Source organism: Electrophorus electricus, chromosome 14, assembly GCF_041902795.1.
Source record: "Electrophorus electricus isolate QZ-2024a chromosome 14, ASM4190279v1, whole genome shotgun sequence".
NCBI classification, from domain to species: Eukaryota; Metazoa; Chordata; class Actinopteri; order Gymnotiformes; family Gymnotidae; genus Electrophorus; species Electrophorus electricus.
In genome coordinates this window covers 18,989,559-19,061,647 of record NC_137510.1, presented here as the reverse complement: position 1 = coordinate 19,061,647, position 72,089 = coordinate 18,989,559, and the positions used below count along the sequence as shown (strand labels likewise).

General features: G+C 40.2%; 4 protein-coding genes and 1 long non-coding RNA gene across 18 annotated transcripts in view; 1 reads left to right on the top strand and 4 right to left on the bottom strand.

Moving 5' to 3' along the window:
- Positions 1-10,416, bottom strand: part of trim71 (tripartite motif containing 71, E3 ubiquitin protein ligase) — an 18,952-nt gene extending 8,536 nt beyond the window's left edge. The window contains exons 1-2 of one of the 3 annotated variants that reach the window (XM_081696354.1): positions 8,407-10,416; positions 7,605-8,199 (exon numbers count right to left, since the gene is read on the bottom strand). In XM_081696354.1, coding sequence (XP_081552480.1) covers positions 7,605-8,027 — 423 coding nt within the window. In that variant the 5' untranslated portion in view covers positions 8,028-8,199; positions 8,407-10,416. Of the gene's footprint in view, positions 1-7,604 lie in introns of all 3 variants that reach the window. The other 2 variants (XM_027032447.3, XM_027032446.3) reach the window with 2 other exon arrangements.
- A 2,016-nt stretch (positions 10,417-12,432) lies between these two features.
- On the bottom strand, positions 12,433-19,029 carry tcaim (T cell activation inhibitor, mitochondrial). 7 transcript variants are annotated; one of them, XM_027032467.3, is made up of 11 exons: positions 18,889-19,029; positions 18,202-18,276; positions 17,860-17,992; positions 17,544-17,694; positions 16,183-16,441; positions 15,572-15,694; positions 15,391-15,488; positions 15,194-15,285; positions 14,778-15,010; positions 14,089-14,220; positions 12,433-13,757 (listed from the first exon to the last, which is right to left on the bottom strand). In XM_027032467.3, exons 2-11 carry the CDS (start codon positions 18,255-18,257, stop codon positions 13,532-13,534), a joined length of 1,503 nt encoding a protein of 500 aa, XP_026888268.2. In that variant the 5' UTR covers positions 18,258-18,276; positions 18,889-19,029; the 3' UTR covers positions 12,433-13,531. The 7 variants fall into 7 exon arrangements, with proteins under 7 accessions (XP_026888268.2, XP_026888271.2, XP_026888267.2 ...); XM_027032470.3 differs by having other exon boundaries at positions 17,860-17,897; XM_027032466.3 differs by having other exon boundaries at positions 18,369-19,018.
- Positions 19,030-21,550: 2,521 nt separating this feature from the next.
- On the bottom strand, positions 21,551-41,103 carry LOC118242172 (uncharacterized). Its single transcript, XR_004776617.2, has 3 exons — positions 40,905-41,103; positions 29,303-29,357; positions 21,551-22,021 (listed from the first exon to the last, which is right to left on the bottom strand). It is a non-coding gene; the product is annotated as an uncharacterized LOC118242172 (long non-coding RNA).
- Positions 41,104-61,101: 19,998 nt separating this feature from the next.
- abhd5a (abhydrolase domain containing 5, lysophosphatidic acid acyltransferase a) lies at positions 61,102-67,684 on the bottom strand. 4 transcript variants are annotated; one of them, XM_027015211.3, is made up of 9 exons: positions 67,585-67,684; positions 67,229-67,369; positions 66,575-66,655; positions 65,868-65,953; positions 65,045-65,417; positions 63,949-64,103; positions 63,310-63,421; positions 62,887-63,073; positions 61,102-62,342 (listed from the first exon to the last, which is right to left on the bottom strand). In XM_027015211.3, exons 2-9 carry the CDS (start codon positions 67,258-67,260, stop codon positions 62,253-62,255), a joined length of 1,116 nt encoding a protein of 371 aa, XP_026871012.2. In that variant the 5' UTR covers positions 67,261-67,369; positions 67,585-67,684; the 3' UTR covers positions 61,102-62,252. The 4 variants fall into 4 exon arrangements, with proteins under 4 accessions (XP_026871012.2, XP_081552151.1, XP_026871034.2 ...); XM_081696025.1 differs by lacking the exon at positions 67,585-67,684 and having other exon boundaries at positions 67,229-67,411; XM_027015233.3 differs by lacking the exon at positions 67,585-67,684 and having other exon boundaries at positions 62,934-63,073; positions 67,229-67,366.
- The window catches only part of ano10a (anoctamin 10a), a 22,474-nt gene continuing 18,003 nt past the window's right edge, over positions 67,619-72,089 (top strand). The window contains exons 1-7 of one of the 3 annotated variants that reach the window (XM_027015188.3): positions 67,619-67,715; positions 68,763-68,913; positions 69,780-69,977; positions 70,267-70,401; positions 70,605-70,724; positions 71,140-71,473; positions 71,751-71,986. In XM_027015188.3, the coding sequence (XP_026870989.2) occupies positions 68,775-68,913; positions 69,780-69,977; positions 70,267-70,401; positions 70,605-70,724; positions 71,140-71,473; positions 71,751-71,986 (1,162 nt within the window). In that variant the 5' untranslated portion in view covers positions 67,619-67,715; positions 68,763-68,774. Of the gene's footprint in view, positions 67,828-68,762; positions 68,914-69,779; positions 69,978-70,266; positions 70,402-70,604; positions 70,725-71,139; positions 71,474-71,750; positions 71,987-72,089 lie in introns of all 3 variants that reach the window. The other 2 variants (XM_027015178.3, XM_081696023.1) reach the window with 2 other exon arrangements.

Sequence of the window (72,089 nt, the reverse complement as noted above, 5' to 3'; positions counted from 1 at the left end):
AGACGATGTTTGGCTTCTAGTCTTGTGACTGTCTACAGGCATCAATCTTTGGTGAGTTCTCAATGTGCTGACCATTCCACATTCCTCTAAACCTCTAAAGGAGGAAGGCCTTTCAGAGGAACACTCCCAGACAGAGCAACTGCCCACAACAGATGGCCTGCGTCTTGGGTTCTTCAGAGATTGGCAAGAATGGCTTGCCAGATTCAATATCAAAGGTCCAAGAGGAGTGCACATGAAAACAGTTAAAAACAAAGAAGCACGGGAAAATGGAGTCACTGAAATAGGGTCATAAAATGCATGCTCAAAGGCTTTTCTGCACTGCTTTTACAGAGACCCCCACTAGAAACCAGAGACTCACCATCCAGCACTCTCAGCATAAGCACAAGATCAAGCAGAACCGCGCTTTGGACTACTTATGTTTTGAATTGATGGCACAAATGATCATTAATCTCACAGAATAATGAAAGCTACAGTAATCTTTAGTATGGCCTTTGGAGTTCATGCCATGATTTTATTGTTTAGTTTGCCTTTGTAAATGTTGCTTCATTTAGACCTACTGAGGCTGCTGAATGTTGTGGTATATGTGAGGATTATATTCTAGCTACCTCACATGATAAAAGTATTTGTGAAGCATTCAAAACAAAAACAAAAATTTAGTTGTAATGTCACTGACTTCCTGAAATATAAAATGAGTAAATAATCTATTAAAAATAAATAATTTATTCTGTCTAAATATGAGTATTTCACACCTATGCCATCATAACAAAAATAGATGAGAACTCTGGAGGATTGAAACTGATGGTGTAAAGTTAAACTGAGAGGAAATGGCTGATAAAGGACAACACCTTTTGTCTCAACACCGCCTACTTTAAATACAAGGATATTTTTTCCAGACAGAAATGTGGCCGTCACATGTCACATGGACTGCCATTGTAGCCATCCTAAACACAGAAGGGAAGGAGAGGCCCAGACACCTTCTGGGGAATACCCCCCCCAGCCATTGTTCCAGATGATACACCTGGGTTAAGATCAAAGTCCCAGAGGTGCAAGCCTTCACAACACTCAGACACCAAGTTCACTTTGGAAAATGAACAAGACAATAAAGCTGGACCATTTACTCAGCAGCAAACATAAAAGAGGATAGCAATATGGATATTGGAGTGATTACTGGGATGAATATACAATGCCTTTCCCACCCACAAAAACATTGATTATTTTAACTGTGAAATTATTTTTAAATCATGTCAAATTATGTCTTAAATTATTACTGCATCTGGGGAGGAGAAAAAGAAAATGAATGAAGCATGATGGCAGGTACTCATTAACATTAACTGAGTAGCATCAACAGAATAGAGCTTTATAAAGTCTTGGAAAACTTATATTTGGGTCTTCTACCTTCCCACAGTTTTTAAATGTATAAATGAAAATGCAACTTTAAAAGCACTAGTGCAAGAGCTTTCCGGGGACATGTGAAAAAAGTAAATAAAATCATTCTCAGGATGGCTACATTGGTATGCCCTTAACAGTTTCTACAATATTGGTGAAGAGCAGAAATCTTTTGTAATCTTCATTAAACCCATAATGCGGGCACATGCCATAGCGTGCTGTTGGGTGGCTGTCTGGTACTTGTTTTCTCTGCAGGAGGCATTTGTATATCATAGTATGACATCTCCATTCTACAGGCTTGAAGACATAACCAGGGGAATGATGGATCTTAGAGCCCAAATCAGCACAAGAATATTTAACACGGCCCAATTCGAGTCACAATGAAAGATTTTAAATGAAATGTTTCAAAAACACTGAAGGATGGGCTTGAAAACAAAAGTGATACTGTCCCAAAATGAACAAAATACTGGAAAAAACTACAGGTCACAGTGATAGGGATAATGTATGCAAATGTTTGTCCAACATTTAGTCACACAGTTTATACATGTCCTGATTGTAAAGAATGGAGACTCAAGTAACAAAAAGGGCAGCCTAACTTTGAGGCTTTGCGGTACGGTTTAGACCTTGCATTAATTGTACATTAATATTAGATCAATTTCAGTTTCAATTGACCATCACACCAACACATTATTCAGTATTAAAAAGTAAGGAAATGTTATTTTATGCTCGTCTTGCATAGGGCCAACAAAAGATTAATTTAAATAACTCCTGCTGACAGGCAGGCAGACATTACTAAAAGTATGATCATACAGGTCTCCAGGAACCGTTGCCCATGTTCTTAGTGTTCTTGATCATGGGATGTTGGATGGGTTAAAAAAAGAACAGAAAGTGGGATTTTTAATGAAGTGGGTTTTTAAACCACTGTGTGATCTGCAGAAATGTGCGACCAGGAAATACCCAGATTCTAAAAAAGCTGACAAAAAAATTGGTTCTATTGGAAAATTATGCTCTGAAAGACAGTTGCTCTGGGCAAGGTTAAAGGTCGAATGCTATTAAATTGCAGTGACGCCAAACAAAGAGTACCCTTAGTAAAAGCCAGGCCCCTGGCATAAAACGGATATTTGGTGTGGGGTGTGGTTGGGTGGAGCAGAGGTTACTGCATGCAGGGAAGCAGTGGAATCAATGCAATGCGACTGAAACCAAAAGCTAAACTAACTGAAACGCAGCACATTACACCAAAACCCATGAAAAACACACCAAACTTAGAACCATGATTCCTACTGTCTTTAGCTTATGACCTTGTTTATTGGCCTCATGCTGCAAAAGCTGAACCCTCAAGCATGTTGAGAGAAACTCATGCGAAGTCAACTAGCTACACATCAAAAAAGTAGCCCAATTCTGAAGGAAAACCTTTAAAATATGTTTTAGGATTTTAATAAAAAAGGCATTTCATGACATTATAATAATCACAAAAAATGTAAAGTTCATGCACATACTGCAGCATGCTCTTTTGAGGCAGTTCACAGTGTTAGACAAACCTAATACAGTGGGAGACAGTTACAACTTAATCACATGAAACAGTAAATCTTTATAGTTTCTCACCCTCTTAGCTAAGCACATAGCAGCCAGGTGGAACTTCCTGAGCTGACCTCTAACCACTGGCCTAAGGGCAATAACTGAGTGCTTGTACTGTCCCATGCTACCTCACTTCTCCTAGCAACAAATTACTAGGACTTATCTACATGACACACGCACACACACAAAATAGCTTTGAAGTCAATTTAACACTAAACAGTTTGCATGAGACAGAATGACCAGATATACAGATACAAGTTCACCACCAGACTCAAGTATTCTTAAGAAGTCATAACCATTTAGATTTTTTTCTGAATGCACAGCATAGATTGATACATGTTAAATGTATAAAGCATTAAGAATTATTCATTAATATATATATTTTTTAAAGTATGCTTATGATTCTCTAACAGATTGCAAAATGTGTGACTTTCTGCAAATGAGGGGGATGCTCAATAATATTTTAAAAGATACAAATAATTAAGTATTTTTGGCTACCACTATCCAATTGATAATCCCTGGGAATGCTTCTACTGTATTACACAGGTGGGAACCAAATCAGTGATCCTATAAGCATAGATCATGTTACATGCCTCTGGTCAGTTTCCAGATCACTGTTTGTTTTCAGCAGGGGAAAATTCTTCCTACTTCATTGTGTCAGAATACTTGGTTATTTTTTGAGTTGACAGCAGAAAGAAGAATGCTTACGACCGCACAGTTGCTGTAGCGATTACTAAAATGACAAGCCTTACTCTCCAAATCATCAGAAAACAAAGCATGCAGTAATGATTTTAGTGTGAGCGTTCATCTGTGCCAGATTCAGAAGTCTTGAAACCTGTAAAAGGTACCTTAAAAACTTCTGCACATAAGAGCCAAGCGCTGCTTAGCATGCACAGATCCAAACAGCAAGACAAAGGGTAAAGCAACTAAACAAGCTATGGAATCAATCTGTATACATAGGAACGGAACAACAAGGCTGCCTGATGCATTTCATTGGTCAATGCTGAACTGAATATCTAATTCTAAGGTTGACAAATGTTGTAATACAGAGAACAGATCTACAGGCAAGCCCAAGTCATGGAGGCTGATGTTATTGTTCTTCAAGAGGAAAAACAAAGGTGATGGACTTTGGCCCCTGACCCTCTGCTCACACACAAACTATTTGACCTTTCACTTGCAAATTCTCTGACACACACCCACAAACACCCCCCCCCTTCCTCATCGAAGCACACCCCTTGGCAGAATGGGTGTGCAAGACACAAGTAATGGCTCGGCCTGCTTACCCTTACCAAACAGGACCACATTCCATTCTTTATGGCACCATTTGAAACAATTAACAAGCCCAACATTTTAAAAAGCAAAAACTTAAAAAAACAAAAATGATATTCTGATATAAAAGACAATTCAGACAGAGTGAATGAACACAGTGATTTGCAGGACTAAAACTGATAACAGCAATCGCAACTCATCTAAGTGGGTGAACCGGCACATGTTCCCTTTTAATTCTGTGGCATGTGTGTGAAGTTGCATATATACATACATGTTTTGGTCACACTAAAAAATTATTGGCTCATAATTGTACAGGATATTAATTTTGATCAATTGTGTGTGAGAAATATGACTATTTTAAACTGCACATTTAGATAAATTATATCACTACACATGACCAGATGAAGAGACATGGGGGAGGTGCACACGCAGAGAGAGAGAGAGAGAGAGAGAGAGAGAGAGAGAGAGAGAGAGAGAGAGAGAGAGAGAGAGAGAGAGAGAGAAAAAAAACAGGGAATAGCAATATGGGCAGAAAAGCAAGCAGAGAGAGGCAGTGGTTCCTGGGAGCTGATGTCATAGCATTCTGGAAGCCGGCATCTCTTATGGAGACTCAGTCACTGTCTACAGGACCCACTGCTCATGAACATACATGCACATATCTATTGACTTCACCCCCAAACCACTTTACTGTAAATTCATATCATAAGTACATTTTATAAAGAAAAATCAAAAAGAATTTCCTTGGAGATTTAGTGTTACATTTTTTTTTTTAATTTGTAGTCCCTAAGCTGGGCCAGTGCTCTATTTGCTAGATACAAGAAACAAGGAACAATGTTGCCATTGATCCTACCAACCACCAAACAGCCACTAGTGGTTCCTAATTCCTGTCCTGGGGACACCGTGCTCTACACATTTTGGCGTTTCTTGTCAAGCTCCAAGCAGCCTAAGAGCTAGATAATTAGCGTTCCTGCTCTAAGAAGCCTGAGGGTGAAGTAATTATCTTATGAGTTGAATCAGGTTTTAAGATTAGGAACACTAAAAATGTGCAGAGCAAGGCCTCTCCAGGAATTGCTGCAGCATATTTATTATTATTCTTATATTTACAAATAGAGAAATTATAACATCACATGACCACACTAATCATATTTTGAAAACATGATTTCATGACTCTAGTTTGGACTTCCTGATAAAAGCATCCTGTTAAGACGAAGCTTACAATGGATTCACCCCTGCTAGTTTTGGGAAAGAGCGGTCTGTTTCAAACATGCACAATTTCTGCTCACAAGTCAAGATGAAGCAGAATTTTAGTCATGCTTTCTTCTAGCCATGATGGCTAAACTGTTGAGTCTAAACAGTGTCATGACACTGCACAACTGTGGGTAAACTAAATTAGAACCAATCTAATATTAGTGACTTGCTAAAGGGCCCCACAGCTGCAGTCATATGAAAAAAATTTGAGAAAGAACCTGCAGAACCTCAGTAGAGAGTCTGCAGGCAGCAGGCGCCATCAGCAACCTTGCAGTTTGGGGTGCAGAGGCCTGGCCCAGTGCTGCCCACTGGTGCAATCGACAGCATGACTACCGTCAGTGTATGGAGCAGAGCATCTCTGACAGCCCGTTGCTACTGCAGTGCAGGCCAACAATGCTCTATTGGGAAGACAAAGGACAGTCATTATTTAAAGGTCTGGTCACTACGATGACATGCAGAAATTTACGTCGATCCAAATTAGTTCGTTCACAGCGAGGATTTTCAGTTAACCGTTTATATACATTCGTGTGATATTTTTCTCTCTACAATACACGTATTCCAAATAAAACGTTTGTGCATTTAACGCGGTCCATTTAGTGTTAAGGTTACCACGAGATGCTCCCGGAAGTCCTATCAGAATGTTACGTGTGTTACGTGACCTATTCTTTTAATTATTAAAATACTGCAGACTCAAATGTGCTGTTTATGTAACCTACTTGCTGACCATTAAAACGCCAAAAATAACCTATTGAAAATGGCATTACTTTTCTAAATATTAGATGAATTCCCATTCGGAATTCAAAAGGTTCGCAAAGGTTCTACTTGCGAAATCAGATTCAAGGGTTTATATTAATTAAACAAACTATTAAGAGAATACGTCAGCTAATCAAATGCAATTTTTAATTCGTACTGAGCCCAGTAGGATCAATCTATTCCTCTTTTAGTGCTTATATATATATTTTTTTTTATTCCGATCGAACTACCAAGGCAATTACTAAAGGATTATTAGGATGCATGTAAACGCATTAATGGAATTAATTCCACACAGGACCAGCACAGCCACAGGAAAGCCCTTGGGTGTTTAAATGATCAAAAAGCAAATGTATACATGTATACATGCAAAAACATTCGTTCCCAAATAGCTACAGATACCTGTTTTTCATCTGTTTGAATACCGTATAGGCCACTGCCTGAATTCAGCATGGTACATTCAAACATTCATCGTTGACAACGATTGGTCCAATTCTGCCACACGAGCAGAATACTAGAAAATGTACGGGTTTTTTGTGCGATTCCATGTCACTGTTGTAATCAAGAGTTTGAATAATTTTAAATATTACTATGACAAGTTCTCAATCTTGCAAAGTTCCTAAGTAACAGAAATGTTTGAGAAAACATTCTCATGGGAAAACAATTATTGTACCATTCAATCCAATTCCATTTATTCAGTAGTTTATGATGTATTAGGGTTATGAATACTATACAGACAATACTGACTTTTTAGAAGGGCCTATGGCTAACCCATCAGCAGGACATCATGGCACAATTTTAAGATGAAAATACATGACAAGAAAACAAAGCAAACATTTTAAGATGAGTTATTTAAGTCTGCTTAACTGGCAGAACTCGGCACAAAATTGACCCTGCGATAAAATTAAGTATTCAATAAAACAAAAGACCTTGTGCTTGTATATGTGGGAGCCGACTTCATGGTTAGATAAATATGATTAAATATTTACTAACAACCTGTTGACTTCTGATACAACAGAACCAAATTCACAACTTTTGCATTCAGTTAGATTTCCCCCTGTGGCAGTAGGTCAAGTGATGTTAAACTGTCCATCTCGTGCAATAAAACACCGCTGCAGAGGTCACAAACAGACACTAACCTACTCTTCTTTTTACTCAAAAAAGACCGTAAAAGTCTAATTCTCTTAAATTTTTAAGTGAACAGATGCAATTTTCTCTCTTTATTAAACGTTAATGCTGTCAGGAACATGCTCTCCAAGTTCATATCCATATTACTTCTCGTAGCACAGCGGGCCTAATAGGTATAACACTGCTATGGTAACGGATCCGCTACTACGACGCATGTTTTTAGTTACACAACAGAACCTTAAACTCACCGCGTTATCGTGTTGTTGACAGTAGTCCACTCGATCCTGGAAAACAGGGAGCAGCGAGAAGTTGTGGAACGACTGGGACAGGCTGATCGGAGTGTTGGAGCTGTTTGTTCGATTCGCCAGGTGCAAGCTCTCCATCAGTCTCTCAATAAAATGGTCTTTGGTCAGGCGGACACGCTGATGGGCTCGCACGCAGTTGTCACACAGGTACTCCTGGCAGTCCAGACAGTGTGAGGTAGCGGGGTTGCCTTCGTCGCAAGAGCTGCACTGAGGGTCTGCGAGGTGGTGCGGTCGGAGAAGACCACCGTGCGGGTTGTTTCCTCTACAGTTATTTTTGCTCTGCTCCTCGGAGGAGACCACGACGTCCAACAAGTTGCTAAACAAAAAATTTGTCGACGGCAGAGCGTCCACCCCGGATTCCGTCATCGATACTTTCTGGTCGCAAGTCGGGCATCGAAGTTTTAAAGGATCACCGTTGTTCCTTAGGCTCTCCAAACATTGCCTGCAGAAGGCGTGCAGACACGGAAGGACGTGGAGTCTTCTGGTGGATGAGGTAGATGAGTTGGATGTTTGGGAGGAGGACGAGGAGGTAGATGAACTGGAGGAAATCGGAGCAGAGGAGCCACACAATTCCTTACACAGAGGACATGTTTGCAATTCGGAATCTGGAAATGACGCCATTTGGACTAGCGCAGATCAGTAAATAATTTAAGACGTAAGATTGGCAGAGACATGCGTTGATTTGCCTTGATTGTTAGGCGTTAGGGCAACACAATGTTGATTAGACTCCAACAGAAAGGCCTACCGTTCTTGTAGTTGTGTAACTGGTGGTGGATGTTTAAAGCCTAATAAATCGTATAGAACCAGCTAGCTAGTATGGGAATCGAGAAATCTGATTTTCCAATCTTGTTCTTGAAATTTGGCATAAACTTAAACTTAATTAGCTGCCTGTAATAAATCCGTAAGGTATTAGAAGCATCTACTTAAAAAAAAAAAGCATAACAGAGCGTGCTAACCATTTACCAACAAACCGTTGTCATTTTAAAGCGTTATAGCCCTCCGATGTGGGGTATTAACGTTATTGCGAAACATGAAATCCGCTGTGAGGTCCCTGCTCCGATCCTCCCCCACCGTCGCATGACTAAAGGGGCCACACGTTCAATACGCCGTCAGTTTTTTTCGTCCAAAATACAAAATTCTTCGTCTCCCATGAAGGCTCTATTTATTCGTAGTCTTCCATCTGCGATTTTGTTCGGTTTACTTTCGGGTTGGTGCGTGATGCAGCGCACAAGGTATTTAAATAATTCGCCAAACTATATCCCATGTAGCTTGTAGCTAGCAGCTCCTGTGGGATCCTCTTACTGCATTACAGTCTCGCTTCAAACAGCAAAAAAAACCCCGCTCACCCCTGAAATCACCTTCTCGACTTAACTTAGGACAGTTAAGGTTTCTCTTGGAGAAAGGAGAGGACAATTCAACCTACCGTTTCATCTCAAAATATCAGTGTTGTTTTTCCAGAGGCTTCCCTTGACTTGACTCGGTTATTCGATAGGACGATATCACAGTCTGTTCCTCTAACGCTACAGAGTATTGAAAACCGTATTGTTTCAGTTCGAGTTCACTTCTCAAGGACGCATGTTGATGCCATGTGAATTTGCGTGCATTTCGCTTGATATTACGTCCATGTAACGTGAATTGCAGCGCATAATCGAGCAAATGCCTCAATACTGGGAGATTTGAGCACACTTCCGCTTGATCACACGGGGGCAAAGCAAACGTGATGAGGGGGTTGGGCAGGGCATCAACCAATAAACTAGTAGATTAACTAGTTCCATATTGGGCTATATTAGTTGTCTTACAATTCATTGTAAATTGTAAAGGTGATGCTGTCAGTTGATTTTGAGCTTACGGGCATTTATAGGGTCAGTGTAGGTTGGTTGATATCTTATGGCCACCAAAGTTTATTTTAGTAGCTTCCTCAATTCTAGAAATGACCTCTTTTAAAATAACTGATGAAATTCATCCTACAATTTTGTTGTTGTTGTTGTTGTTGTTGTTTTGGTGTTCTGCTGTTTCATTCTTTTGAATTCACTTAGTTACATCCACAAATGTCTGAATAAATTAATAAAATATTTGGCATTCAAAACCTTAAATTTAAAACTCAAAGTCGATCTGCCTCTTTTTGTAATGCTACAGTGATGGCCCCTTTCATAAAAGATAGCTACCACATGTAGAATTGACTTTTGAGCTCATTTACAGGCTCTCAGGATGGGGTGTTGGTGTGGCTTTAGTGTCTGAGGAGGAAGCCTCTCGGTGGGGTTTACACTCCAGATGCGAGCAGCCCAATAAAGCAGTGGGATGCCTGACTGAATGACAGGGCTCTGGGAGAGACCCTTTGACCCCCATTATTGTGAGTTGGATTAAGGGCTGTGGAGGCTGGTCACTCTCTGCTTGGAGGTTCTGGACATCCCAAGGACATTTCATTGATCTTCATGAGGAAAACCGGAATGGGGGTGGGGTGAGGGAAGCGGCACTGCAAAACTCTGCGAATCAGGGAAGGGTCAGATGGTGGAAATGACCACAGGCAACACGCACAGGGGTTTGTGTTTGTGTGTATGTGTGTGTGTAATGAGGTACTGGTTCTTTCTTAAACACCAGAAACAGGCAGTTCTTTGAGTGTCATTTTCACTTGGAAGCAGTGAGGATAAATTTACGTAACATAATACTTAGCCTGAAAATATTAGATGGTATATTTTAAAGAAATAAATGAGCACAAGCCACTCACATGAATGCACCTGAATGCTGAAAATAGGAAATTTGTTTATTAGATGTTCCTGTTTGTTTAATGCTTTTTTTGTTGTATTATTTGAAAATGTTTGTATCTTTCATTCATTGTCAATGGGTCAACACCCCCCACACCCCAAAACCTCATCACTCAGCCTTTGCAACAAATATGCATTATTTCATAAAGAGATTGCAGTGAAATTTTATAGGGGCAGTGTGGAAGGGTCCACGTGTGAGCCATGTGTCCAAGCTGCCATAGTGCAACGGGCAGAAGTGTCACCAGTGCTCCCTTAGGGAACACGATCAACCATGTGTTACATTTACATTCACTAGGATAACTGAAGCTTTTGTGCTGGGTAGCTTACAATGGCTGCATATCAGTGATACATTATGTTACTGTTGTGACTAAACCTTATATTCTCAAAACACAATCTTGTTAGAAATCTGTTCATTACTGTGATCTGCGCAAATAATCACAATGCTTTAGCATATTTGGGTTAAATGTGTTAAAAAACATATGGTTAGGACTTAATCACACAGTTTTGCCAAATAAGGAAAAAGAAAAAAAAATCTATAAGCAATTACAGTAATTGGAATTAATAAACAGACTGAAATTAATTTAAGAACATTTGTTTTAATTTGTGAACATACTTATCTGACAGTAGCAACTTCAAATTTGACCTGAATCTTATCACAGTCACAGGCTATGATACCTCCATATTTATTATTTAAAACCCCTTTACTCTACTAAGAGCTCATAAGTTTCTTATAAACCAATGCATACTGGAGCTGTAAAACAAACAAGCAAGAAAAAAATCCATAGGTTATTAATTTGGCATTCAGGACTCTTTAAAACACAACACAAAACATCAGATTTGCATCTTTCAACATTACACAGTGAAATATGGACTAAAGAGGAATCTTAAGAACAGTAAGAGAAAGACAGGACGAAAAAAGACATCTATATAAAAATGTTAAGCATAAAATAATTAGCAATACATTCATGTTATTGCATTAAACTGAATAATATTTTAATGTATAATAGCACTTTCATTAGAATCAAGGTATGATTTAAATTGGTCTTTGAAATCCAACTCCTCGTTTCTTATTTGAATGTGTGGACAAATAGGTCTGCTCATTTCTGACATCTAGGGGTTGAACTTGTTTTTACAGTTTTTAAGAGCTGGCCCTGTACCAACCTAAAGTAAGATGTAGAAGGATCTAGGTTACCTATCCAGTTTTACAGCAGACAAAGAGTGAAATGCTCTTGGCCAGCTATGTCACACACTGTGCGACACTGATTATTGTGATTATTTATTATTATTATTGATTTCATTCTTGTACAACATAATTTCTTGTTTTGTACTTGAGCTGTATGTGCCACATCAGTCTACATTAATGAGGGCAGTAGTTACTATGTCACAAAGTTATTTCCTTCATTTGCATCAGCTGCACCGTGTTCAAAAGGGATTAATGCGCTTCTTTGGGAAGAAATGGACTTCACTCCAGTGTGGTATTTCAACTCACCCTTTCTCCGTCATTTGGCACCATAATAATAAGGAGCCTAATGCATGTTAATTATTGCATGTCACAGAGTTCAAAAAGCCTCTCGATTTAATACCTCTGCTAAAAACGTGCCCTGCAAGCCTGAGGGGGGTCTGCAAGAACTGAACAACCTCTTTTTACTTTAAAAATGAGTAAGAGGCAAAATAGATTAACACTAAGAAGAGCTCACAGCACCATAATACCTCTTAGAAAAAAGCCTTATTTACTTAGAATGTTTGCGGTTTCTACTCAATGGACAAATTATGCATAAGAGATTAAAAGCAAAGTTTAAGTTAAAATGTACACATCAAATTGTCACATTGTTCCAGCTGAAACCTTACGTATACCCTTCCATATGTATTTTAATTTCCAGTTCCATTCAAATCATGTAAACCTGAGTCCATTTGGTTCGGTGTGATCCACGGTTATAGACTGAACTGGCACATATCAATGAGACTTGAGCTTCTGCTACTCCCAACAAAGATGATGTTCAGAAGCAACATTCTGGATTTCTCAAAGAATAATAGAATTCAGCTTTATTTAATCAAATGTGTTTTTCAGTCTCATATACAATTCCATAAATCAAGTAGTTATTGCCTAATTTGCTAATTTTATACCCCTTAACATTATTCCACTTGAAACATTTACATTGTGCTAGCTAGCCTACCTAGGTTATATACAGAGTATCTACAGGTAACCATTTAACTTATACATCTTTTCCTCCATTATGACAACACAGAAGTTAGGATTAAAAATATCAACAAACTACATTTATTTCCTTGGTTTGCTGATTTGTCTAAGGAGCAGCACTGTGACCTTTATATAAATGCATTTTAAAAGGCAGGCCCGGAATGTAATGTGTATGTAAAGTTTACATGTCTAAAGTCAGATTAATATGTCAGTTTTCTGAATCACTGAGCACACATTTTGTAGTCTCTTTTCTGTTGCTATAAACTACATGAAATGTTATTCTATAATGAGGATGAACTATTGGTAGATTAGTGAAATGGGTTTTTTTTCATGCACAGTAGAGTTCCCTGAAAGCTGCAGATGATCGCCATCTAGTGGACAGCAGGGGCATTACACAGTGTTTAGTATTTTCAGGCAGTATTTCAAGACTTCTTTTGAGACCGTAAACACAGTGACTTCGAATGACATCCTAATCAATATTTCTAATGGCAATAATAGTAATGGCATACATACCTTGATGTGATCTCTCATGGTTCTTATTTTTTCAGATCATTCAAAAAATAAACATGTACCCTGACCAAACTAATGACAAATCAAGTAATTTATTTTCCTTTCATAAATGAAAAGACTGCAATGTGCACGTGTTTCTGTTCAAACTCACAATCACAGTAAACACAGCCAAAATACCAATACACAATACAAGTACTGTTCACTTGTTATAGGAACATAATTTCCACATCAAAAAAAGCAAACCACCTCTCTGCTTGCATCATGGAACTGAAGTGCATTCCGACTATACAGCATACATAGCAGTAGGTAAACTGGCACACCCTGTCGTGCTCAGTCCGCCAGCACATGTTCCAGGTCCACTGTCCGAGGTCTTGCAGTGTATGTGCGCGTACAGGAACGACTCAGCCCTTCCAGTCCCAGGGGATGCACAGATCGCCATCCTGCATGACAGAGTAGAAGTGGGAGATGCGGAGGTGCAGGCCCTGCATGTGTGGCCACCTCTCCTCCATCAGGCGTGTGCAGCAGGGGATCATCTGGCTGCTGGACACACTGGGCTCTTTGGACAGGCTGCGCAGGGACAGACCGAGCATGCAGCTGGACACGACGTCCTCCTCCTCTGCCTCCAACCTGCAGGGGCACATCCGGCACAGGAAAGGGGCTCGGTAGAGGCCCACATACTACCCAAGCAAAGCTCACACGCCATCCGTAAAAAAGCCCTACTCAAAGCTGGAATCAGGACATCTGGACATATGAGTTGCCATGGTTCTGATGCTTCTTAAAACAGACTACACTAGCACTGACGTCTTGGCTAAGGCTGATATGTCATTTCCAAAAGGATCTTATAATGATTATTTGCTAACTGCGGTGCAACTGAGAAGAACCAACTTATGCATCTCTTTTAAAGGCTTTGTTAGAGAGCTGGCTGTGCTCCATATGCAGCTGCTGGAGTGGCACTCACTGGTCCTTGTGCAGACAGCGGGCACGAGCCTCTGCGGCATGGCTCTGCAGGAAGCTCTGCAGCTGGGCAAGGTCACAGATGGTAGGGACGATGAAATGGCCCATTGCATGGAGAGTGGGAGTGGAACGGTCACTATGACAACCACAGAACACAGAATACCGCAAGTGACTGACCAATGCAGCAGATGGAGGAGGTTATCTAATACTGATGAACCCTGGGGTCCCACTGGTCCTAGCCAGCACAAAGTAATACACTGAAAGAAAGACACTAGGCAGATAATGATGAAGACCATCAACTGCTTGGGCAATGCAAAATAAAATGTTTTCATATTTGCCCATTTGCCTAACTTTCTTCTGAAACCTTACATTTTTTTAAGAATGAGCCAAGCATGCAGTTTAGCACAGCTTGGTAACCCCAGCCATTTCTGTTTCCCTGTCATGGTGCAAATAAAGACAAAATACAAACAATGCTATAACAGAACATATACCAAAAAACTCAAACATACAAAAATAATACATTAACACACTAATAAATATTTAGCACAGCAACAATATAGAAACAAACAAAACATTTAATAATGTTTCAGTCCCATAACAGTATTCAATAGCAGGATCCTATTCATGTTATTACAACAGAGAATAGACAGACACATCCACCAAGTGCAAGGACATTAGTAAGTGAGGTCCTACTTCTCCAGGGTCATGGTGAGGCCCTGCAGGCTACGGGGGTGCAGGGCAAGTCTGTGGGGCAGCAGCCTCCTGTGAAAGGTGCTGAGGGTGCTGTAGTGCTCCTCCAGGGGCAGGATGGCAACCCCACGCTCCATGTGCATCACCTGGATGCCCCCTAACAGCAACCCGATCCGATCCTTTAGCCACACTGTCTGCTGAAGCAGACTACAGTAACTGGGCAACCTGTGAAAGAGCTACGAACATATGCACACGTGCGCACACACACACACACACACACACACACACACACACACACACACACAGCTGACAGCACTGAAAAGAAAAAAATCTGGTTGTTTCTAATATGTTTACTAGCATAAAATTGAGTTTTTTTTGCAGTTTAAGGGTGGCAATGGGCTAAACAGCATGCGGTGTACTTTTGTCCACTGATGGTGCACATCCATCGTTCCCAGCATCACATGGCCGGCGGCGTTCATCCCTGACTGGTCAGTGAAGACTATTATGTATCCTGTGTGGTGGGAAAATGACTAATTAAAATGAGAACCAACGTGAGTACTTCATCTAATCCATCTGTTGGTTCATACAGTAGATAATCAATTTGTGACTACAGTACCTCTCAGATTGAGCATAGCCTCTGGGCTCTGTGAATAGAGGCGGCTTAGACTCTGTAGCTGACAGCACCTGTGTGCAACACCCCATTTGCGCTGCCACCTGGAGGATGGAGGACCGCATGTCATCCTTTCACGCATCTTATCTGCCTGCCTAGACTGAGCTGGCAGCAATCCTGAGCTGACCTGATATCCAGCAGGCCCAGTTTCTCCATTAGCTCTCCCTTCAGCCTCTTGAGCTCTGCGCGGCGTGGCATGCTGGCGTTCTGCTTTTTCGTAGCGTCTGGCTCATTGTTCGTCAGCCACTGACTGGGGGATGAGAGCAGCATTGCGTAAAAACACTGATTTCCATCAAGTCCCAGTAAGCAATTACTGTACATGGTGCCAGTTACTCCAGTACTATTATTACTACAGAGCAACATACCAAGAAACTCATGTGATAATGTGCATTATAATGTTGTAGCCATTTCATGCCTTGTTTTTAGCTTGTGCTAAATAAAGCATAAACCTTTTATTGTTTACTGTAAACAAGAGACCTCAAGCATAGAAAATGCAAATTAGAAACAGGTCCCATCACCATGGCAACACCATAGGAAACACTTATCCAGTTTGTTTTTTATGTCTGATCAAATTTAGGCTACAAATGTGTTTAGACATGCCATAAGTGCACCTGCTGAAAAATAATTAAGAATGTGGCTTAAGCATGAAAAAAAAAACCTTAGACTCAATCTGTGGAGGTATCAGGGCATAAGATCAGCTAGGTCTTAGGTTTGAGTGTGTAGCTGTAAGTATTGTACCTGAGTGTAGTCTCAACTTTTTTGGCCTGCTCCAGCTCCTGCTCTGGGTCTCTGAACCCTGTGAAGCTGTAGTACGTCCTGTCCCATTTAATTGGCCGATAGAAAGGAGTTCCGCCTGGTTGGGGTGGGTTCTTGCTGTCTGCTCTGGCTCTGAGGAGTTCTTGCATGTGCTCCACTGACAAGCTGCAGGACTTCAAAATATCCACTACCGTGCTAAGGACATCCTTAGACCGCAGAGTTAAAGTCACTGAACGGAAACCTGGGAAATGTAGGACAGTGATTCCAGCATTCACTTAATGAAGGAAAACAAGAAAGGTGCCCTGTGATAACTGCCCCCCTAAAGTCCTCCCCCTTACTGCTCTGCCTTCCTCCGCTATTCCCACCAAAGTGCACCATGCTGCTTAGCACTGGAGACGAGTGGATCAAAAAACCCTCAAGATTCAGTCAGCTTTAATGCTTATCACGAATCTCCACATCTGCCTTCACACAATCCTTTAAGAAGTGACAGACACCAAAACCGTGTTTACCACTTTGAAAAGCGAAATTAACATTGTTTCAATGCATACCATGATAATATATGCTTTCTGCTGTTCAGTTAAATGTAATGCCAGGTGGAGAGTAACAATAGTATGAGAATGTCCCAGAGCTTAGTTAAAAATACCTCACCCTTGTTTGGGAAGGGAAATGCTAGTGATACTCAACATTGAGAGAAGCATGCAGTCAGTGTGCACAGGACACAAACGAAGACTACGAATTATGCCACTATTCAGCATATATGGAAAACCATTCAGGGCACTGCTCAAAGCTGTATTCTACACTGATTAGACAACACTAATTAAGGAGAGCTGAATACTGTACTGCATTTACCTAGTTCCATATTGAGAATGAGATATGCCATGTGATATATTAAAACACAGTGGTGAGCCCATGGCATGAAGACCAGCCCATGTTACTTTGACCAAACTTATGTGTTGAATTATGTGAATGGTACAATTTTACACACACAAAACTTTTGCGATGTTCAGTTTGGATAAAGTGCATAAAAAATGTGTGTTCAGCTGTAAGTTATATTGCTTTGTTTTGTGATATCGGTTTTGCAAAGGCCAACATTCCAACAATGCTTAACAAACAATACATATTCATGAGCCACTTTATTAGAAATACACCTTTAGCTTGTAGGTGTACAGTCACAGTCTATAGGTCTGCTGCCATGCAATTAGAATCTGCATTACTAACTATCACCTCAGCATTAATGATGTATGGAGAAAGGTCTACCACTCAAAAAATATCTGGTCAGCAGTGGTCCTGTCGGTGTTTTGCATAAATGTGGCAGTGAATGCATCATGGAGCTCTAGACTTACCAGTGGGCAGCAGGTCACATTCACTCTCTATCTTTTCCTTTGTATCCCGGACATAAAAAGTGAGCATTGTTGGTTTGAGTGACCTCATGCCTGGCTTTTGAAGACTCTCTAGATAGGCATTTAATCTTTTCAGAGAGTTTTCATTCACCTCCTGCAAACCAAAAAATAAGAGAGCTTGAAGAGGTGAGAGAGATGCAAGTCTGCTTAAACACATGTACACTATAGCCATAAATAAGCTATGACAGCTGACATCTCGCACCCTGAACACTGCAGCTCTGCAAAGGAATGACAGTAACATCAGGCTTTAATTTCTTACCCTCTCTCTTGGATGCTGGCCAAAGAAGTCAGGGTGTACTGCAAAATAAAAGGGTCTGAGTGCATTAACAGCATCCGCCCCCGACAGAGCTCTCTTTTGAACTATCTGAGCAGCACTGTATCTGCCACCAAGCCTAAGTGAGTTAAAGAAAGCAAAGAATAAGCCGAGATCATTTGTGGGTAGTAAAACGATATATTACGCTGTTCTACATGTGAAGCAGGACATAATACAAGAAGGGACGTTCTGGCAAATGGTAGTTCCTTTACAATTTATATGCAGCTCTTGGAAACACCTGGTGTACATTCTTCAAACATTACTCATTATACTTAGAAGTTAACCAACCTCATACGTAGGAAAGAGGTCACAGACATCACGAGAGCGTTCGCTGGCACGAGCATTCAAACTCTGAAAGCGTTCCTAAAAAAAAACACCCCATAAATCGTTACATATCGCATTCTTCAAGGTCCGGTTAATCTAGGTACCAGCTACAACGACGTGCTAACACTAACCACCACTTTCAGCGGCCACTGAGATAGTCTCCCAGCTGTTATGTCATTGTTACGCAAGTTAGATAACTTGCTCTCTGGCCACATTAGCTTCATGCGTTGAACAGTCATGCTGCAAGACATCTTTATCAACTCAGCAGCTAGTTTGCTGTAAAAGTGTAAAAGCGGAACAGCAAACGACCGTTTCCGAGGCAATATCAGGTTCGCTTAAAACGGCTGACATCTCGATAGCTCGCTACGCTAGCTGCGTTATCTTACTCGTTTTACTTAGCTAACTAATTTGGTAAGAAGTGGCAGCTACAAATACCGTTAGCTACGCGAAGCAAATATATTTTCTAGCTAACTAACTAGCTCGCTAACTGACTTGTGCTTATGCTGTTACCTGCATAGCTTTGTTTACAAAAACACAGCTAGCTAGCTAATGACGGCTATGGCTTGTCCACTGTACCACTCTACATTAGCCACGTACATGTCATTTAATCAAATCTGAACATAATTAAGACTGCAAAATAGTTACATTTACCACTGCGATGTCACATATTATGTAAGATTAATTAAACAAAAAGAAAATTGTGATTCTGACACATCTAGGTCATTCAAGGTACAGCCTACTAACTAACTAGCTAAATACCCACATGTTTACAGAAACTAAGGGGGCGGTCCTCCGTTGGCTTGGTGGGAATATTGACATCTAGTGGTGTATACAACACACTTGCTCTAGTCCAGAAATTATTAAAGTATGCTGTACTGTCTTCAACTTATGTAGCGTACACTGCTCAAAAATTAAGGGAACACTTACTCATCACAGTATAACACCAAGTCAGTTACACTGTCCAGTTAGGAATCATATGCGATTGTGAATCAGTTTCACCTGCTTTGGTGCAAATGGAAGAGAGAACAGGTGATCTAGAGAGGCAAGACAACCCACAAAAGAGGACTGGCTTTGCAGGTGGTGGCCACTTCCTGACTGATTCTTCTCTACAGTACTGTAGTTTTGCAGTTTGCTAGTGTGCTTGTCACTACTGGTAGCATGAGGCTGTACCTGCAGCCATTAGACAGGTAGTCCAGTTCCTCCAGGATGGGATGGTACATCCATATGTACCATCACAAGAAGGTTTGCTGTGTCTCTCAGCACAGTCTCAAGATACTAGTTCACGGGCCATTACACAAGGAGAGCTGGACAGGGCTGTAGAATGGTATCAATGCTCTATCAGGACCAGTGTCATCACCTTTGTGTGAGGAGAAACGAGGAGCACTGCCAGAGCCCTATAAAATGACCTCCAGCAGGCTACTTGTGTGCATGAACAAACTGTCAGAAACCAACTCCTTGAGGTTAGCACGAGGGCCCGATGTCCTCTAGAGGGACCTGTTCTCACAGCACCATGCAGCTTGACTGGCATTCACCAAAGAACACCTGAATTGGCAGGTCCACAACTGTCACCCCATTCTCTTCACAGATGAGAGCAGTTTTACACTGAGCACACGTGACAGACATGAAAGAGTCTGGAGATGCCATGGTGAACATTATGCTGCCTGCCACATCATCCAACATCACGTTTTAGCAGTGGGTCAGCGATGGTTTGGGCAAGCATATCCTTACAGGGTTGTACAAACCTTCACTTGATAGCCAAAGGCTGCTGTTAGTTATCAGGAGGAAATCCTCAGAGTGATTGTCAGACCTTACTCTGGTGCAGTGGGCCCTGGGTTCCTCCTGGTGCAGGACAATGCCCGGCCTAATGTGGCCAGAGAGTGTAGGCACTTCCTGGATGACGAAGCCATTGATGTCATTGACAGGCCTTAGACCTGAATCCAATTGAGGACCTCTGGGATGTTATGTATCATTGCATTCGATGCCTCCACTGATGCCCTGATCCGGGTCTTGTAGGAGATCCCTAGGATACCATCCTCCATCTTATCAGAAGCATGTGCAGACATTGTCGAGACATTACACACTACTGAGTCATATTATGAGTTGCCGTAATGAAATTAATGCAAATTGGATCATCCGATTATTTCATTTTTTTACTTTGATTGTCAGTATGATTCTGAATCTATCCCTCAATATGTTGATGATTTTGGTTTCCATTGACTGCTTTACATCATTTTGTTCTCAAAGAAGTACACAATTTAGAAAGCAAAAGAGATATTAACCAATAGCATGAAATATTACATTTTTCCCTCTTTTTTTTCCAAGAATATAATGTACAAACACTATTCTTAATAGGCAGAATATACTCTAATATATATGACAAAATAACCTCCAACCACCATCAATGCGTCCTTCCTGATTGGAGTCATTTAAATGTTTTTGGAGTGATCGGATGCTATATGCTTTGCTCAACTTTTTAAGGTACTCAAGAAAAAATCAGTCATGCTCCATTAAACTGACCTATTTGTCATAATGGACCTAATCCTCTTTGAGTGTAGTTTTCACTAATTCACTGAGGCATAATTTTACTATGGAACCTACGTTTTCTTCCAAAATATAAGATATTTTTTACTATTGGTAATTAAATCATCACACACCTAAATTCACCGTTGATAACTAGAGCGCATCTGAGTATGTCCACTAGAGGGAGCAAATATTACATACTGATTTCTTTTTTGCTCTGAAAAAAAGTATGAAAATAGCCTTTGGGTGTCATTTGAAAGACTCACCAGCAAGTACTGAATTATTAAAAGAGCTACTTCTAAGATTAACCATGTAACAGGGCCTTTGGTTTCACAAAGTTATAACTGATAATACAAAGTAAGTTGCTTGTGAGTGAATTGTTAAACCTACAAGGTCGTTCTTTTCCATTTGGACAGTGCGTTTGTGGGACTGTAACAAACAGCAGTATCATAGCTGCTAGTTTGAAGTCATTTGAGTTGCCAGCTTGTCCTAATGTGGCAATCAATGTGGCTATCATCACAAGAAAAGATGGTATGACAACTGCTTTAAAAAAGTATGCTTGTGCAACATTAAAATGAACAATTGAAAAAACAATTAAAAAGTGGGGATTAAATCAGAGAAAAGTCAAAGCAATGCCTTATTTTTCAATAATTAACACTTTGATACCTTTGTGATAATGATATATACAGTGTGTTATAAAAAATCATAATTCGATTGTAAGCCTATAAGTAATTAAGATGTAAATCCACATTTGTAAATGATTATTAAAAACAAGACACTGAATTTTGGTTGCTATTGTCTTTTTTTATTTTGAAGACTCTATTGTATAGTTTTTTTTTCTCTAAAATATATACTATTAAAATATACATAGGCATAGGATTCTTTTTTAATCTGAACACATACTACCAAGTATGAAGCTATATACAAATATAAACTAAATCCAAAATCTGTATGTGACCTCACAGTGAAGCCTTACAGTGTCTTAGTTCTTTATCATGATATCTTCTTGTGACATCTTACTGCTCCGCTTAGTAGTCTGGGTGTGGTAGTTAAGAAACATTGCCCTTGTAGGCCTCATTCCTGGACCATCAGCAGTGTGAGTGGCTGTGTGTTTTCTGGCGCTGTGTGTGGAAGGGTGTGACCCTGGTGTTGTGAAGAAGCCGTGCCCTCTTACTGTGGCGGCCTGATTCACAACACCAGCTGACTCGCCCCACCCGACAGCTCCACCACTTATTGTTTTCCTGAAATACCAGCAGATGCTCACCTGCAGAACACATCCAAAACAGAGCATATTTAGCATTATCAGGTAGCACTTTACTGGCACAGCATGAATAAATCCTGTTGGAACAGACACTGTTAGTAACATTCATTAATTTGCACTGATTTGAAACTCACTGTACCCCTCTTATGCTACATATTTGTACATGACTAGTGTGGCTGGATGTTTCCCACACAGTTTTTTTTTTGGGGGGGGGGTGGGGGGGGGGGGACGACTCATTTGGCAAGTCATTATCACAGTGTTGAACAACAGAAATGACATTGCTTTCAGACAAGGCTGGACAACTGGGGTGATAGAAGTATACCTGAGCTGTTCCTGCTATCGGGGTCTTTATAACACAGAAAAAACAGCTCTGCATGGCAGAGTGCACACAGTTAAGCACCAAGCCCATCCCTCCATTACTGGAATGGACCCAAACAGGCTGAATCACAGTTGGACAGTAATACAAACACACCATTTTTCACCCCTGCCTGTGTCATTAATAATGGCTGTTTTGTTTCTTGATTCACCATAATGTTTCAGAGACATGTGATTCTTAGATATACAGATGATTTACCCCTAACTGTAACCCTTGTCAAGTAAGTTACGTGTGATTAATCTTTGTGAGAAATGTCATTGCAGGGGTTCTCTGAACTATTTCCCCACGTCCATCACTGTCTGTGCAGCCTGTTGCTTGCAGCTCTGCCTATGCAAAGCCTCAGCCATAGTGTGGGTGCCTCTAGCCCTTGATTTTTCGCTAAATGATTTCAGCACGTTCAACAAATAAGTCTGGGCTTTGCAGCAGAAAACACCCATTTCCTGTTACTCATTTATTCTAATTAGCCATTTGTCGGCCTCTTCTGACACAGGAGGTCAATCCCTGTTAATTCCTGCACAGATTATCATTATGTCAGAGCAGGGTATATACATCATATATACTGATATACATGCAATACATTTTCCCTAATCCTATTTCATCAGTTGGTCTGCCCTTTCTGTTCAATCTAATTGTGACAAAGCTCACATGAGGGCTTTTGTGCTCAGAACATCTTTATGGTTTCAATTAAAGGGCGTGAGAGGTCAGTGTAGGATCTTGGGCATCTGCCAATGTCCTTCAAACAAACAATGTCACCACATTATGCTACAGCTATGAACAAAAATGCACAGGCACTCATGCCAGGGTTTTACATGGAGGCATGCCAAACCACTAAATCAGTAACAGAGGGGTCCTGTTTGTGTTGTGTGTGTTTGTGAGTGTGTTAGTGTAAGTGTATTTGCATCTCTGTGTCAAAGAGAGACACATATGACACACCTGTTTTGGTAGATAGAAATGAGTTGGAGCAGCGTAATTGCCTTGGTTGATGTACTTTGACTTTAATTTTCAAAATTTCTTGAGGCCACACAGGCACAGTGAATAGCTATTATTAGGCCCTCCAGCCTCTTAAACTGTACACCAGGCATCTTAACACGGTGCTCTGGTGAGCCTCTTCATCTCTCTAATATGGACTTTCTGCAGCTCAGCCCATGTCTGGGCCAGGCAGCTCCCTGCTGAAACACCAGCTGCTCCTCTGACAGTTTGATAGATCACCAATGTCTCATTTATCTCACTGTACATGTCCTCACTTCTAGACACTTCCCCAATGCCAAAAGTCATACAGACATCTGGGATGAAATAGCAACCTGTTATTGGTAGTTATAATCCTTCAGACACATGAGTACTGCAGAGTCACTACACATGCCAATATTTTGTCATAGGCAGAAAGGCATGGAGAATATATACTTGAAATGTCTTAAATACTGAAATAGCATAAACATTTCTGGAACATTGTGCACCTGAGATGTTGGCTTGAGGATGTCATGTGTACTGATACAATATAGAGAAAATATTTTTCTATAGTTTTTATGTATGTATGTATGTTTGAGTATTCACCAACTATTCATTAATGGCATACTCAGATAATGAAGACATTATAATGGGTTCTGATGCTTGCACTTCTCCTTCTTCTTTTACCTTTGGAAATAATGACTTGATTGGGGATGCCTCAGAAAGTCATGTAGAAGAAGCCAGCTGTGCTTGGCCTGCTTGTTAAGGTACAGCCCAAATGCTTAGGACTTTGGAAATTGGGTAGAGCTTTAGTGTGCGTGCGTACGTGTGTTTGTGTGTGAGAGGTGGGGGCAGGAGTAAGAGCTGTGGGGCTCAGGGCTTTGTGCTGAGCCCACAGAGCTCAGGCCCTGGTCGGTATGTCCTGGGTGCTCAGATAGACGCACTCAGGGCAGCAAGCAGGAGAGGCCCCACCCACAGTCTGGCACGTGGCATAGCACGTAAAAGTCAGCCATGCTGTCCCAGTGGGAAAATCGAATATTTACGTCAGTCATAGTAATTAATCATATAGTAATGGCCAGAGATAGAAAGAAAGATAGAAAGATAGAAAGAAAGAGAAGTGTTTCTGCAGACTGTGAAACGGGTCAGCATTTTGCACTGGAAAGCTAATGTCTGTTTAACCTCATGGAAAATATGAAGCAAAATGCCAACTACGAATTCAGGTATTCAGCTATAAATATCTTATAAACCCCCCAATTATGGTAAACTTCCCTTTTTGTGTGTAAGTGCATGCAGGTTTGTATGTGTATGCATATGTCTGTGTAAATGCATCTGTGCTTTGCACGTGTGAGTTTGTGTGTGTGTGTGTGTGTGTGTGTGTGTGTGTGTGTGTGTGTGTGTGTGAGAAAGAGATTGAGTTTGACGGTCATTTGGAAGGAGAACGGCTCAGAAGCAGAGCTGAGTCTCTTATCAAGCATACTGCAGCTGCCTGAGACGAATTAAAGTGATAGAAAAAAAGACAAAAAAATAAAAGCGAAAACTTTCAATCATTCTCCACCTCACACACCTGCCTGTTCTGATACTTCAGGTGCAGAAATCATTGACAAATGTTCCCTATAGATGGCATTTAAAAATTCCCTTTTAACAATCAGGTTTCGATATAGTTTATTTTACTCTATTGAATTTTTTTCTTGCAAATAGATAATGCCTATTGCAATAAATAAAAGCTGAAATAAGTATTGTGATTACATCTCATATACAAGATATACAAATATTCATAGGAATTCCTAGAATTTTCTATACTAGCAATGCTAGCACTGGGAAATGATTCAGCATGTTAAAGAGTGTAAGAGAATCGCCTCCCGCCTGCTCTTATCCATTCTGATGGTCTACAGGGCTAAAAAGACAAAACCATAAAAAAAAAAAAAAAAAAACTATATTAGCATAACTTTGAACAGCCAATCATTACTGCTTAAATTTAGAAAAATGATTAAAGTTCATTTTAGATTTGAAGATTGAGGAATTTATTTAAGCAATAAACACATCTTGAAATAAAATATGGAGTCTACACAGACAACGCACTGCACCAGGTGGAAAACGCAGTGATTGGAACGGGGGTGTTATTTCTTGTATCTATAAGGATTCTTCTATATCACAGCAGAAGGCCGTTTGCTCATTAAGGACCAGAGAAGCCTTGTGACGAGCTACTGGTCTGAATCAGTCTGCATGCATTAACCAGCTCCTCTGTGAGCAGACACAAACAGAACACACACACACACACGTCTGTCTACCGGCCCTGTGGTCTCTAGGCTGTCAGTGAACACATAGCTGACAGTTATGGTCCCTCCTGAGTGCCTGCTATAGAGTATGATTGTACCACATCCTCTCTGTGCATCATGACACAAAAATGTCTCTCTCTCTTTCTCTCTCCTTTATTTCATAAGTTTCCCTAGTAATTGCGAGACCCGAATCAATTGTCTTCCTTGCTAGGCTTTCTCTCTCTGCCATAACTGTGTCAGTCTTCATGGCCTCCAGGAACAAAATGGCTGCATTTCCTTCCTAGTTCATGCCGTAATTCTCAGTAGAAACATCGATGAGTATAAAATATCTTAAGAATCCCCATATTAACATCTGTGAGGAAAAAATTTCCCTAGGATGAGTAGCTGAATATGATTCATGCGTATGGTTATATTTGGGCTGTGTCTCTTCCGAGCAAAGAGCGGCTTACGCTAGGCCAGGCTGGGCTGCTGTCTCTCAGTCATTGTGCATTTGTGTTTTTGGCAGGCGTGGCACTGCAGCAGAAGACAAGAGACAGAGGCACAGAGAGGGAGAGTGAGAGAGAAAGAGAGAACATGAGAGAGAGAGACACACCTGCCCTCTGTTTCGAGCTCAGACCATTTGGCTCTGTTGGCTCTGTGGAGCAAAGACACACGTATATAAGATGAACGAGAGTTTTAGTATGTGGCGAACTGCACTGGTGATACTCAGGGCACCGAAAGATGGAGCAAGAGATGGGATAGAAGAACAGAAGGAATAATGGAAAGGGAAAGATGATAGAAAGAAGACGAAAAGACGAGGGACAGGGGAACATTGTTTAAGCCAGTGACCTCCTCACAGCAACATGTCCCCCAAACCCCCCATATAAATATTGTCCTTCAAAACAGAAGTGCTAGTCAAAAATAAAGAAACTAAAATAAAAAAAAATTCTACATTCTTGCATGGAACTTATTTCATTTTATGCAGATAGGCTGATGGATCCGACACTTCCCATACAGTGAATCTTGAGCTTTATGCCAAACGTAGGAAGCTGTATGACTGACAAGGGCCCCAGGTATGCGCTAGTCATTTAGCACAAGCGCTGCATCTAGCATATTGATCCAGGGGTAAAATGCAGTTCAAATGCTCCACTGTGGGTCTTGCTGAAGCCAGCAGACACAGCTAGAAGAGCCAGTCGCGGTGCATTTGTAAGTCCATTAAAACTTTGCTTTTCTTAATTAGCTATACCGAGATTATAAGCTCCCCTGTGGTCTCAGCAAAATGCAAGTCATTCTGCAGTCCCAACGCCCTCCAACCCCATCATCATCACCGGGGGAAAAAACCCACTCCATCTGATCCTACTGTCCTAAGACGCATATTAAATGATAACATCTGTAATAAGTTAAAGCTCCATACTGACTGACAGTTGGGTGAAGACGCAGAAGGCAGGGGAAAGAGGCTAATGGCAAGAGTCCTTTTACATCAACCAAACATGAACACAACACCGCACACCATTAACTCAAATATAATGATTAGCAATTATGGCAAGCAATGGTGTGCTAAATATTTCAGAAATGATGTTATATCTGCAGTGTGCCTTTGTCAAGTGAGGGAAATATCATTCTGACATTTATATGTCAGTTAAAGTATTTGAAAATATTTTTGAAATGGCAGTGATTTTAACTGAATATTAAAGTTTTTTTTCATTTAAATTGACCAAAATATATTTGCAAGTACATTTAGTTAACAATTCATAGGTTTAGCTGATAGTTTGTGCCACATTCATCAACTTTTTATAGCCACATCTTAAAACTTTATTCAAAAGTAGAACTGACATTAAAAGGAAATGTCACGACAGTTATTTATGTACCAAAGGGTGCTCATTTAAGTCAATATGTCACCGCTTTTAACTGATAAATTTGGGATGATTTCATTTGTGGTTAGAATAATAATTTAAGCAAATGAAACTATTGAAGCAAGTAAATTAATAAGCATAGATATTCATTTTGTAAAATTATTGAATCTGCAGCATGGACATTGATAACCTTTTTTTTTTTTTCCTGAATAGAACATAAGGCTATTCATGAATACACAAAAGACTGCAATAAAAAGCGTTTCAGTGATTATTTGCCACTTAGCATTTCCTAAAGAAGCAAATTTCAATTGACTGCTTTCACTATATCTCACCTGACATTGTGTAATGCCTAAACATGGAGTGAATGGAATGAAAAGGGGAAAAACCGCTGCAACAGATGTCTCAACAACTGAAGTAAGTGATGGCATGCCTTGCAGATACTGAAGAGGAAAAGCCCCTTTACTCAGTAAAAGAAGACTGATTTAGCGTTGACTAAAGGGCTCATGGTGCATTTGATTGATTTAAGTGTGAACACAATACAAGCAGAGAGCCGGAGAGCGAGTGAATGAATTAAAGAAGGAAAGAAAGGCAGCACGCTGTTTATGCTGAACTGCCTGAAAAGAGCTGTTAGCATGCCAGGGCTGCGCTCGCACACCATTTGCTCTCTCCCTACCCCTCTCTCTCCCCCTACCCCTCTCTCTCCCTCCTTACCCCTTTCTCCCCCTACCTCTCTCTCTCTCTCTCTCTCCCTTACACACACACACACACACACTTTGTCACAATGGACACGTGGCCACTATTGTACCTACTAAAATACACAAAGCAAAGGAAGCAGTCTTCTATAGAGATTGCAACAGATTGTTAGAGTGTGTTGCAAAAGCAGATCACAGATTGACAGTTAATTGAAAACAAATAAAAAGGTAAATAAATAAATGGGAAAATCATCAAATATTTCATAATTTCATTACATTTTTAAAGCATTAAATAACATACATGTTGTATTGTGTTGTGTAAGATGTTGTGTAACATACATACTTTGTGTTTAGTCTGCATGTTAGTAATATTTTAGTTACATAAATTATAACTATAATTATATATAAATTATAATTATATTACAGACATTTCAGGGGTTATCTTTTAGGCTACTACATATTTGCTCTTGTAACTAAAATATTACTAACAGGCAGACTAAACACAAGGATTATATATGGGTTATGCAATTTACTAGGCTGTAATTTAGAGTTTAAATGGAATTAACAGAATTAATGGATTGAATTCCATTAATTCTGTTAATTCCATTTAAACTATAAATTACAGCCTAGTAATTTGTATAATCCATATATAATTTACATTTAAATGCCAATTCCATTAATTCTGTTAATTCCATTTAAACTCCAAATTACAGCCTAGTAATATATATATATATATATATATATATATATATATATATATATATATATATATATATATATATATATATATATATATATATATACACACACACACACACACACACACACACACATACATATACACACACACACACCCCATTATTTTTGACTCTCTACACCTTAAAGTACGATAGTGAAGTTAATCCCACTCTAATAAGAACAGTTTACTTTCCATGCCTTTAATTTTATTCCAATTAAGCAGGGTTTTGTGATGCTACAAATGTATATTGTGTAGCAAGAAATCTTTTTCCTTAACTTTTTTATTGCTTAGAATAACTCATTAAATATCCCACAATAAACTGTGATTACACTGAAGTTTTGTTAAGTAATGAATAATGGTGGTGAAGGTAAATCTAATAATGTGAGGGAGGTTTAAGAAAGCGTGTTACGTGTTGCAACTTTACCATGCAGATGTAGATGAGACGCTTCAGACGACTTCCCACACCTATTGTCCCCCTGCTGTGGTTAAGACAAAAAAAATGTGAATTAGCCTCTAGGCTTTTAAGGCAAAAATGAAAGAAACATAACAATTTGATGAGCATCCCAGTGTCTCTCATATCACTCTGTGTTGTAATAGTAAAGAGAAAATGAACTGATGTGTAACTTACATTCTGCTCTGTTTTGTTGTAATATTGCAAGGTTATCAGCACTGAGCAGTTTCATATCTTCTGTTTTTTTTATACTGGTTTGTGATAACAGCCGCTCAAATTCAGCTGACAAAAAAAATTGAAACAAGGAACTTTATGTACAAAACACAAATGCTTGTACACACATGCAGAGACATGCGCACACACACAAGCTCACTACACTCAGAACTCAATGACCAAATGATCTATGAAAGACTTGCGGGATAAACAGAGAACAAGAAGAAAAGAAAAAAATGAAGGGAGGGAGGAAAGAGATGAAGGGATGATGAATAAGAGGAGACAGCGAGGAAACACGGCGCCACTCGGCCGTCCGGGTGGGGTTCTAGTCTTCTCAGCATGAAGATAGGTGGCCAGCAAACAAGACTCTTTCACACAGATAATAGTGTCATTAATCAGCCAGTCAGTGCCTGGGATCATTATCAGATGTAAGCCATATGATTATGCTCATTGATTGGGCTGAAATATTCACCTGCTGTTCTGATCTCGCCATTTCAGCCTTGTTCCAACCCGATTGTTTATTAATTGACTAATATATTTGAGGATGAGAGCTGACAAATTAAAGCCTAGAATAATTCTCCCTTCAGTAAGACTACTAGTTCAGAAAGAACAAGGGCATGGATTCTTTAAGATAGATAAAGATGCCCATTCCCAGCAAAACACTTTTGATTTGTCCTCAGATGATAAAGTGGGCAAACAGTAATGACAAATTACAAACAGCCAAGAGCAATGAGAGATGTGAAAGAGGTGTTCCCATCCATGCCTCAGTACACTTCCTTGGAAGACATTGCATCTACAAGTGTGTGGATATCTAAAGGTGTGTATATGTGTGTGTATATTATATATATATATATATATATATATATATATATATATATATATATACACACACACACACACACACACACACACACACACACACACACACACACACACACACACACACACACACACAAGTAGATGTCCTATCCTGAAGTTTTGCTCAGTGCTGAGCAGCATTACTGTGTATACGATGGCATGGAGTGAAAGAATGCCTAGAGCACCCTCATTAAGCAAAGAGTGAACAAGCAAAATACACAGCGTAAGTTCATACACTTAGCAACACAGTTTTCTCAAAATTGGCATGTAAAACAACATTGCTAGTGATTAACATTTATGTGATGTAATAGTTTTATTTATTTCAAGATGATGTAGAGATTGGTTTTGTAATGTGTGGGGCAATAATGAGTATATGTCAGTCTTCATCTGATAAGGTGTAACCACATGGGAATGTAAAATAAAAAGCTTGCCTTTCTGACTATAATAGGTTCAGGGCAAAAACACCCATTTTTTGAAAGATGTTACACTACAGCTAGTTGAGTCTCCAACAGTCCATAATGTATTGTTTTATAAAATAATGAAAAAAACATTTATTTTTAAATATTAACTGTATATAAATTGAAGGAATGTGTGTATTTTTAAAATGAAACCTACAAAAATATTCTGTTAGTCAGAAGAACAGAAACACATCCTGCCAACTGGACTAAGATAAAAGCATATCAGTCCATAACCTCTCAAAATTAGGATGGTAAATTGGGTCAGTCAAAAAGGAAACATTAATTTTACAGAATTATTGTAAAGCCTTGGGGCATAGACCAAATGATTGCCGGCTGTTCCAAAAATCACACAGAAATATAGCTCATCATACAGACTAGGCCAAATGTTCTCTCATAAACATATAGACACAAACATACACATTCACATGCACATGCACTCAGGTGTATGTGCAAACACACACACACACACACACACACACACACACACACACACACACACACACACACACACAGGGTACAGGGGCCCTGAATTTGGTGTTTTTTCGAACCAATTATTTTTAATCCATTAATTGATACACATATTTGTAACTGTTGATAGGTCAGATTAATTTTAACGATCTGTATATGCTCTGCTTCTGATTATTAGTAGCATGCTATGCAATGGGAAAAGAGCTAGCTGTCAAGGTCAGAAAGAACGAGAGTTAACATTTTATATATATATATAAATTCACCATCACAATCTGAGGAGTCAAGGTCTGTTAACCAACTCATAACAGTAACGGTGACTGCGGCTGGCACAGAGCTGGCGTATAAAATGCGACTGGCATGACTATGACGATGGTTGTGGCAACCAGGCCTGTATCTGCGACATCTCCTGTTGTGGCAGCAGAGGACAGCGTTGCCTCGGTGCCACCACCTGTTGAGCAGAACAGTGCATAAGTGAACCTTATGCCCACACCTAGACCGATAGCCAACTAAGATAGTCAACAGCGTTCATGCTTACTGTGCCAAAACTGGCCAAAATCTTGTCAGAATAGAGATGCTGACTTTTCAGCCTCTGAGCATCAGTAAGCGTGAAATGCAATTTTTTTCCTTAAAATTTTATTCAGTCACAAATTAAGCAATGGCAAATGTCAGCTCAGTTACCCTCCCTCTCAAGGGAGTATTTTTTTGTTTTGTATGCAAGATATATGGGGAAACAACTGAATGTTCAAACCCATTTTTTTCAAGGTTACAGTGACCTGAAGCATGCAAATGTATGCATATCTGAGCAAGAAGGCTATGAAATCCACAGGAAAGCTATGCTTGTTTACATGAACCAGAGTGCCAATCGCAGAACTATTGATACCTAATTCAAAAACAAATTGAGGATGAATGCGTATTGGGCTAAGGTTTTGCAGAGCGTTGCTGCAGTAATTAGGCGATCTGCATTAGTGATGAAGATCGTGGCCTACCTTTGAGAGGTCACACACAGACATTTGGGCAGCGTGATAACATAAATTACATGAGTTAATTAGACAGACGTATTAGCCAGTCCAATCCTTTTTTGAAAACACATATAGAAAAATACAGAAAAGCTGGAAAAGTAACAATCGCTTACACCTGGAAAGGTGTGTGAATTTCTACATCTAATGGGGAACAAAAGTGTGCTAATCGTTCTCTCTGCTTCACTTTGTTTTGAACCCTTACAACGGTTTGGATAATTTGTCTATATTAGTCCGGAGCAAACTTGATTGTATTGTGTTGCAATGTGTTGTATAATTCTGATTTTACTACACCTTTTTTACTACACCTGTGGGGCCCATGACCAGTCATAGTTCCTGGGCTCAGGGGGAGTAAATCAACTCTGTGCACACACACACACACACACACACACACACACACACACACACACACACACACACACACACACACACACACACACACACACAAAGAGAAGAGCAAAGAAGCTGCATAAGATGCTTTGTATTTTTAAGGAGGTAAAATTTGGCTCTGCAAATTCATCCTGTCGCTGTCTCCCCCACCATGGAAACCGCTGCCATTCTGAGAAAGATTTACATTTTTTTTATCTTAAATGTAAATACCTACACTTTCTGCAGAACTTAAATTATAATCCGTTTCAAAGGGAGGGAAATTATAGAGTGTGTGTAAAGCAGCAAACTCAGTTTCAGAGGCAAAATGGCTGCTGTCAGAGCACTCTGTTTAGAAGCATGTCTCTATTAGTTCAGAGGCAAAGAGCTGAATTTGCCTGTCTTTTTTTTTCTCCATTAAAGTGTGCAAAAGGTAGCGATAATAACAGTATATGTGTAAACTGGCTCTATGTATTGAGTCAAGGAGAAGAAACCAAATGTGTGGCAGTAGCAGCAAACATAAAACTGCTGACACTTTGGGACTTAGTTTGTGCCCAGCAGCAGAAAACTCTCCCAATGAGAAGGTAGAGGTGTGAAGTCCATTTACAAGTGCCGCAGGCAGGAAGGCTCCCGTTCTGCCGGAAGGAGGGCCTGAGAAAAGTAGTGCAACAAGCACAGGGTATACTGCTGCAATTGCTTCACATTTGTACAGTGGTGCTGCGTTTTTATGTATGAATAAGTCTTTACGGTGCTGCTGAAATTATACCCTGTGATTGTATTGTGCAGTGGCTAAACAGCATGGGCCTGGCCTGTAAACTCTGAGATGATTCACAGCAGCACAAAGCTCCTGCGTTCCGAGGCATGCCGCAGAACGCAGTATGGGACAGCAAGGAGCTTCCCTTAGGATTATTGATGGAGGTGATGCAGGTTTTACAATAGCTACTTACTAAAATCTTTCCTCAAAATCATTAATACACACAGGGAGAGAGAGAGAGAGAGAGAGAGAGAGAGAGAGAGAGAGAGCGAGAGAGAGAGAGAGAGAGAGCGAGCGAGCGAGAGAGAGCAAGAGAGAGAATCTCAAATGCACTGTGGGCAATTTATGGCAATCATGTATGTCAGTTTTTTCCTAAAGGGGATCACAATTTTTATCCTCCACTCTCTGACAAACATCAATTATTCTCATGCTGTACTAATCCTCTTATAGGAGGGCCATGCAAATGCAAAGCACAAACATCTACAATTGTGAGTTTTTAAATTTTTTTAAATATTATTTCTCATCACAAGGCTCCACTGATATAGTCTCATTCCTGTCTTGAAATCTTCAGGGCACAAAATGGCAGCCAAAGAAGCATATAGACACATTACTAGGACACTGATTAAATGTCAGTTATTCACAGAGCCAGAAGAAGAGCTAACAGAGCTAATGATAAAGTGAAAGAACAGAGCACATGTGAAAGGTTCAGCTAATATCCTTAGATATTGTATCTCATTCATGAAGGTTACTAAAATGGCAAAAACAGTGGTTTTGAGACACACTATCTCTTAAACTGCTACAATGGCTTGATGAGTTGATTAGTTTTTTGAGTTTCTGATTTTATTGTAGGTGTGAATTTTTTTATTGTTCATTCTGATTCCAGCATGGCAATTTCCTGTAAATGGATATAATATATATTTTGAATTTCTTGAGAATTAATGTATAGATTAAATACGTTTAAGAATGTATTTATGTGTAAAGTGATTACTGTAAACAGTCCTGACTGTGTCTTTAAACATCTACATATAAAAAATTTACAATTATTCAAACTCACTAAACAAATCCTTTAGAAATCTAATGCATCCTCTCAATATTGGTCTAGCCTTCAACACTGTGGAACCATGAGTTAGTCATAAAGAATAGACCAAAATTATTTAGTGCTAACAAATGCTGCAAAGGACTATGGGAAATGTAGTCTCACATGTCATGATTCACATCGAACCATATCACAATTACCAAGGCACTTGATATCTGTGAAACCTAATCAATGAAACCAAATTATGCATCTTCGTGCTGAATCCCAAAGTCCTTTTATCTCAGGGTATGTGTCACAATGAATCAGCATTTTCACTGAACTGAATGCCCTTTGTGTGAAGGCTATCTTAAAGAATATGTAGCCTCAGATATTTCAACATGCATGTTTGTTATACACAAAGAAATCTCTGAAATCCTGTGACATATGTTAAACAACATACAGTTTAGAGCATCTTGCGGAGATAGAAGATTACGGCTCACCAGAGCTCCACACAGGAGATGGGAGGAATAATGGCTCATTGGCTCAAGCCTGCTGATGGAAATAAGTAAAAAGCAATGGCGCTTGCACATGTTTTACTTCTTTAACAAATCACTTGATTTAAAAAAAAAAAAAAAAAAATTCTGTCCCTACTACAAAAACAGAGCTCATCCCAGTGATGACCCAGCATTCACTGGACTTTATCAGTGTAGATGCTTCTTTGACATTTAGATAGAAAAGTGTGGATATCATACAACATAAAGTGCCTCAGAGGGGAGAACAATGAGAGACAGATTGAGGAGAGAGCAGTGGGCTAGGCCTAGAGACTTCTCACAGTACCGGAGTCCAGAGGAATGTGGGCTTTGCTGTGTACATTTTATACATGGACCCATTGACAATTCATGTGTAATTAGAATCATACATAGAAAGAAATTCAACAATTTAATTCAAACATGAACCCATGAGGTATAGTATTTTTCATTATAGAATATTTCAAAATGTGTAGTTACACAATAGTCATAATTTATTATATGTTACAGAATAAATAAAATACTCTGAGGCATTTGTACAGACTATCATTCTTGAATAGCTATAATCAAAGCAAGTTTAAACAACTAATTCTGCAAAGCTACAAAAATAATCAGATCAATTCCTAAAATATTATGTGCAACATGCAAGCATGACATTACTTAACAATACATCAGAGATGAAGTCATGTTAATATTAGAAATAAACTAAAAATGAACGTGATCATTAAAATTCACCCAAAGCAGAGAGCCAAAAAATGGATAAAGGGCTTACCTTTCCTTAGCATTAGCATATAGGAGCCCTGCATACACACTCCCACAAACCCTCTCACACATGCACAAGCAGCCAGACAAGAGAGCCCATCATTGTTCTCAGCTAACTCCTCCCACACAAAGCTCACCCAGTACGTGTGGAGATATGCAGGAGCAACAGAGAGTGCGCATGCATGCACACGCACACACACACACACACACACACACACACACACACACACACACACACACACACACACTTAAATGTGTACATGACAACATGCAAGCCTTACACAAAGAATCCCAATGAAAATCCAGTGCAATCATATGATGTGCGCAAGTGCCTGAGCATGTATATGTGTTTGTATGTGTGTGAGAGAGATAATTTGTAAATGGCCAGAAGGCTGGTAGAAACAGGAAATGAACAGAGGAAACCCTATAAGCCGTCACCCTGATAGTCATTAAACATAAGTGGATATAGAACACATCTGTTTTACGAGACCCTTGGGGGGGCTTTGACGCCCAACCCCCGAACCACAAATTCCCTCTCCACCCCCCAATTCTCACACACACACCATTTGCATTATTAATAACTCTTAATGGTGCCATTATATAGAATAGAGGCTTTACTGTTTTAACATTGATAAAAGTCCCTATTCATGAGATAGTGAAAGAGAGAGACCCCTATTTCTGATCATTTATGTTATTTCTTTTTAATTTTCTATTGTATCTTATGCATATCCACTTAAGAAATTATGTCTAATTTATGACTAAAATTGCGTATAACCGCCATCTGAAACAAGAGTTTTATTTTACCCGAAGGTAGTCATCCCTGGTCATGACATTTTGCCAAAATGCAATGAAGCCTTTTGGAAACTGGACAGACATTAAGCTGTAAAGACACAATGATGCTGAGAAATGCGTTACACAGAACGTACAAGACTGTACTGTCCTTGTCCTTGCGACACATTTCGTGACACAGCCTAAGTTGCTTCCACACAGCAGAGAGGTAGGAAGAGCGAAAAGGCAGAGAGAAGGGGGCAGGGCTTAGACACAGAAATGAGTGGCTAATTCTAGCACACAAACCCAATGGATGAGAGAAACAGGCGAGGAACAGGCAGGGTGGGTGAAAAGAGGGAGAGATCTAGAAGAAGAGGTAGGTAGAGGGGGACGCACGTGGTCTTATCTCCTTAATGACTAATCAGCACGGCTATTCTGCATTTGAATTTCAAAATCTTTTGTTTCATAAATTCATTATTATCTCACTGAATAGAATATGGCAATATGCTCTTGTATCCAAAAAGAATAACAATTATAGTAAATTATTAGTAAAAAACAAGTGCAACTATGACATAAGAAAAGATTCTTTTTTACTGACTTTTACTGACTTTTGAATTTCAGTGACTGATGTCTGTATTGTTTGCTTAATTCATGCTATTATGGAAATACCTTTGCTATCATATTCCAATATAGTGAACGATTACACTTTTTAATATAGTGCAACCATGTTTTAGAAGGATTAACTTTCAAGTGCATTTGATCATAGCTATAAAGAAAAGCTATGAATTATTATTACATTATTACAATAAAGTCTTAAACTGTTTTATATAACACTTATTTATGTTTAGTCCACTTTAAGTAAAATGGAATTTATGTGTAAGTAGAATTCTGAAGCATATATGCATTATATTTTATATTTATTAAACTGGAAAAAAAATCTGCAAGAAAATATTGTTTGAACGCAAAAACTCTTTTTAGTATGTACATGATGAAAGACACACATGCACAATCACTGGTGTTCATGCACGCACAGTGCATGTGCATTTTACATGTACACAGTTTGCACAAATAGAAAACAAATAACTTTAATTGTGTTCGTTATAAAAACCAATTAATTTGCCTCTAACTGCCTTTGTTAATAGTGCTGGCCTGGAGAACAAAGGGGGAGAAGCCCTTCACATACTGTGGCTCATTTTGCCTCCACACTCCACACATACCTCGATGTAGAGAGCACCCCAACCCCCCATTCTCTGGATCTCCCTGTCACTCACTCAGGCTATGGACAGAACCACAGGGTTCATGCACCACAGCCATTTTGCATTCGGAGCAACACGAAGGAGAGGCCTCTGTGCCCTCTGCATCTTCTTACTCTAAATTTCCCATACAACAATGTAACAGATGGATTATGGAGCAAGTGAAAGCTTTTAAAAAATATTTTATGCAGTGTTATTTTCTGTTAGTTAGAAACACCTAGTTCGCTGATCATGTTTTATATATATATATATATATATATATATATATATATATATATATATATATATATATACATACACACGCACACACACACACACACACACACACACACGCAAATCAATTATTATTATTAATTATAATTCAATTTATAGGACCCCCCCCCCCCCTCTTATGTTCCACATATATTATTGGTGTAGATTAAATGCTTCTGTGGCTAGATTAGTTTTTGATTTCATTCATCAATAATATTATAAATATGAGAATCAATTTGATTCTGGGTAAATATGCAAGCCCTTTGGCACTGTGTAAATGTGCTGTGTTTTTAATATAGCTCACATGCCAGCTAGACTAACTGGTTCTTGCCAGTCGTTATACCAGTCAAACGGAGCTTTACTGCTTCTGCACTTCATGGCACATAACAGGTTTAAGCACTGCCCGTCAGTATGGCTGTATAGAGCACCACACCCAGAACCACTGAATGCAAATGGTACCAAACATAGGCTGAAATGTTGCTCAGTGAATGCAATGAGACACTCACTGTATGCACACATGTATGTGTGATCAGAGATAGAAAGATAAGATCACACTTACTGGCTGAGAGCGACAGGTTCCCATATAGAATTAAAAGCTCCCAAAATGCCATTAAATGCCAGTCTTGAATGCTGTCTGAGAGTCATTTGTAATTGGCCCACTGTGTATCATGTCCGAATAAAATACAGTGTATAATTTTTTTAATTAAATGTTTTTGACAGTGGTGATGAATGTGCACATATACGTTATATATGCTTCGCTGCCCATTGTACTGGCTGTTCTATTCATTTAAGTGCGCCTAGAAGCATCGACCCATTTTCCCAAAAACTGACATTTGGATCTGGTGTCTTACAGTAACACAGACAGATGTGATTTTAAAATGCAGCAGGGTTTTTTTTTTTTTAGGTATTTTCACCCATATTTGTTCACTATGAAAAAATAAATAAATTTGGTCACTGGAATATATCCCCACTTAGACTGATTTAGATTGGTCACTGGAATATAACCCCACTCTGACTGATTTTGATTGGTCAATGAAATATATCCCCACTCAGATTGATTTTGATTGGTCACTGCAATATATCCCCACTCAGATTAATTTTGATTGGTCACTGCAATATAGCCCCACTCAGACTGATTTTAATTTGGGCATTGAGCTTTAACTATGTATTGGATTACATACTAGTCTAATGAAGTACTAGCATTACATACTAGTCTAATGTTTATAGAATGCAATAGCTGTCTGGAGTAATAGTGTTGTGTATCTATGTTGTACTGTGGTTGTGTAGTGTTGTACTAGTGGTGCGGTATGCCAAAGAGGAGTGCAGTACTGCAGCATGGTAGAGTTTAGTAGTGTAGTCTAACCGTGTGTTGTACTGTGGTGGACATTTTGACAGAGGGTAATACGATAGCAGTTTCCTCCAGCGCAGGAAGGGCAGGAGTAAAGACTCGAACTCACGCTCATGCATGCATACATGCGTACACTCGCATAAATTAACGTGTGCATTCTGAACAAACACATTATCATGCATGAAGGTAAAGGCTTCTTGCCGTCACATTCTATGGGAAAAATCCTGCCTGTGAGGTGGAATCAGACTCACCCAGGAAGAGAGCACAGAGGAAACTGCTTCTCTGACCGCAGCTCTCTAGAGTTACCCTAGAGTACGAACACCTGACTAGACGTCAGCCCTACCACACCCATCACATCAAGCCCTCGTAGTACTAGTCACCAGACACCACAACAGTTGAACAGGAAAGGGCAATTCAAAAGGAACTTATTTCCTATCTAACATCATTGACCCTCCAAGGTATTATTCATAATATGGCTGATGAACACTGCATAGCAGTAGGGTCTGTCACATGTCTTCCATCTGTGTGTTGTGCCCAGAATCAATCAGATTGGTCTCCTATTCAATGCACAGAGAAATCGCATTGGATCTAGACCTTAATGCGGAATTCAAAATGGCCGGAATCGGGACTATACCACACCTAATCCCAAATCTCCAGAGTGTGAAACATTCCACTCTCTGGTTTGGAAGTGAGAGTTAGCCTTCATCTGTTAAAATTAAGATTATCCCTATTTGGTTTACAACAACCACAGTCCTTTCTACAGATAAAGCTGCTTACTATCTCGTACAAACTATGCTCTGCTTTACTAACAGCTTCTGGGGCCCTCTACTTTGTAAGTCCTTCTTCGTTTGTCAATCAAACTGTGAACAAAAACCTCTTCGAAACTCTGATCAGTGTCATCCCTGCATCCATGTCTCAGTCTGAGAGTCCTGAGAATGTATGTGAGAGTGTGTGTGTGTATGCGTACGTGCTATTGAGCAGCTGATTCCAAGTGTGCATCGATCACATTTGCAGTGTGAATGGGGATCAAACGCTCAGGTTCACAGTGGAGACTGGACTCAGGGGTGACGCTTTGTCTCCAGGCTTGGCCAGGGATTGCAGGACAGTATATGAAATTGATTGCATGCAGCAAAAGGCTTGCAACGCCTGAGTTTTTTTCCCTTTTCATATGGCAGAGGGCTGCTTGCTGTTCGCTATGAGGAATCTATAAGCAATTTCCAAACTCTCTTCTCCACAGCCAGGCGTTACTACTGTTAAGGTGCTCTTAGCTCTTTACAGTGCTTGACAGCTTGGTAAAATACTATGACACACCACTTAGCAGGGCATGCAAGATGAAAGCTCAGGAGCGCCATGTATGACTGTGAAAGCCAACTCTTGCATACACAGTACTGAAGTGTGCAGAGAGTTTCCTAGCAGAAAAGGCCCGAGGGACATCAGGCGTGGGAAAATACATAGATACATATGCAAAAGGAACGAGTGCATGTGTGTATGTATGCGTGCATGCTCCCAGCACTTACCCTCAGATGCCCTGATGGTCTCAGTAGACAGTGGTGCTGATTGTCCTACTGCTCCCACTAGCTTTTTCTTTCTGATTGCATCTCTCTGTCTCTCTCTCCCTTTCTCCCTCTCTCTTTCTGTCTGTCTCCCCTTCTCACTCTCTATCTCTCTCCTCTCACACACTCACACTCTTCAGGAGCATCAGATCAGTAGCCTCACCCTGGCACAGAGAGTGGCGAGGCACATGGGAGGGGTGTTTTGTAATCTGCCAGGTCGTACCACCCACGGGAGCAAGCCGAAGAGAGGGGGGAGGGGGAGGGAGGAACTGTAATGCTCTCCACCTATACCTTCAATGTTACCCTCCGTCTGCTGCCAAGTGGTCTCTTCCACTTCCTGCGCCCTGATTGGAGCTCCCACTTTGCCTTCATTAAAATTCAAGGAAGGAGAGGAAAAAAAGAGAGGGGGATGCCTTCATGCTGGAGATTGATTCAGCCAACATTATTTGCCTAAGATGTAAGGATTAGTATTAGTCATTGGGGTTTGCTAGAATGAGCACACTGCCATCATGTTACTGTACATATAACGTGCGTTGTCTGTGCTCTGTGAGCTTGCGTGTGAGTGTGTGTGTGTGTGTGCCTGTCTGTATGTGTGTGGGCTGGGATAGTTGGCGAGCATTGTAGTACAGACACTCACAGACATTTCAAAGAGAGCAAAGATCCTATTTATCATGCTAACATTAACCTTCTCTAAGCAATGTGCTAATTATTTATATTGTAGCAATTTGTAATAAATGGATTGAGTTGCACTTCTGTGAAGGAGAATGCCCACAGAGCAGCCACACTGCCGATGACAAAGCTTTTTGTGTTTTTACATACACAAAATGCCTTGCATTTACATAAACACAATAGTTGTTGTTGTTGTTTTTTTATCCCACAATGGCCCTACATTCACTATGGCACTGACATTGCCAGAATCATTGAATGAACCATGCAGGTCCGATCTGCAGACATCATTTTCTGATTAGGAATATTTCAAGAAATAATCAGAGATGACCTTAATAATAAAATATTATTATATTAAACCTTAAACAACCCGGGTAAATGCAACCAATCAAACACAATGCAATGCTTGGCACATATGCTTTGCTTTTATTTAGGTATGTGGAAATCCATAGCTAATGGCGTTTGCAGTCTCCATCACCCATCAGCCATTGGGGGCAGTCACAAGATCAATAAGAGAAATGTGTTAACGTCGTATGGGCTGAGAAAAACACGACAGCTAGCACTGCAAAAAGCTGCTTCTTCATATGGAAAGTGCACATCATTTAAACGCTGCAGATGAGGATGAGGTGGCTTAAATTTCACAGCGCACACAGCTTGAACTGCACTGCAAAAAGCTGATTTCTTCACTGAAATAAAAGCAAGATTGTTGTAGTCATGGGAACACCTAGGGCAGCAAGGTAACAGTGATTTGTATTGAGAGGCCAAAATGTTGTGTGTTCACTTTAACTGACAAGTCCCTAAGGTACAAAAAGGAACATTTGATTGACAGATAGCCAGGATGACCGACTGTGTGTGTGTGTGTGTGTGTGTGTGTGTGTGTATGTGTGTGTGTGATATATTTTCCTCTCTTGTCTTCTCATATCTGCATGGGAAAAGAAAACAAAGCACTTTGGTAGTGTAGTGTCTGTGTGGGGCACACATATGGAGTCTGTCTCTAACTGTCAACTCACATGTAGATTTTTATGCCCAGTATGTGAGTGACTGAACTGTATGGTAAAGTACATACGGGCAAGCTGTTGTGGGTTTGGACATGTGAGGATGTCTATGTTAATGTAACCTCCAGTAAATGGCTGTGTGGGGAGGATGGCAATGTTCCCTGCCCCCAACAAAGCACCTGAATCTGCACGCATGACTGCTGTCCTCACTGCAGACATGCAGTGTGCGTGGGAGGGTGGGTGTGGCTTTCTCTGTCTACCTCCACGCAGGCTTTTCCTGAAGCTGCGGGTAAAGGAGAAGCGGGGGCAGCGTTCGAGGCTTTCTCTCGTAGCAGCACGCGTGCGCGTGCTTCTGTAGCCATGCTCATCCATGCCTCCCTGACGACGGTAAAGGGTTCTTCCTCAGGCCATTCCCCTGCGGCACACGGGTCTGGAGAAGAGAGCAGACGGCTGCACTCGTGCCAAAGCTGCAGGCTGGCAGCGGCACCGCCCTATAGGCACCGCCGGTGTGCCTCCACTGCCTCCACTGCCTCGCCACAGCGGGGATCTGATTAGCTACTGCTGCCAGAGTTGGACCAAGAGATGGAGGGGGAGAAGAAAATGATGGGGGGTGGGAGGTGGGGTGTGGGTGTGGAGGAAATTGGCCATACATGCTTTCCTCTGGGACAGCCCCCATTGATTTTACCATATGATGAGACAAAGGTGAAGATTGAGAGGTGGATGAGTGGGGGCTTGATGGGTGTTGGGGGGCGGGGGGTTGCAGGTATATTTGGCTCCCGTATAGCACCACTGATTGGATATCATCATGTCATGGTATTTGAGTTTGACAGAGTGACAAAGATAAAATAAAGGAGAGATTGAGAGAGAGAGAGAGAGAGAGAGAGAGAGAGAGAGAGAGAGAGAGGGAGAAAGAGAGTAAGAGAGAGAGAGAGAGAGAGAGAGAGAGAGAGTGAGAGAGAGAGAGAGAGAGAGAGTAAGTGAGAGAGAGAGAGAGAGAGAGAGAGAGAGAGGGAGAAAGAGAGTAAGTGAGAGAGAGAGAGAGAGAGAGAGAGAGAGAGGGAGAAAGAGAGTAAGTGAGAGAGAGAGAGAGAGAGAGAGAGAGAGAGAGAGAGAGAGAGAGAGAGAGAGAGAGAGGTGCCGTGGGAGGGGGAAGGGGAAATTAAACCATATACATTTCTTGCAGAGCATGAAGAAGCTCCATTGATTGTGGCTTGTCACTAGACCATGTTGGTCCCCATTGGCTGTGTCTGAATAGATGGTGTCTGAGAATGCGCGAGTCTGCATTATGACACCATGTGCATGTATAGTGTGCTCATGTGCATCTGAGAGTCACTCTGTCACTCTGTGTGTGTGTGTGTGTGTGGGGGGGTGTGTGCATGTGTGTATGTTGATGTGTGTTTGGAGGCTGGGTGAGCTACCCCACAGTCCATAGAGCAGCTCCGATTCTAATGGACTCCATCTGTCTGCTCCCATCACCCACAGAGAAGGAAGAGATGCTGCTAATGTTTATGCTCACACGGCACGAGGGACGGCCACCCCCCGGAGCTCTCTCAGAAAATCTGGACACTGGGTTGACAAACAGTGGCTGAGTTGACACTCATCTGCTTTGGATGACTATAGGAAGGCCATTGCATTTAAACTACAGTACCTCCTGGTTGTGAAACTGACAGTACTTGAACTATGACAAATTAATTAATCATGCTTGAACATACATTGAGGTAGAGTAAATCAATGTTAACTTCTAGAGATTTAAACCTTACAATAGTAGCATATTCGGTCCAACATTTAAGTCTCTCTTTGGCTTCACTCCTATGGAGACTGCCGAATTCACTTATTAGATGTATCTTACTATCTTAAATAGATAGTTAATGCCTAGAGTGAGCGTAGACGTGTGTGTGCATGTGTGTGCAGTTAAAAGCTGGCTGTCAGCATCTCGATCTGCTGAAATGCATGGCTGCCCACTCTCCTGTTTGAGGATACACCCAGCTGTCCTAGGCCTAGCTCAACCCTGCCGCCCCTGTGTAGGATGAGAGGATGTATGTGTGTGTACGCGTGTGTGCAGCCTGCACAGACGGTTGTCAGAGCTCAGCTATTTAAAGCTAAACTCCACTGCAGAGCTGTTTGAAGAGAGTAAGAGCAAAGAAAAGGACATACAGCAGTCTTCCTCTATTCAGTATTACATTGTTAAACACTGATTTTTTTTCTTAAAGCCATAGACAGTGAGTGGGTAGACTGTCTTGTAAAATCATGAATCATTTTCAACATTATGAATAATGCAACCTAAAACAGTAAAAACATTAATGACTGGGTCAGTTGCCTGTGTAATCAAAAATAAACTTAAGTCACATCAGCTAAACAGACCTTTTATTTTTCATTCCGGATCAGTCACCTCAGCCACTGAAACTGTCTCTTCACCAACTGTAGAATTCCCTACATAGGGCGTGAAGTAATAGCATTTATATTGCCTGCTGTGCACTACTTGTCAAACAGAGAATCATTTTGAGTGCAGACAATGCCTGGGATTTTATTAAGACGAGCCAACAGACTTTCCCATCTGACCTCCATTAACATCAGCTGTGGTTTTACACACTCCTAATGCAGAGGAGCAGCATGGAACTCTCTCATTTCCACACACCACTATTGACTGGCATGTCCATAGGGCATGTGAAATGCTCTACTCTGTGTATTTCAGTGCAGTCATTTGCATTAAGTAGATAAGCATGAATTTCAACTGAGAAGCTGATTGGTCAGAGGTACTCTTGCCCTGTGGCTCTGGGAAATATCTGAGTGTCCAGAGACACTTGGCTGGGTGTTCCCTCTCAATGCCAACCGCCCCATTGATCCCTGTTGAACCTGCCATCATTTCTTTCAGCCATGGAGAAAATTGCATTCGCCCGTGTCTCTAACCACACAGCGGCCACTTATCAAGCCTAAAATGAGTCAGCGTTTCTGCCCGGACTGCATCACTGCAACCTTCCCAGAATCCCACACTGCTTCCCAGACATGGCTCAGCACCAGGCTCCCAAAGGAGCCAGCAGTAACAGTCACCAAACCAGACATGAGTCAAGCACAGTTCAAAAGGCACCGCTAGCAAATGTGCCACTGTGTGTGTGTGTGTGTGTGTGTGTGTGTGTGTGTGTATTTTCAGATTTAATTCATTCAGTTTCACACTGAGCAAGTTTTCAGAATTAGTTTTAGACTATAGCTGTAGACAAATTCCAGTGTAAAACAATATGTAATAGCCACAACTGCTGGTTATTGGAAACTGATTATCTTGAACATAATTTATTTATATAGCAGTTCATTCTGACAAATAACGGAGAATAATCAGTCTTGGATCCTATTATTCAATATTCCTGACAAATACTTATTTCTCTGTATTCTGATATTTCTAATATTGATCAATGTTCCTAAGAGTCTATATATATCCGTTATCTCAAATGTTGATTTTAAAATTTTATTACAGAATGGCTTTAGTAATCATTTTAAATGTATTATATGCTTTAATAGTTACTCAATTGTGCACAAGATAAGTGTTTATACCCATTATTTGTAAGGTATGTTTCTTAAAAAAGAAGAGCTATGTATGTAAAAGTAGATAAATGTTTAATTTTTATGGCTTCCATATTCTATTCATGAAGAGAACTAGAAACAACTACAAGGCATTTATAAAATTTGGACCAATTTTATTTTAAGAACCAAAATTGATCATGCATCAATATCATAACCCACACAGAGATGAAACTTCCCACACTGGTGAAATCATGGCACAAACAGTCAGTGATAAATATGTAACTAGCTTACACACTAGGTTATTTTCCATTGTAGCAGAGGGGGCAAATATTCCCAGGTAGAGCATTCACAGAAATGCTATAGTTGGTGTTCTGTGAATATAAAGGGGCTGCTATTGATTTCTGAGCACATTTAACTCCAGCAGGTTTATTCAGACAGCATGCACTACAACACCAATGGCACTCCCTCATGACAGATCCCAGAAGCTGGCGGCTTGTACCATAGAATAAACCAGCCTCCTGCAGAACACAAGCTGTGTATCCAAAAACCCAAAGAAAGCATGACAGTTTATCTCATGAGAGCCAAAAGCGTCCAGTATACTATCAGAATGGCCACTAGCTAACATTACAACATAATACTAAAGTCTCTGTAACAACAGCTAGCTTCACAGAGAAGTTTACCTCAAAGCTTACACATCCTGAAAAGACAGAGCAAGCAGCTGCAAATAGCTGCAGCACTGAATAGAACATTGTTTTGACTATAATCATATGAACAAGTGAGTCAAATAAAGGAAGGTTGTGAAGAAAATCTGTATTTGAAAAGCTGTAGGATACTCACTATTTTACAACAAATATATTCATAGAGAACTAAGCAGGTAGTAGACATTTAAACCTGAACAGGCCTACCACAACATATACTACATACATTCACAGTGCTGACTATGAATAAAGCAAAAAAAAAAAAAGAAATCATTAAATAAGATAATTGGTAGGTTGTGCTGGTCAAGCTTACATTTCCCATTAAAATTTTCTCTTTTTAAAATAAAATTCTGGGATTGCAACTGACAGTCACAAGCATAATTAGGACCTACCACAGCAGACAGAAAATAACTCTGAAATCCATAACCTTTCCTTTTGTGCCGTTCATTGGGTTTTAAACTGTTTCTATATTTTGAACACCGAGTTGTGCTCATTAAGATTGAACTGCTGTAGTGTAATTGTGTTGTTGAAAACAAATGCGAGTCATGGTTTGTGTGTGAGAGGACAGTGCGTGCTTGCCAGCCGAGTTAGTGGCATCCATCGAACAAAGGGAGGGAATGAACGGCGGCACCAATCGCCAGGCGCTATCAATAGCACAGCTTTTTATACACTGGCAAGACAAGCCACTCTTCCGGCCTCTGCTTTCCCTCTCTCCAGCTTTAGATTTGATTTCAGTCTATTTTTAGCCTACAGGAGGATTCTGTTTTAGGAAAATGGCTCATGTCTTCGATTATAATAATAAACTACACTACAGGTGGTACAGGTTCAGTGGGCAGTAGACCAAAGGAATTGTGATATAAAAATTAGACATTATTGTTGCACATATGGTGTCAGAAAAAAATGTGTTTGTTTCTGGTTTTGTATTTTATTCCAAAACATGTTGACATCTCTTATTGAATGTGATGTAAACACACTACATAAGAGAAAAGAGAGACATGTAGAAAGAAAGACTGAGGGAGAAAAAAAAAGAACTTGAAACCAAAAAAGGGGGAAAGGATGGAATGCAAAGGAGCAGTACATCTAATTGCTGTAAAACAGGCTGAGAGTGTCTTTTCCCGCATCCTGCCTATAGTCTCGGCAGGGAACGTGATGGTCAGCACGTTACCTTGCTGACAGTGCCACACTCCTGGGCATGTTACCTTGCTGACAGTGCCACACTCCTGGGCATGTTACCTTGCTGACAGTGCCACACTCTTGGGCATGTGACCTTGCTGACAGTGCCACACTCTTGGGCATGTGACCTTGCTGACAGTGCCACACTCTTGGGCATGTTACCTTGCTGACAGTGCCACACTCTTGGGCATGTTACCTTGCTGACAGTGCCACACTCTTCGGCATGTTACCTTGCTGACAGTGCCACACTCCTGGGCATGTTACCTTGCTGACAGTGCCATACTCCTGGGCATGTTATCTTGCTGCCAGTGCCATACTCCTGGGCATGTTACCTCGCTGACAGTGCCATACTCCTGGGCATGTTATCTTGCTGACAGTGCCATACTCCTGGGCATGTTATCTTGCTGACAGTGCCATACTCCTGGGCATGTTACCTCGCTGACAGTGCCACACTCCTGGGCATGTTACCTCGCTGACAGTGCCACACTCCTGGGCATGTTACCTCATTGACAGTGCTATACTCTTGGGCATGTTACCTCGCTGACAGTGCCACACTCCTGGGCATGTTACCTCACTGATAGTGCCACACTCTTGGGCATGTTACCTCGCTGACAGTGCCACACTCTTGGGCACGTTACTTCACTGACAGTGCCACACTCTTACAGAGACTCACTCAGTGGCCTTAAGAGAAAAGGGCAGCACAAAAAACACTTATGCAATAATAAGACTAATCTTATTGACTGACATGCAGCAACATGTTAATGCATTTTATCATTACACACACACACACACACACACACACACACACACACACACACACACACACAGACACACACAGACACACACACACACACACACACACACACACAGAATATGCACTACTCGAATATTGACCGATAAATTGTTGAAAGGACCAAAATGCTTTTAATAATTTAAATTAAAAATTAATAATGAAATCATCATGAAATATTTGCTAGCTAAAGTATAAAGTTATCAGAAACACAGCTCTGGCCGATAAGTATGATAAGTTTGATAAATATGCACCTCATGATGTTTAAACAGCAGCCTGGTCACTGTGCCTCAGAGCCACTCTAACATTATAAATGGGGAGTTAATTATATGTGCATTTGTATGAAATATTACTATACTAATTAAAAAAGGTTTGCATGATCACACAACTATAAAAAACAAAATAGGCTACACTCTATACCATAACATGTCAGTGTGTCAAATGTTGTCTAAAATATGAGTGAAAATAATCTATTGTCCTAGTGGTTCCTGTCATACTGTACCGGTGTACCACACACTAGCTTTGATGTACACTAGTGTACAGTGTAGAAAAACACCCACGCGATGTCTGAAGAGCAGCATAAATATGAGTTATACAATATGAAACCCAAGCACACACACACACACATTTTTACATACACACACTCACATATGTACTGTGTAGTTATGTGTGATGTATCTTCTCATTCCATTCTTCCCTTGTAAGCTGCAGATGGAGATGTTTGAGAAAGCAGTGGACAATGAAGGACTGACAGGCTCCATTGTAAAGTGACTGTAATCTCATTTGCTCTAATGCTGTTTCTCTCATTGTCTTCAGCTAACAGCACAGAATGGAGTTCAGCTCCATAAGGAAACTCTATTCTTTACAACAATCTCTCTATATGCCAGCAGTGAAAACGTGCAGAGAAAAACTGTTTGGGTAAATATTTATAATGAAAATAGAAATATGATCTGCTTTTCAGTGCATTTGCAAATTATTTGTTTATGTTGATCTTAATTAGTGATAAGTCTTATTTAATGAGCACTGTCTAATTAAATAAAGGGTCCTCTGAGCTGTTCCAAAGGAGGGAGGGGTTCCATACATTGTCATAAAAAAGCCCATTTTAATTCCAAATGCTTCTGCTGACCCAGCGAAGAGGAAAAGTATTTGTGTGCATGAGAGAGAGGGAGAGAGAGAGAGAGAGAGAGAGAGAGAGAGAGAGAGAAGAGGGAGAGGGAGAGCATGGTAGAGCGGGGGAGGGAGAGAAGGATAGGGGTGGGAAGATTAGAAAATTAGCAAGCAAGAATGGCTGTGAAAAACAGAAGGAAAATGAATGAGGAAGTAAGCTAGAGAGAGAAAGAGACAGAAGGAGAGAGACTGAAAGAGAGAGAGAGAGAGAGAGAGAGAGAGTGAGGGAGAGAGGGAGAGTGAAACCTCTTGCTATGGTCATACAGTTTTCTGACAACTCATCATAACCCTGGCTAAAGCCTGCGGCCAGTGCTGGTTTCATCAGTGGCTCACGCTGCCAATGTTGCATACCCCCAGCCTTCAATCACAGTCTCCTCTCACTGCCGGCCACATACAGCCGCCTTAATGTTGCTGTTGCAGATTTAAATCCGTCCTTTCGTCTGCCTCCCCCTCGGGGGAAGCTCATTGTAAAACAAACCGTCTGTCTGTCACCGGGCCCGTGTAGGTGTAAATGTGCACGCACTGCCTCTTCTGAATACATGAATATTTAAGGAAGGAAATTAGCCTGCACATGTTACAGAGAGTCATGAACGTGGTCTTATATCTAAGCCTATCGCAGAGATGAGTTCAAATTTGAGGCATGATTTAGGCATATCTATATCTCTCTAATATATATATATATATATATATATATATATATATATAAAAGAGAGAGAGAGAGAGAGAGAGAGAGAGAGAATCTCCCTCTTCTCCCATTTGGCAATTGCTATACAATGCCCTTAATCTTAATGAAGACAAAAAGGTACACGTATTCATTCATACCATTGGTAATCAGAGGTTGTCTTTTGTCTATGTCGTTTTTATGTTATAATGTTGTTTTATATTGTTGTTAAAAGTGTTTTTTTAACTACACAGCCAGTGAATTGCCCCAATTGGGTTTTCAGTAATAAATGAAATGAAATGAAATATACATAGCATTTCTGTAATTATTAAAAAAATCTTTATTCTTTATTTGATACCATTGATTTTCCTCCTTAAATATACTTGGAAATGAATACCAAAATATAAGGAGCAGATGAAAACCTGTCCAGTAGCAGATGCTATTAAAGCCTAGCAGTGTGGTAGTAAGAGAAGAATTTGTGCAGTTTCAATGAGGTAATGATGTATTTGTAATGGAATGGCAATGTGATTAAATATGTCTTTTTCTTCTCTGTCTCAAAGTGTTATGTTTTTGTTTTTTGCAATTATAATGATCTGTGCTTTGCAATTAGTTTTTTCTTACAAGTTGCTTTTATTATTAATCAAGCAAAACACCATCCCAACTTCACAACTGTTTCTGCATATGTGCATGCATGCGTGTAAAGGCATATTGTCTTTTAGTGAGTGAGAAGACTCTTGAACCATCTCATTCATAAAGCTCTCTGTTTCTCTCTGGGTCTGTGATGCCCCTCCTGAAGGGCTGGGGTCTGCACAGCCTCTGGCCCCCAGCAGGTCCTACCCCCCCCCCCCCCCCCATCATGCCTTGACTGTATTGATGGAACCCCAAGTGCAGTATTCGGTGCAAAATCAGGTAAACTACACACTGGGTAAGTTTATTTAATCCTATAGTCTCTCACCTCAGACAGAAAAAAAGACATTAAAAACTGAACAAAAGGTAAAACAACTAAAAAACTGAAAAGGTCAAAACTCATGTCTGTTCTGAGGCCACAGCGCTATACATAGTCTCTACTACAAAAAGGCTGGGAGAAGCAAACCTCCAAAAGTCTACCTAGCAAAACTACTGGAACGAATAAATGTCATTTTTTCAAATTAAGTTAGTTTCACCCATAGTAGGCCAGGTGCACATAATTGTGTTTGTGAAAATTCTGTAGGGAAAAAATGCCATAATAACCACCATATCCTAGTTTATATGTAATCTTTATTGTAAATGTATGGAAATTTCCCCGAGTGCTAAAAGCCGCGTGCCTGACCTTGCCTGTGCACTCCTGCTCTGCCAAACCCCCTGACCTCGCCGGCTAGCTTTATACCAGCGAGACTGCAAGCCAACGGAAATGATCAGAGTGGAATTGTGGAGCTATCGATTGCAGTCATAGCCGGCTTTTACGGGAAGCAGAGGCGGACAATGCAAAGCCTCAGGAAGACTCCCTCTCTGCTAGTTACCATGAAGGCACGTGTGCACACGCACGCATGTACACACGCACGCACGCACGCAAACACACACACACACACGCACACGCACACGCACACACACACACCTGCTCTTCAGACTCCTTATTTTAACTAATAATTTGATGTTTCTTCTTTTCCACCTTCTACCTTCATTCCTCTGAAAAGATTTGATTTCAGCGCTCTGAAAGGCATTTGTGATTATTTAAAGGCTTTGGTCTACAGTAGTGAGAGGAGTGAATGGGGAGGGAGCTAAAGTATTGATGGAATGTAACAAACAGCAGTGTCCCCGCCTTCCTCCAGCATCCATCACTGTTCTTCCAGCAAAATAAACAAACATTTCTTAAATTCTGACGTAAATACTCTGCCTGGTAAAATGAGTTTTCTTTAGACTGTCTGAAATACTGTGTGGATGGGTGTGCATTTACTTTTTAAATGCAGACACAAACTGTATGGCAGTGTGATAAGACATTTATGTATAAAGTGATGATATATTGCTTACATTTATGTCTTATGTTCAGCTCAAATGGAATATTACAAATCAGACAGTGTTTCAGGGAGTAAAAAATGTACATGCTGAAGGAATAAAGTTTTTCCCCCCTGGTTTTCTGTTTCTGTAAATGATTCAATGCTAATACTGTGAAAGACACTGGATTTAGAATTTTATCTTAGAAGTGCAGGAACAATGGAATTGTTTTGTCGACTGTTTACATTTGTTGTCTGGGAGTAGCTGAAAAAGACTTTGGGAGATTATAAAAATCATGTCAGTGACTCCTTTTCCATAACTGTTCTCTGCATAGTAAATAGCGCAAGAGAAACAGAACATGAATGGGTCCAATAATTATATACTTCACTGAGCTTAAATGCAACATCCTGTCACAATAATTTGGATAGAAGGGTGTTTTAAAGTGCACTCCCAGGATATTTTAACCCTGCTGGATGCAACAAATGCCTCAGAAATGATTTTACAGCCATATAGCTCTTAATGTGAAACATCTGCCTTTGGCCCACCCTACTATCTGAGGTGTACACCCACATAGGTAGGCTCAAGAAAGCAGTGCAATAGCTTTGACACCGTCATAAGACTCTTACTATCCATGTACCATTGTACAATGTGTTATCATGGAATGGAAAAGAAACCAACCAACCAATGAAGTAATCAATCGCTGTGGATAAGCATGTAGCTTGTAGTGTCTCTCTCTGGTTCTGTCTCTGCTTTTCTGTCATCCTCCTTCTCCTTTTTCTCTCTCTGCACTCCACCTTTTATGTTTTCATGGTCTCTTCTCTCAGCTTCCCTCGTTCCCTCTCTCCGCATTAGCCTATTAACTCCTCTAGTAGAGTCTCCCCCTGCTGCTCCATGGTTTCCCACTGATGCATTTCTGCCCACACTATGGCTCTCCTGTGGCTGTTTCCCCTGGGCACCGTGGGTGTGGCATGCTGGCCTGTAGGCGTGGCATGCTGGCCCATGGGTGTGACACGCCTGTGACTTGAGCAGAAGTGAGGTGCTAGCTGAGCCCCTGCTGCTGCGCCCCCTTCCTGAAAGTGCACTTGGCTGCACTGTAATTGCATTGGGGAGATAAGAGGTGAGGTTTGGGACAGGAAGCTAGTCGGGCTTAGGAGTGTAGAGGCTGGACCCGCCTGGAGCTCTTAGCTCTAAATCAATGAGCCCATCCAGGCCTAATGCAGCACTGGGCACCTCCTCAGGAAGCATTAGGTCTATTAGTGCTGGCTTGGCAGGAACATACTTGTTTCGAGCCCACATATTCCCTCTCTCTTTCCCAAACCCACACAGACACCAGAAGAAGTATTTCTGTTGGCAAGTATATACACACACAGACACACACAAGCTCACATCTGGGGGGTGTTGGGGAGGAATGTGGCCCACTTAAGAGTGACAGTGGCCATTCCATACTGTGGGGTCAGCAAAGCCAGCAGGCGGAGAAGACACACATGGTAAATATCTGAATGGCCAACACACACACACCCACACACACTCACAGACACACAGACAGACAGATGGGCAGACACATATTCAGATTCTGTCTACTGTTCATGGGCTACAGTAAGTCAGAGCTGCTTCCAGCACTGTTTGCCTGAACAGCACGGCTAAGGCCAAGACCTTTTAGTTTAAATGAAAAGCAGGGAGATGGGAACCTGCTGAGGGAGCTCCTTTCAAACAGAAGAGCCTTCAGAGCAGAGTACACATCTGCTTCAGTGCTTTGAATTTACATGTTAAGCATATGGCCATGTGACTGCCTGGCTACTTCTAATATGCAATTCTAGATCTCTGGGAAGGACGATCATAGAATATGGATAACATCCAACTTATCAAAAACCAGGCAGGTCCCTGTTCATCATCAATTAGTGTATAGATGTTATTAACGTGAAGGGAATGTTTCCTTTGGTGTCTACAGTGTGTGAAAGCTTTGAAATATGAAAAAGCCCAAGTCTCCTTCCTGAGCTGTGATCTAGAACAGCTGAGGGACTGTGAGCAGTGTTGGACCACTGGGCTTCAGCAGGTTGTGGTCACCATGGAGACCGTTGTGCTGTTGGCCCACCTGAGCAGTCGCACAGGCTTTTGAGCAGAGGGGAACGTGTGGAACTTGTGAATCAGTGTATATGCACTGTGTCTGGTAATCTCAGGCGAATAAGAAAAATGGGCATCGAGAATCCAACGAGAGACACACACGCATTCTTCTGCAAGACAAAGACTGAATTACTAGACAGATTGATTTGTCTCTTTCAGTAGTTCCAGCTGAGTTCTGCTGGATGGCATAAACTGTGTGTGGGAAGTGACAGGAGACAGCAGGAGAGGGAGAGACACCTCTGGGAGCCCCAGCACACCATTAGTTACTCTCTCCTGACTACCTAACTGACTTTCTTACACCCTTTAGTTACTGTCTCCTGACTATCTCTTACACACACACACTTTAGTTACTGTCTCCTGACTATCTCTCTTACACACACACACTTTAGTTACTGTCTCCTGACTATCTCTCTTACACACACACTTTAGTTACTGTCTCCTGACTATCTCTCTTACACACACACTTTAGTTACTGTCTCCTGACTATCTCTCTTACACACACCCTTTAGTTACTGTCTCCTGACCATCTCTCTTACACACACACCCTTTAGATACTGTCTCCTGACTACCTCACTACCTCTCTAATACACACCCTTTATTTATTGTCTCCTGACTCCCTCTCTTACACACACACACCCTTTAGATACTGTCTCCTGACTACCTCTCTAATACACACCCTTTATTTATTGTCCCCTAACTCTCTATAAAACACACCCTTTAGTTACTGTCTCCTGACTCCCTCTCTTACTTACACACCCTTGCTCCCTTCCTTTCTTCTGGCAGGGTTACGTTTGCACTATAACAACATGATCCTGTTTTCTGACTCAGTTAAATAATTACGGTGCCGATTACCTATGTTCCCACTACTGAAGCTTGCTGCTGACACTACTGAATTCTAAAGGAAAAATTCTTTGTCCCAATAATCATTCCGAAGACAACAGTTCAAAGTACCGCAGTGGGTTGTGCTTGTAGACAAACATTAATTTAATGACCTGTGGCACATCCATTCATTAGATTTCTTAGAGTGACAACAAAAAATAAAAACATTTATTGCTGTTGTTGCTGCTGCTAACTATTAATAACTAGTTTCTTTTTTCTTTCATATATTTTTCCTAAAACCTCAGCAGGCATAAATTGGTAATATTTGGGCTTTTGTGGCGATAGCTATTATACTTATTTATTGGTATTTTAGTTCTATTACTGCTGTTTATGGTGCCACTTTGGTTTCTCCTTAATTAAAAATATTTGTTCTTTGAAAAAGAAGAATAGACAATACATATGATGCAAATACAAATGGATTTACAGACCCCTGACTGATGCCTCAACGTACACACACATACAAGCAACCACTCTAAACTGTGTCTGTCTCTTTGAAATCAGTGTATAACACAACCATTATGTTCACAGCTGCGGAGGGGCTTCTGGCACACTGGTGTGAACTTTACAGTAATACGCAATGGATTTCTCTTAGGAACAGGATGCAGCTCAGCTAGTATTATTTAATATAAGCAGTAGTTGAGCAATTTTGTCCATCTCCCTCAGTACAGCAGATACAACCTTCATTCATAAATCACAAATATTTTTCAAGGACAATTTAGTGATGTTAGAAGTGGGAATGTTTCTGTGAAGGTTTTCAGTCATCTTAGCCATTTAAATATTTAGTAGAAATAAATCAAGGTGATTGGGCTTGGGGTATATTCTTGAAGTCACTTCAGTCACATGAATGAGCGGTGAAATGTCTTCAAATGTGTCCCAAAAGGTCCTGATTGTCTAGTAAGACACTACTGGGAATATTTTACACAATATGGTGGTTGTAATATTTGTATAATTGGGCCTGTTTGTTGTTAAGGGAATGATATATGGATACCATATTAGTGTTTGCATCCTCCTTAGATTATCAGAAAATAATAAAAAAAAAACATGATGATTAATCTTCAAAATAACATTACATATGCATTTAAAGGTGTTTTTCCTCTTAAAACCTTTTGCTATGACTTAAACATTTGAACATTTCAGTCTAACTATTTGTCTTTGATAGCAAGCGCAAACGTTTGTATCCCCTTTGATAAGCATTTAAAGCATAGTGGTAGATGAATGGTATCATATGTGTTTGATTAGGCTTGCAGTTTAAATTTAGGTAGGTAGTTGTTCAAGACCAGTCTTAAGACATTTGAGCGCAACAAACAGCTGTCAGAGGACCTCAAAATTTATTTTAACATTTCATAGAGCTGTAGAGGGGAAAAAAAAGATATCAAAGTGTTTTGGGATACCAGCATCAACCACGAAGACCATGATACAGAAATGGAAGAAATGTGGACTCTACCAAGAAGTGAAAGACCAAGAGAAATAACTGAAATAACTGCCAGGACAACTGTTTGAGAGATCTACAAGAATCCAAACCAAACAGCAGGGGATTTAAACTAGTCCTTAGAGGGAAATGGAATAAAAGTCCACACCTCCACAGTGAAGCAGTTTATACAAGTCAGAAAGCACATAGGAAGCCACTGCTTACTTCTAGAGACACGGCAACACACTTGGGAGTATTAAAGAGCAAATTAACAAGCTAGATGAATTTTGGGACAACATTATGTGGTCCGATGACAAAGTTAAACTTTTTGGCATAATTCATGGGGAGAAGACCACCAGCCCACAGTAAAACATGGCGGCAGATCACTGATGTGTTGGGGATGTAGGCTCGTATCAGACCAATATCAACAGATTTTATAGCAAAGCTATACTATCCTACTATCAGTCAAAAACCTAAAAATAAAGTGTGGATGGATCCTGGAACACAATGATCCAAAGCATAAAGCAAAGCCAATTGAGGTTTAAAACATGGTTTAAAAGGAAGGGGAATGTTTCCCATGACCCTCCCACTCTCTCTCTCCCTTTCTCTTTTTTAATTGATAGAAAAATGATGGTGACAGAAAATTATTTCATATGCTTTTTGACCTTAATTCTTACTTTTGATGATTAAGGTACTTTTGGGAAATCTGAACCTTTATTAAATATCGAGTTCATCACCAAAACTTTTTGTCTTTTCAAAGAAATGGGAGGCAAACCTTTGCACTCAACTGTAGTGTATATGTATGTGTGTGTTTGTACACAAGGTCTTCCTGAATCTGAAACTTTAGTTCAGAGGGATTTTTAAAATTAAAAATATGCGTTTAAAAAAATACTTATTTAGATATCATTTAAAACCGAAACAACCATGTATACATCTGTGATGTGTAATTCATCAATCTCTAGATGCCACACTGATGACATTCTCCAAGCAGGCGCTAGCAAATTAGAGATGCAGAATTAGTAGTGAACCTTCTTGAGAATGACATCATCGACTAACACACTTTTAGATCATGAGAAATAAGGAATGCTGACGGTGGGCCCTGAGACAGAGACAGGACACAGGTCATGGTCTGGATCCCATGTTTACTAATGTATTAGTCACATCTACAGCTTACTTTGATCCTACAACAGTAATGAGTTTACCAATTAAGGCTTATAAAAAGTTAAAGATAGCTGGATATGAAACTAATTTGGCATTTGGCACACAATGTAGAATACTTTGTCACTTGTAACATGTTGCAGGTAAAGCAACTTAGTTATAGCACCAGACATTACAGAGGTTTACAGCTTCGATTGCAGCTTCTCGCAGAATTTCAGCATTGCTGGGGGAATGTGGGTCCATTTAGAGGGCTATAAGCATTCTTGTATGCACCTTTGGCTCCACTCAAGGTTCAATTCAGCAACCTTCCTGCGAACAATACAAAACCCATACCCAGTGTCATCTCAAATAACGACACTTTCTCTGTGACATTTCCTGTTTGATTCTGGGAGTCATTGAACCATACAGGATGACAGTATTTCAGCCTTGTCGCTATCTTGCATTAACTAAGATCACTACTCTCCTGAACAGACAACATTGGAGCAAGTATCTGAGACTCTTTTGGGGGATGGTAATGATGCCACTGTTTAGGTGGAAGAGAACCGACACATTACGGACACATCATTGCTACTGTCAACATCGCCCAAGAGAGCCACTGCTCAGCACTGGTTAGTGGTATCCATGCTTTAACATATATGATTCTGATGGTCTAATTATCAAGCCCTTCATGTTTTAATAAGTGAAACTGACTGGTGAGAAGCTGAGAACTACTGACCTTTCTCACTTTAAAAAAGGAACCCAGGTCACTGGTTCTGGGTGCTGTACATATCAGGTCATAAGATCCCCAGCACAATTATTAGAGCCATTATCAATGCACAATAATTAAATTAAATGCCTGCCATACTCCACCACAGTGAGACAGCCTGGGTATATGCTAGGTAGTTCAGCCTTACCGCAGTGCCTGTGCATGCCCGATGCTCTTATCTCAGGGTAGTCACAGACAGGGAGAGAGAGGAGGAGGGGAAGAGAGAGAGAGAGAGATTGTAAAAAAGCACCAGAGAGAGGGAGAATTTAATAAATTAAATCTAATATAGGCGCTGGGATGGTCTCCTAGCAACGCGGCAGAGCTCAGTCTGCTGAGGACTGTGTGTAGACATCCCCTGGCCTGATGTAGAGATGACCCATAGTCCTTTGGTCCTCCCTGGACCCTGTTGCCTTCACATTCCACATCCTGGATGCCTCAAAGACTACAATCCATTATAGTGGCCAACGACTGATCACAGCCAAGCATGCTGTAGAGAAAACCAATATGCTATTTATTCAAAGGTTTCAGAGGACTTTCCAATCAAAGGAATGGCAAAGCTATAATTTTGTCAAGGCTTTGGCAATATACAACTTCAGAGCCTAGGCATCGGTGAACCAGAGATAGCACACTGCTCCATAAGGCGTGCGCATGCGTGCACGTCAGAGACAGGTGGTAGTCTAGACATTGGTGGAGTAGGTTCTCTGATATATACTCTTGTCTAAAGCAGTCTTCTCATTCTGCACCATCTGAAACGGCCCTACGGTTTGTTTGTTTTTTACACTCTGACACTCATATCTCTACACTACACTTCACCATTCCAACTAAGAGAAGTTCACACCTTGATTATTCCAACCATTTACAATTTGACACTCATATATTACAAAACCCATATATGCACAATACTTGTGACCACTCTGTACTGCATGCGAGACAACGGCCGTTCTCTTACACTATACTGCACTACACACTTTTCTCCCCTCATAGTGCTGCTGTATCACAACAGGAAAAGAATTCCAGCATCAGCCCTCATGTCACAAGTAAGTCACAGTAAGTCAGGAAGGGAAGTGTGTGTGAAACAGTGTTTCTTATGTATGTTTCATGTAGCAATTTATGTGCAGTTATTTGTGATGTATACATCTAAAGATTTAATTTGGATTAAAACAATTATTTACCAAAGAAAAATCTGATGGACTTTTTTTTTTTTTTGCTTTGATGACATTCTCCTAATCTCAAAATCAAATGAGTTTTATTCGCTAAACATAAATGGTTAAATTAATGAATTCAATTATCAATGACACGATCCATTGCCTACTTCTTGCTGAGCACATTTGTAAAGAAAACAGTATTGTGAAGCCTTATCTGTCACATGGTGCTGGGAGTCATAATATTGAGGTGATGCACATACTGATGACTTAACACCGCCCTTTACTTAACTGCATACTTCAAGCTTGGTGCCAGCAATATGTATACAACATGTAAGTCTGCCCTCTTGTGGCTATGATTAGAAGTTATCATTTATTTCCACATTCAGGCTTTAGACCCATCTTCTCCATCTCTTGATGTAACTAGCAAAGAGAAAAATGCTTATCCTTTACATTTCATTAATTGAAACTCACACTCTCTCTCTCTATATATATATATATATATATACACACACACACACACACACATATACACATACATACATACACAGATTATTAGTTGGTTTATTTTTCTGTATTTTGTTGTGTTAAAGCACTGTGTCTTCCCTTGTGTGACAGTTTGATTCACTGTTAAAAATCATTATTTTTTGTAATAATATGAACAAAGTATCATTGGTCTTCCAAGGAGGTGGGGGGTTTAGAAAAAAAGCCACTTGCTCTGGGAAAGTAATTTATGTATCGCAGCACTTGAACTGTAACCCAAATATGACCATCACTCTGCCAGCCTTATTTTTGCACTGGTCTCCACGACAACAGACTGGGTTAAAATGAGTCATTATGAAAAGAATGTCGAGGTGGCCAAGAGCCATTTTCATTAAACACAGCTTATGCCTCTGTTTCCAGCATTCAGTAACTAGGCTCACTCTAACCTCAGACCAATACACCCAGATAGCCCAGGCCATCCTCAGAGATATGGTAATGGTCTGCATTACATAGACAACATTCAAAAGGACAATTTTAATATTAATCACTAATAAAGTATTTTTAAATAAATAAATAAATAAATAAATGCTCTCTAGGAAGTCTGCTTTATGTTAGAATACATTATACATTTATTATTAATACATTTATATTATTGTTTTTAAGATGACCCATTTTACTTCATTAGTGCACCCTCACTGTTACTTCTTTTAGACATTGAATATTTAATCCAGACAACCTGCAAAGTTGCCACATAATTAGTAATTTATTGCATAAAAATCTTTCATAGTAAATACTTGACAAAAACAATATTCAGAATTTAAATTTAAATACTTCAATATTCCATGCATATTTCAACAAAATTTCAGTAAATTTCATGTAAACCGCACAATCACAAAACCTGTGTTCAATGGCTCCATATTTTGTCTCTATTGCGCTGTTGAAGAAAACTGTCTCACAATGGCAGCAGTACCGTCATTTATGAGGTAGAAAAGGACACATTGTCTTAAAACTCGTTCTGTCCATCATTCTGATGCATTGGCTTTCTTTATTTTAGTCATTGGAGAAAACAATTAAACTTTTCGGATCTCACAATTTCTGAGATATATATATTATTCTAATTTCCATTTTGGACTTTTTATATGATGAAAACAAAACTGAATTTTTAGCAGATGTCTTATACTACTCTCACTGCCCTCCTAGATATGCATAAAGTGAATAATTTCAAAAGTATGAATTCTAATAGCATTTTTTGCCGTGGTATTGACACTTAACACTGATGCTAATTATATAACTTGACAGCACATGCAGGTGTACAATAAATATCCTATAGAACAAATACTGTTCCACATGTGAACTGCAAGCTCTTTATATATTAATGCTGTTTACAACTGACTGTCAAACAATCAGCTAATGAATCCAACTGACATGCTAATCTCTCTCTGTGTACACCACCACTGATAGTCCTAAATTAAGATCTATATTCCAGTTATTACAAAGCTTTCAGAACCCACTTGGCTCTTTGATATGCCTTTTGTCAGACTGCTGATTTACAAATTGATAGTACTGCCCTGAGGTACGCAAGTACAATATATAATGATATAAAGGTACTTTGGCCGGCCTTTTTAACTTGAGCTCATATGAGGATCACATCTCCACACAAGGTTGTAGTAGGAATGTAGTAGGAATGGACCAGATGGTATAAAAGGGTTTAAAAAGGCACTACCAGTCTTCAAGTTCACTCTTCAGCTTACTGTTTTCAAGATCTGGAGTACTCTGTGGTTGAAGTCTTCTGGCTGATCAGCATATACGTAGTGTCCTGCTCCTCTTATAGTCTAGAGACCAGACAGATATGCAGAGGTTGAGAGCTGTTCACAGAGACTCTAGTTATCTAATGATAAGTGCATATCAACAGCTTCTAGAGGTGAGATTCCATGGTTCATTAGACTACTGTTTTCTAAAACAAGCTCCATGTTATAAAATGTTTTACAATAGCTCACAATTATGTAATGATCTTCCAACAAATGTGTGCACACACTGAGTTTAATCTATTAATTGCATTTTATAGCTTTAGTGTTTTAAACACATCAGATCACACAAATTCTGTTTGGAATCATTTTAAATCTTAAAGGGCCAAGGAGGTTTGCTCAGATTTACTTCCTGATTTAATAGTGTCCTTCAGTAAAGACTGCCTCCCACTTAAACCAAAGGAAACTGATTTTGCTACCCATGTATTTTGTCACATTTCAGCTTCTGTAAATGTGTGTCACATAAGCTACATTAAGCTAACAATGAAGCTTTATGGTGAACAGCTCTAAACAAACTCTAAATAAAGCTCAGGGTGAGCAGTGTGTGGTGAGATCTGGAAGCAAAACTCACAATGATCTCTACACAGGAGTTTGGCCTTATTTCTTTGACTGAATTACCAGAGTGGCCATCTATGCTGGACCGTGAGCCGTAGATGACAGTAATGGGGATATCACTGTGAATTAAGCCAATGCGACGCAGCATAGGCCGTCTGGCCCAGCCGTATGGTATGGTCATGTTTTTGAAGGCCGTTTCACCACTACAAAAACACAGTTATTAGAGGTGTATGAGTGCAAGCATGTTAGACGCAGCACAACCAAAAGTACTATGCCCTCAGATCAGCGTCACATCAAAACACATGGGACAGAGTTGTACTCATAGCTTGAGATGGACCACATTACTGAGACACAGAACAGTAAATTGCGCAAGACAGCACAAAAGGGTGAAAATGAAGAAAAAAAGACAAAATAAATAAATAAATAAAAAAGGATGCACCTGGGGCTTTGAACATTAAGGTGGTAGATGTACTCCGTAACTGTGTCATCATTAAATATGGTAGCAAACTTCTTTTTGAAGTCCGGCCTCAGAGTCTGCACCAGAACAGGGCCTAAATGGTAACAATATGGCATACCTTAAAATAACAGTACAAGATAGACATATTTTCTTCAGCTGTATTACTTTAGAAGGTAATATCCCATCAGGCAAACAATCTCCCACCAGTCAGACAGCTAAAGGCATTGTCTGGCATTTCAGAACAAGACTCTTAACCAGGGCATTTTACTTGATAAACAAGATGGATTTAGGAATATCCATTGCACTAAAAATTTATGAGTTGTCCACATAAGTACCAACAACCGTTTGTGGTTTGTAATTTGCAAACTCTGCAATCAAAGCCCAAAATATGACACATGCAAAAGGTACTTTGCAAATTTTTGAACTAGACTGTAATTTATACAAAGCATGTCCTTCTGCACTGTGATATTTCATTGGGTCCCTGCAAGCTCAATTCCATGGGATGGGGGTTCACGCAGTAATAAGAATATAGCTGTGGATGTAGAATCTCCATTCTAAGTGTAATCAGCCCAAGACTATTCTTCATTGGGTTGTGAGACAAGAGCCTTAGCAGCCTCGTACCGAGTGGCCCCGCCAGCCGGAGACCAGCCAGGGGGTTGAACGGGCTAAGCAAGGCACCGAGGGCCTTGATCCACACTGGGATGGGTCTGTCTTGGTCCCCAGGTGCCGGCCGCTCAGGCAAACCCCATGGCTCCACCAGGATCATATGCTTCACTCTGAATTAAGTACAACAATCAGAAGGCAGAACCAATATTCAGCTCACTGACTTAATATATTTTCACAAAAGATCTGTAAATACAACTCAAAATCAATGAGCTCAAATTAATCCTAAAACATAAATATGAAATACGTTAAATGGGTTTTACATAAATGTTGCAATATAATGATCAGCAAAAGCGTAGAACATATGCCTCTGATTCAGCACTTTATTTCTCATAAAATGACTAAATGCTTTAATGTATAAACCACAGCAGCACTATCACATTTTCAAATATTACTTGATAGAACCAGGACAAATGAAGAGTTAAGGTATAAAAAGAAAACACAGGGGAAATAGCAAAAAACATACGAAATAGCAGACTGAGCCGAGTCCGAGCATGCTTACGAACTCAGACATGGAGTGAGATTGCCTGATATGAAGGATATTGCACACACACGCGAGATATCAATCAAAAAAGCCCAAGAAAAGAAAGCAATGTAAAACTAGGTACACACAGAGAAGAAATCCTTTAAGGACATACAGTTTAAAGTGCAGCCCTAAGGCAAACAGATTAAAACCCCTATGCCTTAAATTATACCTAGGGCATTCCAGCAGGAACATGATGTTGAAAGCAGAAGAGCAGGAAATATGCAACATGATTGCATGCATCACAGTGCCCCTGGGCACATTAAAGAACTGGATTTTACATTTATGGATTACAGCCCAGTTTCCCATGAGCACACAACAGTGTTAAGATTAGCTCAGCTGTTAGACCTAGCTGCTAGAGTGCTATTGCCAGCCTATGATGACTTTTCTGGGATGGGTTCATGATACCAGCCCCAGGATGTTGAAGAAATAATAATGGGAGAAAAATAGGTCAATTAATCATTGACAGTACAAAATGACACAGCAAATTGCTGGATGAACTCAAATCCTCTTGCTGGATGAAGTACTGACCTGGAAGGGTATTTAAGTGAATAGGCTGCAGCCAGGTAGCCTCCCAAGTTGTGGCCGAGCATTACCATGCTCTCCAAGCCCAGCTTGCTCCTCCACTCCTCTATGGACTCCACAAACTGCATCTCTGCCTCCTTAGCATCGGTGCTGAAACAGGCCCTGCTGCTCTGGCCAAAGCCCAGCAGGTCGAAGGCATACACAGGCCTCTGGTGGGAGAGTACATCCAGGTTGAGGGCCCAAAGTCCCACTCCACCACCAAAGCCATGAAGCAGCACCAGAGGGGTCCTACGCTCTCCACTGCCACTGAAGACCAGCGTCCATAGCTTGTTGTCATTGGATATGTGGACAAACTGCTTGGAGAACTTGCTTCTGATGGCTAAAAACAGTAATAGTCATAGAAATGGAAAACTTGATAGCAATGAACTTCTTGTTACAGACAAGTTTCATCAAGTAGGATCATCCTTTTACTCTGGGTCTACCTAGGCAGTAGGAGAGGGCAGGGGATAGCTAACACACTGATCACATGTTCTATGTGTAGGAAACAGTTCTGATTACTGGCTGAGACAAACTATAGGTTATAGGTTTCAGTATGGATCAACCAATTTAATATCAAGATTTTCACCTTCCTCCTTTTGACATGTCAATGGCTAAACTACAGCTATGTGGGAGAAAGTGACTCTCCTAACAACTTTACAGGTGTAGGCAGAACTGCACCCATCTTCTTAGATCGATAAAAGTACTGTGTGATAATTTGGTACATTTTGGGGATAAAGCGTGGTTTCACTTTTTAACATGACGAGGGTGCAGTCATGCGGTTAGGACTTACGCTGCAGTATCCTCTCCTCTGCCTCCTTTAGTTTGCACTGAGATGTGGGACACCAGGATGGCAGCCAGCTGGTGAGCCACCATGACCTGCAAAATATTTTAGTGTGAGCCTTTTCTCTTACTTAATTTTCAAAGCAAACCTTTTGAAATGTTAGGAAAGACTAAAAAGCCTTAGGAACTTTGTTTTAGCAAAGCTTGAAGCAATGTAAAGCTGGACATGAGACATTTTCTCCTAAAAATGGAACTAAAAAGACTAAAAATGGAAAAAAAGGAAAAACAAGAAAGAAACACACAAGACAATCATAACACACTAGTGCAGCACACTAAGACACAAGGAAATTTCAGCATTAGCCTAGCCTAGAATAAGGGGGTATTTCATTAGTCAGGATCTTCCAATAGGAAGGTGTCTTACCTCCCCAATTATTGGATTTTCTAGAAAATTAATTATTTTACTTTAGTCATCATAAGATGAGAAATTTAATCTTGCTTTGAGAAATGTCCCAGAGGTCTCATCAGGACAGGCTTATGTATCACAATCCATACACTTACCAGCACAGTAGGCAGAGAAACATCAGCCAGCTTGGACAAGTGTTATGTTTTAGTTTTAGGACTGATTGGGGTCAGATGGCAAGATGGCCTGCTTAGTCCACCAAGCATAAACTCATAAGTTTGGGGTGATGCAAAATGGCATATTAACACACACGTTACCTTACAGTTGTGTCCAGGAATTTGAAAAAACTGTAGAACAGACTAGGAAAACGTAGGAACACCAGAACACGGTGTGCCACTCTGAAGCCAAAAAAAATGTGAGGATTTTAGTTTTGCGCTAATGATTTAATTAAAAAATAGCTTTAAACATATTCATATAATTCATATAACCAGTAAAGTACTGATTCATATAATCAGTAAAGTTACTTGCACTTTCTTTCCATTGGAAAGTGCAAGAAGATACGCACACCACATTAACAATGAACAAAGCTGGCTAACTTGTCAGTGTAGTTACATGTACACTAGCTAGCGTTAGTCAGCTGCTGAAATAACACGAAGTAAAAGCATAATAATTGGTAGTTTACTAGCTATCGTTAAGCTGCTGTTCTACCTAGCCAAAGATGCAAAAACAAATTTGCTGGATAACCCAGTTAACATAGCTAGCGTTAGGTTAGCTAACCTAGATAGTATGTAACTACAGAGCTAACGCCAAATAGACAGCTTTATCAATGGCAGGTTATTAGACAGCCGAAAATTAGAGAGAGAATTGTTCCGTATAGTAACATGTAAAAGACATCGTTAATTTTGCAATGATTTTGTGTTAGAAGTAGTTGTTCAGGGTAGCTAAATTGTTTTAAAAAATAATAGTCTTACCCCAACTGTGTTAACGCCGCTTCTTCCACCATGTTTCGGCCACAACACGTGACCACCGCCTGTCACCGCAAACTGTCTTAAAACCCAGTTGACTACTCTCCTGAAGTTTTACTTTTTAAAAGTAGTTACAAGTTGTTGTTACTAGATTAACAAACAAGCATAACAAGTATTAAATGATACCGATGCTTAAGTGTACCACTTTTGAAAAAGCTTTAATGACGTACCTATGCAGTAGAACATTATTCTAGCTATTATTGAGACGATTATTTTACTAATATCTAGAAAAGTTTAGCTAGCGTTATGCATTAGAGTTGGCATAATTCTCTAATAAGTATGAAGCGTGGTTGAAAGGGTACTTTCGATAAGTGTGTGAAGTTGCACAAGCCCTGAAGTTGTGTCCTGCTTGTCAGGTTGACGACGTGGAGGAACTAAAGTCGGGATACAGCTGCATTTCCGTTTCTGCACAGCAGAAAGAAACAGACATCGAGTCAGTATTTTTTTTTCTAAATAAAAAATATAATAAATGACACAAGAAAGGGTGGTGATAGTAGCTAGCTAACCCTAGGTGCCCCGAAGTGCTGCTGTGCAACCGGATTACTGTAAGTAGCTCTTAAGATAGCTAGGTTAGCTAACCTAGCTAGCTAGTTACGCTTATATATACAGACCTTTCAGGCCTTGGACCCATTTTCCTTTAAAACGACACATTTATTTAATCTTATTTATTTGCAAAATTGTACTTCCATGTTTATAGAACTACGCCTTTCCGATATAATGTTTAGCAAATCTCGTGGTTTTGTCTTTATAAACATTCCTGCCACGCCCCACGATATCTGTGTTTAGTTACAGTATTTGCGATTTATGCAGCCAAATTTTAGGTCGAAAATCTATTTCGGACAACCAAAATGTTTAACTTAGAAAATGTCCCCTTATATATATATATATATATATATATATATATATATATATATATATATATATATATATATATATATATATATATATGATAGGTATTGGTGCTATTTATTTATCTTAACAAATAGCTCTCCAACGTAATCACTCGCATTGCATGATCAATTTAGTGTTTATATTTATTGTATTATGCTGTACTGTCCACGGCCGCCACACCTTTTCGTACAATTTTATTTAACAAGTTCGGAGTCGTCCGAATGGTTGTTTGGCATGTAAGTGTTATATTTCTTATATGTAGTGCAATTATATAGCCTTCATGGTTTACTGTTACTACAAAAACAACGTTTTTGTAAAGCTAATTCCTCAAACAGGATGAAACAGGTATTCAGGTGAACTATACAATTATACGGAAGCTGAAGTGCAGTGCAGCATATTTGCATGAGTGCAAGTTGTGTTGTCTCTTTGCAGCTGAATGGGTCATTTGTTCAAATAAGGTCGATCAACGTAAATTTGTACCTGGTAGTGATCTAAGCTATGTACTCATATCTGGAGAGATTTCACACCTAATGTTTTCTGTTTATGTATGTATTTTCTTGTTTGTCCCACTTGTTTGTATCTTTCACAGGGATTGGGGAACATGCAAAACAACTTGTCAGACTATGACAATGGTGGTCCTTTGTTTGCCCCCCTGGTGGTGCTGGAGCTGGCTCAGAACACTGAAGCTGAGACCATCACTTGGTTACTGAACAGAATAACAGACAAGCAGCAAAATGGAGGTAAGATCCCCACATGATGGAGCTTGGAGGTTGACAGAATATTCTGTATGTTTAAAAACCTGCTTTATATTGGATGTAAGACTCTACTTTTGGTTTGTGGTTCTGTCACACTGCTTTTTGATTATACGTCTTTGGTTAAATAAGCTGTTTGGTTGAAAGTGTTGATCTATTTAACACCCTTTTTGAAGAAAACATGATACTCTATCAATGTATCTTAAATTGTGTGTTGATAAATATCTCCAAATCAGATCAGCACAGGGCTAGCAGGTGACAGACATTGCCTTAGGCAGAAGGAGTGAAGGATCTTATGGGAGCCTTGGGTTGTTGTCATAGTACCAATCCTTTGATAGAAACAGGAAGACTTTTACAGGTATAGCAAGTCAAATGCATGTACCAGTTTGGTTTAACTTTGCTGGTTAGGCAGGTATTGCCAAAATGAAGTCAGCCTGTTCCAGAATGGAACTGAATTGTGTGCTTTAAATTCTTAATCTCTCTGTAATGAAACCTGAAACATGTAATAAAGCAGTGCAAAACTGAGTCATTATCACTAGTTCAAGTTTTGCCAACACACAAAATGCAAATTTTAAAATAGGTTCTATAGAGGTAAGGAAATCAATGTGCATCAATAACACTTGTTTGTATTTGTCATAAATACATTTATATCACAAATACATTTGGCCTATTTGTGCCCTAATGAAGTCCCATTTCAGCATAGGTCAGACAGATGACGGACATCGATGTCCATATTAATGTATTATACTTGTTCACTATGTTAGTGATAATGTATTTCAGGATAGATTTCTGAAAGACGGATGATTTGTTAGGCTCTTTGCTGACTTGTTGCTTCTCCCTGTTGTTCCATGTAGGAGCTGAGCTGCTGGTGGAGCAGGTGCTGGGTGGTGGACAGGAGGAGCAGAAGGGCAAACCTAATATCTTCCTTGTGGGATCCACCTGGCCGAGGCTCCTGGCGGGAGCAGAGGAGGTGGGGCTATTCAAGGAGTTCAATGACGGCACCATGCGGGGATTTACATTTTCCAACAGGGAGAGTTTCAAAGACTTCCAAGGTACAGAGTTCTCTTGGGCACAGCTGACACAGTCACCTGTTACAGTGTATGGGTCACTGCTTCTGGAAGATGGAAGACTTGGCGTGTGTGAACATACATGATTTGCATATGATTTTAAATATGTGCTAAAGGTTACAGTGCCATTTTACCAAACAGAACATTTTGAATTCAGATACTTATATCACTGAAAAAGAAAGAGAGCTATTTGCTTTTGTTGTCTTGTTTAAATCCAGTAGGGTGTGGACGCAGTAGTAAAGATAACCAATGTTTCTTGTTGATGCTATGTCAGGGGATGGAGATGGCTTCCTCAACATTGCAGAATGCCAGTACATAATCAAATATGAGCTGGACACGCTAAGGGCAAAGAGCGAGGCACATGTTCCAGGCTACCCCAAAGTAAAGCTATATCCTGGAAAGTCTGTCAGTAAGTCTACTCTAAAGAGTACTCTGAATTTTTGCTGAAACATCAATTACATTAAATATGTTTGTGAAAGGTTAATATGGGATGTATAACATTTTAAAGACCTTGTCTATTTGTCTTGATTATTTTTTATTTTAAATATTTCTTTCTTTGGACATATCAATGATATACTTTATTATTTAAATTTTCAATTTTACATGTTCCAGTCCGTAGGTTGCAGTCCAAGGGGATTCTAGTGCAGTATTTCCCCCTTCATGATAAAGAGGAGTTGAAGAGGCTATCATTCTCTTGGTATCGAAACATCAAACTGTCTGCTCAGCCATTGGGTGAGGCAGTCATTTGGCGCATGTGGCGGGTGAACTTTAAACCTGACAGCTCATCCACTATATCAATCTTTCTATGATTTAAATTTCTGTTAAAAATTTATTATACAGGAATTTCACAGTTGCATAATAGTTTTCAAAGTAATATTTCCATACTTGATGCATGTTCATTCCTTTGTGAGATTAGTGTCCATTAACGGACACTATAAATATTATGGAGCTCTGCTGTTTAATGGCTGTAGTTCTTTAACAACATTCTCTGGAAAGAGGGCAGTATTTGTTATCCTACAAAGCTCAGTTAAACCTATACAGAGTGCTCTAGCTTCTTATAGCCAAGACTCTCCTTATACTTATTATCCCTTCACCCAACAAACCAAAAGGTAACCTAAAGTTGTTTTTTGTGTTCTTAACGATCCAGATAATATTAGACACTACTTTGGTGAAGGCCTGGCACTCTATTTTCGTTTTCTGGAATTCTTCACATTTGCCTTGGTGCCAATGGCCCTCATTGGCATCCCCTACTACCTCTTTGCTTGGGAGGACTACGACAGGTATGTTCTGTTTGCTGTCTTCAACCTGATGTGGTCCACCGTCTTCCTGGAGCTGTGGAAGCGACACAGCGCACAGCTGGCCTATGGGTGGGGGACACTGAGCCGCAAGAAGGCCTTTGAAGAGCCACGGCCAGGATTCCATGGGGTACTGGGCCTCAATCCAGTAACAGGCCGTGAAGAGCCCGTCTATCCCAGCACTAAGTAAGTATATGCTAACTGTGGAATAAAGGACATATGAGAACCATATCCTGCATGATAGTTTTTGTAAGCCTAGAAGACAGTAAACCTTTTAACATTTAACATTGGGATGTACACCCAGATGTTAGTTGATAACAGCTGAAGTTTGTCTTCAAAAATTGTTTAGAAGTTTATAAATGTATGACAGATTGGAACAAATTATTTAAAAATGTTTGGCTTAAAGTTCAATGTGGAATCAATTTATATATTTGAGACTGGTTTCTGGCAACTCCTTCCGTAGACGGCAGCTGAGGATATACCTGGTGTCTGTTCCCTTTGTGCTGCTGTGCCTGTACCTGTCTCTCTATGTGATGATGATCTACTTTGACATGGAGAGCTGGGCACTGAGTATTTATTATGAAGACCCAAACTTCTGGACAGGTGTCCTGCTCTTCATCCCAAGCATCATCTATGCAGTGGTCATTGAGTTCATGAACCTGCTGTACCGCTATGCAGCTGAGATTCTCACTAACTGGGGTGAGTGTGCAGAAATAATTAGCATCAGCTACCAATCAACCAATCATGTGCCATCAGTCATGCAGACATGGGTCAGGGGCTTTATTAAATGTTCACATCAAAT

Excerpts from the sequence above, each read along its gene's own strand:
- tcaim (XM_027032467.3), bottom strand. The coding sequence starts at position 18,257 with ATGCTCGTGCCAGCGAACGCTCTCGTGATGTCTGTGACCTCTTTCCTA. Across the intron at positions 17,993-18,201 it reads ACCTCTTTCCTACGTATGAG|GCTTGGTGGCAGATACAGTG; the intron begins GTTGGTTAACTT and ends TAACTCACTTAG. Across the intron at positions 14,221-14,777 it reads CTCACCATGACCCTGGAGAA|TGACCGTTCCACTCCCACTC; the intron begins GTAGGACCTCAC and ends TGGTTGTCATAG.
- abhd5a (XM_027015211.3), bottom strand. The coding sequence starts at position 67,260 with ATGGTGGAAGAAGCGGCGTTAACACAGTTGGG. Across the intron at positions 66,656-67,228 it reads GCGGCGTTAACACAGTTGGG|AGTGGCACACCGTGTTCTGG; the intron begins GTAAGACTATTA and ends TTTTGGCTTCAG. Across the intron at positions 65,954-66,574 it reads TTCCTGGACACAACTGTAAG|GTCATGGTGGCTCACCAGCT; the intron begins GTAACGTGTGTG and ends AATATTTTGCAG.